The sequence below is a fragment of the Quercus suber genome, unplaced genomic scaffold, assembly GCF_002906115.3.
Source record: "Quercus suber isolate HL8 unplaced genomic scaffold, Cork oak 2.0 scaffold_29, whole genome shotgun sequence".
In the NCBI taxonomy this organism is placed as follows: domain Eukaryota; kingdom Viridiplantae; phylum Streptophyta; class Magnoliopsida; order Fagales; family Fagaceae; genus Quercus; species Quercus suber.
Window position 1 is genome coordinate 655557 of NW_027069494.1, and position 71782 is coordinate 727338.

At 34.5% G+C, this 71782-nt stretch overlaps 5 protein-coding genes across 9 annotated transcripts in view; 1 reads left to right on the top strand and 4 right to left on the bottom strand.

Annotated features, from left to right (window-relative positions):
- The window catches only part of LOC112008974 (uncharacterized), a 5351-nt gene extending 2496 nt beyond the window's left edge, over nt 1-2855 (bottom strand). Inside the window, exons 1-7 of one of the 2 annotated variants that reach the window (XM_065770270.1) lie at nt 2621-2855; nt 2268-2490; nt 2041-2169; nt 1272-1387; nt 865-946; nt 510-569; nt 322-429 (exon numbers count right to left, since the gene is read on the bottom strand). In XM_065770270.1, coding sequence (XP_065626342.1) covers nt 322-429; nt 510-569; nt 865-946; nt 1272-1387; nt 2041-2169; nt 2268-2339 — 567 coding nt within the window. In that variant the 5' untranslated portion in view covers nt 2340-2490; nt 2621-2855. The remainder of the gene's footprint in view (nt 1-321; nt 430-509; nt 570-864; nt 947-1271; nt 1388-2040; nt 2170-2267; nt 2491-2620) is intronic. The other variant, XM_024041334.2, reaches the window with a different exon arrangement.
- Nucleotides 2856-14169: 11314 nt separating this feature from the next.
- Nucleotides 14170-19871, top strand: LOC112008963 (probable ethanolamine kinase). Of its 2 annotated transcripts, none has more exons than XM_024041319.2 (11): nt 14170-14468; nt 14684-14775; nt 14922-15028; nt 15601-15706; nt 16731-16853; nt 17085-17176; nt 17890-17974; nt 18650-18755; nt 18851-18917; nt 19343-19438; nt 19531-19871. In XM_024041319.2, exons 1-11 carry the CDS (start codon nt 14329-14331, stop codon nt 19657-19659), a joined length of 1143 nt encoding a protein of 380 aa, XP_023897087.1. In that variant the 5' UTR covers nt 14170-14328; the 3' UTR covers nt 19660-19871. The 2 variants fall into 2 exon arrangements, with proteins under 2 accessions (XP_023897087.1, XP_023897088.1); XM_024041320.2 differs by having other exon boundaries at nt 14171-14468; nt 19346-19438.
- Nucleotides 19872-24645: 4774 nt separating this feature from the next.
- LOC112008977 (F-box/kelch-repeat protein At1g55270) lies at nt 24646-28498 on the bottom strand. Its single transcript, XM_024041337.2, has 2 exons — nt 27639-28498; nt 24646-26166 (listed from the first exon to the last, which is right to left on the bottom strand). The coding sequence occupies exons 1-2, from the start codon at nt 27663-27665 to the stop codon at nt 24907-24909; spliced, it is 1287 nt and encodes a 428-aa protein (XP_023897105.1). The 5' UTR covers nt 27666-28498; the 3' UTR covers nt 24646-24906.
- A 2320-nt stretch (nt 28499-30818) lies between these two features.
- On the bottom strand, nt 30819-36902 carry LOC112008975 (uncharacterized). 2 transcript variants are annotated; one of them, XM_065770271.1, is made up of 4 exons: nt 35904-36902; nt 34108-34272; nt 33962-34013; nt 30819-31106 (listed from the first exon to the last, which is right to left on the bottom strand). In XM_065770271.1, the coding sequence occupies exons 1-4, from the start codon at nt 36158-36160 to the stop codon at nt 31071-31073; spliced, it is 510 nt and encodes a 169-aa protein (XP_065626343.1). In that variant the 5' UTR covers nt 36161-36902; the 3' UTR covers nt 30819-31070. The 2 variants fall into 2 exon arrangements, with proteins under 2 accessions (XP_065626343.1, XP_023897103.1); XM_024041335.2 differs by lacking the exon at nt 30819-31106 and adding an exon at nt 33296-33873 and having other exon boundaries at nt 35904-36900.
- A 7658-nt stretch (nt 36903-44560) lies between these two features.
- LOC112019250 (mediator of RNA polymerase II transcription subunit 17) lies at nt 44561-53910 on the bottom strand. 2 transcript variants are annotated; one of them, XM_065770272.1, is made up of 8 exons: nt 53891-53910; nt 52595-52790; nt 50148-50261; nt 49851-49936; nt 46172-46544; nt 45608-46072; nt 45201-45521; nt 44561-45054 (listed from the first exon to the last, which is right to left on the bottom strand). In XM_065770272.1, exons 2-8 carry the CDS (start codon nt 52655-52657, stop codon nt 44728-44730), a joined length of 1749 nt encoding a protein of 582 aa, XP_065626344.1. In that variant the 5' UTR covers nt 52658-52790; nt 53891-53910; the 3' UTR covers nt 44561-44727. The 2 variants fall into 2 exon arrangements, with proteins under 2 accessions (XP_065626344.1, XP_023907546.2); XM_024051778.2 differs by lacking the exon at nt 53891-53910 and adding an exon at nt 53140-53438.
- Between the last annotated feature and the right edge of the window lie 17872 nt (nt 53911-71782).

The following is a 71782-nucleotide window of genomic DNA, read 5'->3' on the forward strand; positions in this document are numbered from 1 at the left end:
AAAGAAGAAGCAACAATCCATTCCAGCCTGAATGAAAGATCAGGTTTGTAGGAATTGATCATTATAACAGTTTTGACCAAGCAAATATGAAAGACTAATTTGTGAACCAATTTCTAGATTTGAATCTTATTCTAACTCTACATCTTGTAAATACAAGGACACTCTTTAGATAAAGAGCAGGTTGTCTTCTCTTTAACATTTCCACTACTTCCTTGCCTACCCTCATTAGATTTATAGTAAAATAGATAGTGTTCACCCACATAAATGTTATCCATGATGATTAACTGAAATTGATCAATCTATGAGATTGGCTTCCGTTACCTTCTCTGATGCCCTATGGAAACACCATAATGCTGAGGCAACGTCTTTCTTCACGCAGTCCCCAGTTAAATATACAGCACCAAGAAGGTAAAGAGCACCAGGATGCATCTATAACATAACAATGTCCATTAATGTTTTGAGACAATCCAAAAGATTCATTAAAATGCTTCTGCCTTCTGAAAACATACCTGGTCAACAGCCTTTTCCAAATAATAGAAAGCTTGTTGATCTGATTGGACATAATCATTCTATCCAAAAGACAAGCCAAAGAACATTACAAAGCAGTAATTAAAGCTTTTCAAAACTCAAGAAAACTCAAAGCCAATTGATAAGGTTGACTATGTCAGTTTTCTATAAAAGTTCAACAGGATCTAGCCCAAATAGCATCTCCTTTCCATGTAAGAATAAGGTGGAAAGTATGATCATGGATTTAAGACCTATTAAGCGTGTATGTGTGCGTGTAATTTAAACCAAAGAGAAAAAAAAAACCCATGACTTTGCTTAACATATAGTTTCTGCAGTGCAAAGTGCAGGCTGCCTAACCTCAACTCTCAGTCGACAGCCCAATTCATACTGTGCATCTGCATCACCCATATCTGCAGCTTCAACTAACAAAGCAGCCCCTCTATTATCATAAAAAGTAAGACAGAATCAATATTATGCACAGTAGGTTTAATTAAACAATCAATATCTTGTTGGTCTGCCCAAAAAAAATTCCAGTTTCTAAGCCCTTTAGTTTGAGGAGCTAACAACAGCCATGTAGTTCACTGAAATGAAACTAGCCCTTATCTAGGAAAACAACAAAGCATCATAATTTTTTTTTTTCATTTTATGATGAACTAGGCACCTTTGACGTGTTACTGCAATAATGATATTTTGAAATAACACCACCTCAGGGCATAACCATAAAAAAAAAAAATTCACTTAGAAAACGTTAACCGTTGACTTACACAGCTTTACATGCCCCTGGGACATGATATTTCAAATGCAATTTGGACAACCAAAATCTGGCATGGGTATTTGAGTTGTCGGTCTCTAGAGCCAACTCAAAGTTTTCCTTAGCTGCCTGATATTGGAATAGGGAAAAAAAAATTTTAAATAAGCACAGAATTGTCAGATAGAATTGAAATTACCCCTACAAATTAAAGTCAACAATTAAAAAAAGGTATACTGAAAATCAGAACTAAAGATGAAGGAAAAGGATAAACTGGCAATTCTGTATACCAATAAAAATAATAATAATAATACATAACTCAATCAACCAATATCAAAGCCAATAAGTTCATTAAGCAGCATATGGACTGAATTTAGAAGCCCTTACACATGTCAATGTTGCTTGGCTTTCAAAGAAATGAAGAATATTAAAACAACTTTGGCATGTTGCCAATGAAATCTATCATAATGGTAGCTCCTTTATAAGAATAAGGTGGAGGGCGAAGTTGTGGGTTCAAAATCCAAATTGTCATGGGCAACTTACCAACAAATAAATAAATTTGGGTGAGTCTAGTATTCTAATAACTCTCAATGCTAATTTATTTATTTTAATTTATTTGAACAATATCAAACATATTATCCTCTCCTTCCATTTTAGGTGACTACATTGCGCGTAGTTTATCAAATTATATTCCCAATTACCGAACATATATAGATAGGAAAGCAAAATAAACATATATCAACTAGTGTGTAGATGTTTGTAGATATAATTCATGAAATCATTACCCTAAGGAGAGGAATGAGACGGCGATCATTGAGCTCACAGTAATCGATGACTCTATCAACTTCCTTGAGAGCACTCCATCCTTTGGCTATGAACTCCATCGCCTTCTTGTTCCTACTGTGCAGCTCTCTCTGCATAGGAGAGGGAAAAGAAAAAAAAAATTAAGATTGACCAAACTGTAAACAGTATTTATGAATGAGGTGATATTGGGAAAGCTGGAATGATGTACCTGTTGATTGAATTGGATGAGGGAAAATGTGGCAAGCTTCAAAGTAGGCTTCGTGAAAAGCGGTCTCAGCATCTTTTCCTCTCTCTGTGTTTATTGTGTTGAACTTAGCAAAGAGGGCTTTGTCTATGGAAAAACAAGAAAAAAAAAAAAGACCAACTAGAACTAGAAGAGGCATTTTTGCAAACAGTTGGAGGGAACTACAACAGTGGCAGCATTTCCACAGCTACAGAAGTATTTTAAAGATTGTATTAAAGAGGTTACCAATAATGAACGTTATCGGTACAATTGATTAACCATCGCTAGAAAATAAAAGGTTTGAATTTAATAAAAAGATTAAAAAAAATTGAGAGTACCAAAATCCAAGGTTTCTTCAAAGCTTGGACCGCCTCTGAAGGTGTAACTGAGAGCAGAGCTTTATCTACTATACGGTGGTTCTTACCAACCTGAGTTATTGGTGGTTGTGTGGCTACCGGAGAGAGAGTAACCGGATGAAGATGAAGAAGAATAAGGAGCAATAGAATTAAAGGGTTGTAAAAAATTAAAAATTAAAATGTTAAACACCCCTAGACAAATTATAAGATTTACTCTGTTTTACAAGGGAGGTGGTCCATTATCCTACTAAAACATTGTTATTTATTTAAAATTATTAGTTAAAAAAAAATTTTAAACAAAAATTAATTATTGGTTCAGTAATTTTAAACAAGTGTAAGTTTATTAGTAGAATAGTAAACTACTAAGGTATTCTGTAATTTCTCCTGAGTCAATTTAGTTCCGAATAATAAGCTGACGTGGCCAATGGTTTGAATAAAATATTATTTTCCTGCCACGTCAACCTACCCTTGCACTGCCACGTCATATTACATTTTTAAAAAAAAATTCTTCGCCCATTTCAACGAGAAAAAAAATAAAACAAAAAAGTGGAAAAACAGTATCAGTACGTTTGGGCTGAGATTTATAAATACGATAGAGACTTGGGCTGAGATTTTTTTTTGCAAAATAGCATAAATAGCAGGTTTTATACAGACCACAGAGAAGCAGTCGAAAACAAAAACCAAAAAACAAATAAATAGCAACTTGAAACGATTGTTTTAGAGAATAGAGATTATACCAACAACCAAAAAAGGGCAGTACTTGAAACCAAAACCTATTTCATTTCAACCGAGAGAGAGTACATATTGGAACGGAACTGGAACACCACCATAAAGATGCCTGTTTGATTCAGTTTTTTATCTCAATTCTCATGATTCATTGCTCAAAAAAAGTGAGTTAAAGTCATGAAAACTAAAACAACTTTTAAGAGTTTTCAAATACTGAAAATTGGGTTATGGAATATGGATTATTGGTGATGGGTTATGAGTTACAAGTAACATGTTCAGACATTTTAACATCCCATTCCCCCACTTTTTTTGCTTTTGCTTTTTTTTTTTTTAAATGTAATGTGTCAATGATATGGCAGAAAAGTAATATTTTATTCTAGCAATTTGCCATATTAGCTTTATTCATCCAATACTTAACACCAAGAACTATAGTGACACAACACCGAAAGGTTAGGTTAGCTGGTTAGAGATCAAATCAACACAATTGAAAGGTTAGGGAACAAATTAACATAAGGTGTAAACTATAAAAGTTAGAGACCAAATATATAATTAGCCCTAAATATTATTTTAGAAACAATGTATTATTAATATGTTGTGCGCAGCATATGACAACATTTTCTTCATATATTTTCTCTGTAAGAAGTAAAGAGGACATTTTTCTTTACTTAACTAATGGTGACAGGTGAGATCAAGTTAGCTCAATTGGTAAAATCTATTGTCGCCAAATAAGATATTTTGGATTCGATCTCCACCTATACTAAAAATAATAAAAAATAAAAATAAATAAATAAAAACAACAACAACAACAACTGGTGTAGATGTCATTTTTCATCACTTCAATGATATTTTACCATTAAGCCTTCTCAAATTAGTATTCCAAATCTTGCTCTTTTTATCCATTATTTAGTCAATTGATTCTCCAAAACTCATAGTCATTGAAAATCCAATGTTTCTCTTGGTGAGGCTGCAAAGTGCGAAGCAACTTCCTAAAATGAGTTTGTTGTGTTGGAACTATCGAGGGCTTGAGAATGCTACACAACTAGTGCTCTTCTCTCTTTGTGGAAAGAAAAAGCTCCTAACATCTTGTTTTTTGTTGAAACAAAACTTTGTATGCATGAGATTCATAAAAGGTCGATATAAAATATAAATCTCTCTTATGCTTCTGTTTTGTGTTAATGTGGGATTGGGTGTTGAAATCTTCGAACCACGTTTCTCTCTAATGGGCATTTGGTTCATGTAGTCAATAGGCCATTAGGTGTTTAGTTTTCTTCTAACCAAGTTGAATGTAGCTGTATTCTTGGCTAAGCATCTTGTATTTCTGATACTTGTATTTGGTTGGAATAAGGACGACTTGCCTATTAATTTATGCACGCAGTACTTTCTGATGTATCTATGTAATTTTCTATTAATAACATACGTTTCTAATCTTTTATCTCTTTTATACATATATTTCTGTTGAACATGCACTATTTTATTATTTTTTCTCTAATGTCAGACATAGATTATTCCATTTATCTCATCATCCTGATGCACATTATTTTGTTTTAACATATCTTGAGATCCATACTATTATGATCTTTGATTAGTGTAAATTTATTAGAATCATCTATCTTGTGAATGGATGATGAAAGTTCAATATGGGTATGAAATACCCTTGAACGTTTAGACCCCAAATTACAAAAATACCAATTTAAGCTTTATATCAAATAATTAATGTGCGAAACATGATAATAAGCTTATAACAGAATTGATAGACAATCTAAGCTAAATATAAACACATCCACAGCAGTAAATATAAGGCAAAGATAAAGGGAAGAAAGATGCAAACACGCGGATAACACACGATGTGTTATCGAAGAGAAACCGAAGTCCTCAGCGTAAAACCTCTCCGCCGCCCTCCAAGCGGTGATAAAATCCACTAAAGAATATAGTTGGGATACATGAACAGCAAAAGACCCTCCAAGCCTAATCTACCCAGGTACCTAAGCCCTCCAAGCTTCTTGCTCCAACGAGGTTATGCTGAACCTATTTCTTCTTTAGCTTCCTAGATTCCACTACTTGACTATAGCATCAACCAATGTATATTGGTTCCTTCCAAACTGCTTCCCTTAGCACCAAATAAACCTTCTCACAGACGTGGGTATGGTGAGATAAGGATTTGGTAAAAGACCTCTCAAGGGTATGACAATGGAAAGGAAGAGAGTAGAGGAATTTGTAAAGTTTCTTAGATGAAGATTGGGGATGAGGCAATCTTGTTTTTCTCTAGGGTTTTCTCTCACAAAATTCTCTTTGAAAACTCTCTCAATTTAGTGGGTATAAGGGTCTATATATAGTGAGGTGAGATGAGAATACGAAGAGACAGATTTTTGCCAAACAGGGTAAATTGGCGGCTTGGTCTCTCGGCTTGTCCAAGTCGCGAAATCAAGTCGCGACGTAACGGTCTGGCCAGCCTGGGACTTTTGTCCTGTAGTGCGACAGCTGGCGCGACCCTTCAGCTTCCCTGCGTGCATCTCACGTGCCTGAAATTGGCAACTTACAGCTGCGAGCCACCTGCGAGTCCTAGCCGCGAAGCTCTGCTTCTTTGCACTTACTTAAGTTTTTCTTCACATCTTCTCACACACTACCCTTACAATAATCTCACCTAAATACAGGATTACTAAGTGCTTAAATTACAAGCAAATTGACATAGAATAAAGCCAACAAAATGGTTAATAAATTTCAACCTTACAGATGAACTAAATGATTCAATGCAAGTCGTAACCGCCGGTCATCAGTGACAGATAAAGTTATAAAAGATATTAAATGCAGAAAACAACTAAGGAATAACATCCGGATACCAACAAATGAATAGCAATTGACAAGTAATAAAGGACAACATTTATTACCAACTACTCCAAATCTCATAAATACTGATATTCATTCAGGCAATGAATACAAGGGCTATAAAACTCACACAATCATGAGAGATAAAGGTACACAATTTCATACTCACATCTTTTAGCCATTTTAGCTCTCTGATTTAAGCAAGTGAATCTTTTCACCTTGACCTAACCTAGTCATCGAAGGGCCTCTGGCCAACACCACAGCGGTGTTTTATCATTTCGTGGTCTTTTTTTGCAAATTGATCAGTGGAACAACTTGTCATCGGTCTTCTGCATGGAAAATTATTGAATATTCTAGGAGTACCATAAATGCATATTTTTCACTCTCACATGAATTGTAGGTCCTACCATAAATTTAATTTGTGGGACTTACAGTTATGTGAAATGGAAAAGTACACATTTAAGATATTCCGAAAGTACTTAATAATTACCCCATCTGCATAGACGAAAAGCACAACTAACGATTTTTTACATCATCAATCTTCACTTTATTGAAAAATAAACATTAAAATTCCTTTATTATTTGTAGGCGAAAAGCACATTTTAGTCCCTACATTTTTAAGCGATTTCTATTTTAGTCCCTAAATTTTATTTTTACCGCTTTTAGTCCCTATCCTGAAAAACGGTTTCTATTTTTGTCCCTACTGTTAGTGCCCTAACGGTAAAGTCCTAGGTGGCAGACGGAAACTGACGTGGCGCTAATGTAACAATTAAAATATTATTAAAAAATATTATTTGGCTTTTTTTTAATGCCACTTCAGCTAATTAATTTTTTATAAAAAAGCTATGTCAGCAAATTTAAACCAAAAAAGAAAATAAATTAAAAAACAAAACTTAAATTAAAAACACAAACCCAGATCTAACACAAACTCAGATCTAACACAATCCCAGAAATAAAATAAATTAAAAACAAACATTAAAACCTAAATAAAATATATAAAACCAAAATTTCCTTTGCTTATCTCTCTCTCCCTCTCGGGTCAAACTCACAGGTAGTGTGATCTATTTATCTTTCTTTGTCCATTACAATCTGCATCATCGGCGGCGGCTCTAGAAAAAATTGCAGGACAAAGGAAAGCTATGAAATATCTAAGAAAAAATTGCTACCACCGCATTGAATGATCTGTAACTAACTCTATGACCACATTAATAAGGAAATGATACCTGAACAGTAATTTTCAGCCTTACAGCTACTCCCAAAAATTTCAGGAAGGTGCTGATGGGATAATAATCAACACCAACAATCCAATCTACACGTAGAAGGTAGAGATAAAAGAAGGAAGGTAGTATAAAATGGAAAGAAGATCTTGAAGAAAAAGGATCAGAGAATTAAGAGAAAAACACACTATAGGAATAAGAACTGCACTTGTAAACAAATTCAAAAGAGATATATACAAGAACTGATCTCCTTGGATTATGCCGATGACGATTTTCTTTGAATTAAACTAGTTTATCTTTGCTTCCTTGTCATTTGGGCCAACTATAATTGTTGTCTGATTCATTAGAGCCTAGTTTTCTAATCCATTCTCTACAAATTCATTGTATTGAGCTCTTTGGGCCTAAATCCTTGAACCCTCTGGGCCTATGAACCAAATTCTATCCTTATAGAAATTAATACAAATTTTATTATAAAAAATTTAAGAATTGATGTGGTAAAAAATAAAAAATAAAAATCTTGGTATCACTTAAATAATATATATATATATATTAAATTAGTAAAGCTACGGACACAAACTATTTTACAATATTTTTATAAACTGCTGATGTGGCTTTAACATTTTCCAAATAGTTATTGTAAGTAAAAATATGATGTTAGTGATGAGCCTATATTAGAATTAGTAAGAATTTACCACATCAGCAATTTGTAAAAATGTTGTAAAATAGTTTTTATCCGTAGCATTACTCATATTAAATTATTTTTTGTGATTGATGATAGCTTAATTTATAAGATAAATATACTAAATTCTATAGTATTATTAAATTCAGTCTTCCTAAATTGTAACTTACATCTTACTGTAAAGAAATTTTCTATAAAAAAAATATCAGTAATTTACATATACTGTTGCACTCAAACGGTCAAACTGAATACAAAAACACAACTGGAAACAATTGAATACAAAAACACAACTTTGAAGTTTGAACTCAATGAAAGAATAGGATAACTTATCGTGGATGGCAGTCTTTTATGGTTTTTTCTTTTTTTTGGGGTGAATAGTCGTCTTGACTCTTGAGTCTTGTCCATTGGATCACGTTACAAAATTGGATCACGTTACAAAATTCGGCCAATCCAAATCTACACTTTTCAAACGAGGGCCAACCACAAGTTAGGGGTACGACTTAGCTTGCATACAAGGCCTCAGCATTTGACAAAGTCAAAAATCAGATGAACTCATCCAAGATGAGAATGCTACGTGTTAATGCTTTAATGGTAGGGCACCAAAGAAGAAGAAGAAAACGTTTCCTTGCGTGTTTATAATGTGTTCAACGAGAAGAAGATTCTCGTTGACAACGAGAATCTTCTTCTTTTTTCTTTTTTTTTTTTAATACAAAATTTCAAGAACTATTTAAAATTTAAAAAAAAAAAAAAAAAAAAAAAAACTTTTATGGGTTTTGTGGGTTAAGAACGGTCACTAGTACATAGAGGTTGAGATCCTATTTAACATTTTATTTAAAAAGAGTAAAGTTACATTGTTAGTCACATGTATGATCCAATTGGTTACATTGTCTCAATTTGATTCTTAATCTTTCAGTGTCGTGTCAATTTAGTCACTGTCGTTATATCTTAGATGAAAATTGATGACATGGCAAATAAAATAAATTTTATGTATATTGTCACATCAACAAAAGCTAATTTTTTATTTTGGCCGTCATCAATTTTTATCCAAAAAATAATGGTAAGGACTAAATTGACACGACACTGAAAGGATAGGGACCAAATCGAGACATTTGAAAGGTTAAGAACCAAATTGAAATATGATGTATAGGATAGGGACCAAATACATAGTTTACTCTTTTTTTTTTCTTTTTTTTTTTTTATGAACCATAAATTTGATTAAGAGAGAAAACAAATTACACAGGCAAACAAGCCTCACCCTGAATAACAGAAACAAAAGAAGAGGGGTTGTTACCAAAATCAAAAGAACCAAAAAAATTATAAGCTAAAGACCACTTTGCCAGAGAATGAGAAGCCATACTGCACAACTTGGGCACCCAACAAACAAAAACCTTAGGAGAAGATGTCAAGAGAACTCGAGAGTCAGCACAAATAAACTTGATTCTCCGAGAGGGAGAGGGGGATTCCAAATCAAAAAGAAGATTGGAACAAACTTGGGAGTCTGTAAGGTTACCATCAAAGACATATGTGAAACTAAAATCACCAATTAATCCATCTGTTAATTACCTGGCTAGCTAGTGTGCTAAATAAGATGAATTAAGTACAGTACAATAGTCAATAGTGTACCTTTTCTTTTTACTCAATTAGTTACATTGCTATTTGAACTAACACGCTCAGTGTTGGGAATTTTATGAATTTGGTTGTTTGTTTTTATTTAACAAAATTATTGAGAATTCTAATTCTGTAGAAAATGTCAATTATTGTGTACTGGCCCTTGTAAGGTGAAATTCAAATTTAAAATTTTGCCTTTTCTTAAAAAAAATAATAATAGATTATTGATTTTTAACTAAATTATATATTTATTAATATTTGTTGGGTTTTTTTTTTTTTTTTTTTTCATGGTCACTTGGCAAGTGCTGGAGGATTTTTTCAAAAAAAAAAAAAAGTGCTGAAGGATGGCCTCACCACCGCACTAGACTTGGATTTGTTTTTAGTGGTCAATCCCAAAATTCGACATCAACCTAAAGAAGACCAATAGCTATCGACACACTTCTAAGCGTTAAAATCTAAGAAAGACAATACAAATAAGGCGAAAAGCACATTTTAGTCCCTACATTTTTAGGCGATTTCTATTTTAGTCCCTAAATTTTATTTTTACCGCTTTTAGTCCCTATCCTGAAAAACGGTTTCTATTTTTGTCCCTACTGTTAGTGCCCTAACGGTAAAGTCCTAGGTGGCAGACGGAAACTGACGTGGCGCTAATGTAACAATTAAAATATTATTAAAAAATATTATTTGGCTTTTTTTTAATGCCACGTCAGCTAATTAATTTTTTATAAAAAGCCATGTCAGCAAATTTTAAAAAAAAAAATTAAATAAAAAACCTTAAATTTAATTTAATTAAAAATTTTAATTAAAAAAAATTTCTTAATGTTCTTAGTGTTCTTAGTTCTTCATTTTACAACTTATTCTTCAAATTCTTCTCAAATCAAATCCAGCATCCAAGAACTCATAACCATCACAAGATCACAAACCCAGCAGCCCAAGATCTCAAACCCAAATCACTAGGACATAAATGAAAACAAGAAAAAATAAATAAATTAAATGCTAACAGGAAGAATGAAGATACCAAGAACTCAAATCTCCAGCAAATCAAGAACTCAAACCCAGCAAATCAAGAACTCCAAATCAAACCCAGCAACCCAAGAACTCAAAACCAAATCTTTAGCAAATCAAAACCATAAACCCAATAACCAAACCAATCTCCAACAAACCCATAAACCTATAACCAAACCCAGATCCCAAAACCACCACCACCACCACCCGCTGATCAAACCCATTTCCCAAAACAGTAAACACCATGACTCCGACGAGAGAGAACGAATCAGAAATGGAAGAAGAATGAGGGATTTTTTGAGACCCAACAGTTCGGGGTAGCGGCGAAGAATGGGTTTGCGTTGGAGGAGCAGTAGCGGCGGAGGAGTTGGCCACGAAGGAGTCCACCGCCACCACCACCGACCAACAGATCCCAAAACCACCACCACCAACACCCCGCCGATCAAACCCGTTTCCCAAAATAGCAAACGCCATGACTCCAACGAGATAAAAAGAATCAGAAATGGAAGAAGAATGAGGGATTTTTTTAGACCCAACAGTTCGGGGTAGCGGCGGAGAATGGGTTTGAGTTAGAGGAGCAGTAGCGGCGCAGGAGTTAGCCGCGGAGGAGTCGTCGATGTCGGTGTCGATGCCGTCATGCCGCCGCCGATGATGCAGATTGTAATGGACAANGCTTCTAAGGTAATTAATTTTGAATGTTTGACAATGGATTTATTTGTTGTCCTAATAGTTTTTTTTTTTTTTTTTTTACACAATAAGCTTTCATTAAAAATAAAGTAATAATTATTATTATTTTTTAAATCATATCCTTTATGGTATTTTTTTTTTTTTAAATCTATATACTATGAAATTGTAATTGAAATTGTAGGGATGATAAGCCTAGTAGTATATATTGGGCTGGGGACCCGGTCTGAGGACGCCTAATACTTTGAGGATGGGTAAACTTTGTTATGGAGGTCCTCTCTCTCTCTCTCTCTCTCTCTCTCTCTCTCTCTCTCTCTCTCTCTCTCTCTCTCTCTCTCTCTCTCTCTCTCTCTCTCTCTCTCTCTCTCTCTCTCTCTCTCTCTCTCTCTCCATGGACTAGGTCCTCTACTTCTTCGTAGATTGTAGTTCAGTATGAGATCGATTTAGCCTAGCTTTTACGTACCAGCTTTTAGAAACCTCTCAAGAGTTTTTTAGGACAAACAGAAAAAAGGGCGAGCTTTCCAATCCTACTTTTTTTTTTTTTTTTTTTTATGTGCCCATGCCAATTGTATTAAAATCCAATAAATGAGAGACATGTGCGCAAAAATAACCATCCCCTACCACCCTTGATTAGGAGTGTTCACTAAACTACTCAAACCGCACGACCACATCCAAACCGACCAAAACCGCCTACAAAATAAAGTAACCGTACCGTACTGCAATTGGTTACTTTTTTTTGTTACACAAGTTATATATCTTTAAAAAAAAATTTAAAAAAAAACTTATTATCATATTGTCATGATTATTAATAGTAAATTATAAATTGACCATGACATTTTGAAAAATATATCATCTACAAATCGACCAAACCGCACATGTGATAACAAAATTGAGGTGCGGTGCTTAAAATGACTCAACCACACCGAATTGCACCATGAACACCCTTACCCTTAATAGTAGTGGTGAAATTCTAATATGATTATTTTACGTACATGCCTCTCAATTATTGGATTTTAATACGAGTGACATGATATTATTTAATTTTTCCTACTCTTGTGTCCTAGTAATTAATCCTAAACTCTTAACTAAATAGATAGTAATAAAGGTGAAGTTAAAAAAAAAAAAAGACATATACACTTTTTTTTTTCTTTTTTGAGAGAATGGTAAGTAAGCATATATTTTTTTTGAGAAGCAAGTAGTAAGCATATATTGTGGGGGGAAAAAGCCCAAAGCTACCTAACGGGCTTGGAACCGCCTGTTAAGGACTATTGCATTTCCGAGGATTAATAGGTAGTTGGGACGGTCCATCTAAAGCAGGAAGCCCAGAAGCAGAAGGGGAGTGTTGTCCGAAGAGGTCACCATTTGTCCGAGGATGTCTTTCTCCTCGGCTATGATGAGCCTTGATCAAACGAACGTGTGGAGGATCCGACTAATCTTCCCAACGGTCCCAACGGCCATGACAGATCCTGGGTGAATCCAGAAATGATCAGAACTAAAAAATATCTGAAGGAAAAGCTGGTACCACCGCATTTAATGCGCTGCAACAGCTTTTCTGGCCGCATTTATGTGGAGAAGACCCCTGAACAGTGTATGTGTGGAGGATCCGACTAATCTTCCCAACGGTCCCAACGGCCATGACAGATCCTGGGTGAATCCAGAAATGATCAGAACTAAAAAATATCTGAAGGAAAAGCTGGTACCACCGCATTTAATGCGCTGCAACAGCTTTTCTGGCCGCATTTATGTGGAGAAGACCCCTGAACAGTGTAACCTCAGCTACCGCCACTCACAAAGAACTAAAGTAGACACACGACGTGACATGCACTCGAGTGGATGCGTGGATGAAGAACAAGTGGACGATGGAGATGATAGGAAGAGATGCTATATAAAGAAGAAGGGTCTCTGATAATAAGGGATTGAAAAAAAGAGAGAGAAAGAGAGAGAAAAGCTTTACTGTAGTTCTGAATATTGTAATCATAGTTCATTCAATAAGACGCCTCTTCGGACATACATTCACAGAGTTATCTAAGCTTCAGTTCACGTTATCATCACCGCACGTAACCTAGCCAACTGTTCTATGCTTCATATCCAACCCAGCTCTTTCGATCCACTCTCTACAAATTCATTGTCCTGAGTTCGTTGGGCCTTTAACCCATATCCTTTGGGTTAGGGCTACAAAAACAGACCTTACATATATAATTATTCATAATCAAATAATGAAATAATATCATTATCATAAAAAAAAGCTTTAATTAAAAGTTCGTTTTTTGTCGGCCATGACTTTGATTTAGAGGTTCTTGTTTTTTATGAGGAATTTAGAGGATCTATCAATCTAGTAGTAGTCGACAACACACCTCCGTTTGATTTAGATTACCATATATGCACGTGTCGATATGATACATACAACGATAAAATTAGCTTCATATTCGTTTGGGAATAGATTATTCAGTAAAAATTAAAAATTTTTTGCTAAAAATCTTGCAGATATAACTAAAAAATAACTGAAATAGTGTAGTGAAATTCATGAATATTATAAAAAAATACAATAAAGCTCGTAAATAATGTAAGACTTGTAAATAATAGCAAAAATATTCTGAGGGAAAAAAAAAAAAAAAAAAAAGATATATTTTTTAAGACATGCTAAATGCACACGAAACGAAATCAAGAAAACGACAAGAGAGTTGAAACAGCGGGGGACATATTCGGCATTACGCAAATCCCTTATAATACGCACACGTTCTAACTTCTAACACGCACACGTTGTCCCTATATAATAATATAGATTATAGGTACTTCCCGATTCGCCCCCAAAAATCACCGCAGCATGATTTGAATTTTTCTAGTTTTAAGGCTTTTCGCACACAAGAGAGGGCATATTCGCAGAGTAGCAAATTGAAGAAAAAGCAATATATTTATATATAAACGAGAAGAGTCAGAAAGAGAGAAATATGGGAGCTGTGAAGATCTGGAACGCCATGGAAGTAGCAGAGGAAGCTCGAGAAAACCCGAACCTTAGCTCCGATATCCAGTCCTCTTCTCTCACCGTTGATCACTCTCTCTCTCTGCCTCAAATGAAACCTCGCATCATGTTCGTTACTCTTCTCTATCTCTCTCTCAAATGCATTTGAATTCCCGAGCTTAGTTTTGCCGTTTGGTAGCTGAGAAAGCGTGGGAAAATAAGTAAAAAAACGAGAGGAAATTTTAAAGGATTGGATGTTGTTTTGAGCTAATGCAACGAAGCTTAATTTATGATGTAGCATGAAATTGAAAGTATTTGATTTGAATTCGTTTCGGTTTTTGCAGAGAGTTGTGCAAGGATCTGTTCAAGAAATGGTCAGAATTGGACGATTCTCGCTTCTCCGTAGAGACTGTTTCTGGTGGAATCACAAATCTATGTGAGTATATTCCTTACTCGATTCTGATTACGCTATTAGCTCAAAATTGAAATTAGCAATATTTGTTGCTTTGTTACAGTATTGGCTTTTTTGAAATTTGAAGTATTGAAATTTCTAACTGGAAATCGGTCTTCAAATTCTTATAGTGCTGAAGGCTTCTGTTAAGGAAGAAAGTGGAAACGACGTGTCGGTGACAGTCAGATTATACGGGCCTAACACCGAGTATGTTATCAATCGCGAAAGGGAATTGCAGGTGATTCCCTAAGCTTCATGGACATTTTTGTGTAATTAGTCTAGAAAGACCATAATCACTCACTGTGTACTTAATTTGTTTTGTTAGAAATGATTCTCTATTGAATCAAATAAGTCGAAGATTGCGTGTTATGTTAAGCAATTTACTGAGTGTATGTATTGCTTTTGCTGATATTATAGCTTAATAACAAAGTCTGATGATGTGTGTGTGCACTGCTAGATCTCTATATTATTATTTGTTGTTGTGCTTTTAGGTTAGTCTGGTGCCTGGCATTATATAATTATCTGTTTTAGGCTTTGATGCAGAATTCTCATTAAGGTTTAATAAAACAAACTTAAGCGTAGTTGGCAAGTTGTTTTTTGGGAATTCGTTTACGAATAATTATGATATTCTTACTAAAGGAAACCAAAAATGGTAGGCCCATGAGAATAGTTTTTACTTTTGATGATTATACTGCATTACTAGAAGATGCTTCACACAGTATTTAAACTTAGTTTTCCTTTTCCTAAATAGTTGACGACTTTTTAGTTGCATGTTTCACTTTTTAATTACTCATCACTTACTGTGTTTAGGCCATCAAATACCTCTCGGCTGCAGGATTTGGTGCCAAGTTGCTTGGAGTTTTTGGAAATGGAATGGTGCAGTCTTTTATCAATGCGCGGACACTAGTTGAGTCAGGTAAACTTGGGAATGATATATGTCAGGGTAGGACTAATATGGATTTTAGTAAATTAATTGATGCATATATATATATATATATATTTATATTTATATTTTCCTATAAGTGACTCTCTGCTGAGTAATTTATTTATCTTTAGAGCACTATATATTTTGAGGGATAACTGCAAGAAGAGTGTACATTGTGGCCCTGTACTGAGTTCACTAAAAATCAGGCTCCAATTTCAGCATTAATTACAAGTAGCTAAGGGTTTTCCCCATGAACGAAAGACTTTTGAAGTGGCAATAATCCCAAAATTGAAATTATAATTTGTAGTCACTTTTAGAATTTCTTGTCATCCAATTCAAGGGCATTGATTAGAGAATGTGCAAGGAGGGCAGAGGCCATTTCGTAGTACCATTTAATCTGAAATCCAAGGTGACAAGTGTATATGTGCATCCCCCCATCCCCCATTCTTTCAGGACATGCATAAAAAATAAAAAATAAAAATTTCGTTGCCTTTTCTTGGTTAATTCCTTAAACCATATTGGAAATTAAATTACGTCATCATTTTTTCCCCCAATTTACTTCTTCATTTATTGACAAGCCTATGTTTTTAGCATCCCTCATCTGCCAAATAATTTTTCTTTAGGCATGGATTTCAATGGCAACCGAAGTAAAAATTTATAAAAGCTGAAGGCTGTTCTCAATTAAATAGTATTACTTATCTTTTTATATATATATATATATATATATATATTTTTTTTTCCTAATATGAAGATGAAGATGTCTTTTTTCCAAACTTTGTTTGGGTGGACTAATGCTTCGGGGGGGCATATCTTTTTCATCATTAGTTGATTTGCTTGATATATGTATTTTTTATTCTTCTTAGTTTGTTTTTGTACCTATGCTTTCCTTAGCACACATTGTGTGCACTCTGGCTTTTCTTGTACTAGTTTTTTTCGTTCAATAAAGTTTATATGTGTGTGTGTATATATATATATATATATATAACCTTTGTATTGACGTTATTTCCCTTGGCAGACATGAGAAAGCCAAAGCTAGCTGCTGAGATTGCCAAGCAACTACGCAAGTTTCATGAAGTGGAAATTCCAGGCTCTAAAGAACCTCAGCTGTGGAATGACATCTCCAAGTTCTTTGAAAAAGGTTCTTTTATCTCACCCTGATGGATTACTAGCCATGCTTAGTTGCTTACTTGTCAATCTATACCATTCTAAGCTAATTTACTTGAACCTGGCATTCAACGTCCACTGTTTGACCTTTTTTCCCTGATCCTTGCTCTATTTTTAATATACATACATTCCTACTGATGTGTGTGTGTTCTGTAGTTGCCATCCATCGCATGTTAATCTTTTGATATTTGAACTTTTGTTGCAGCATCCGTTCTTGAATTTGATGATAGTGAGAAGCAGAGGATGTTTAAGATGATTTCATTTAAGGAAATTCACGATGAAATTGTTGAGCTCAAGGTATTGCCTGCTTTCACAAATTTTTTTTGCATGTGATTGCTTTGTTAGATGTCTTATATCCTATTTTAAAGTAGTCAGTCTTCTGTAACTTCTTTTAACTAGGCATGAACCTTGTTGTTTCTTTATCTACCATACTTATCTGGCCTTGCTGATTCAAGAACAAGATATAACTTTTTAAGAAGTTTTACTTTGCTGCTTTGGTGATAAACAGGTGCAGGAACTAAGTCTAGAGACTGCACAGTTAAATACAGTATTTACATATTAACTTGCTGAAGAGACCTTGTTATTTTACATTGATATGGTAAATTTGAACTACCGATATCATATGACAAAAAATATTTCTCAAAAGCAGACACATAAATGGTCCTTTGCCATTTGTTAACCAATTAATCTGGGACCACTCCTTGAGTATTTTACTATTTTAGTAAAATCATATCCAGATGGGGGATATAATTTGAGAATGTGCTAGATGGGCATATCGGTATCCAGAAGAACAATTGTAGGATGCAGTATGTGCCCAGACTTGTAGTTATGTATAATGATCCCTTGGAAATTTCTTAGTTTTATTCTTTTTACCTTAATAGTTTTTGGTGGTATGGAATCTGACAAGATTTAAAAAAATTTGGCTAATGGTCATGGAAAAATGCTATTTAAGTTTATTAAGGTGAAAGGCTTATTCCTCTTTATGGATATGTTTTCTGATAATGAAACAGGAACTGACAGGCCTTCTTAATGCGCCAGTGGTATTTGCTCATAATGACTTGCTTTGTGGAAATCTAATGGTTAATGATGAAGAAGGTATTTATGACTTCTGTTGACTGCAGTTCTATTTCTGTTACTATGTTCTACGGCTGATTTGTTTATGTTACAATATGTATGTGCCAAATTTCATAATACACTTCAAATTCTCTCTCACTCACACATGCATGCTAACATGTGGAGACACCCTACTTTCACCTCCATCAATGTTGCAAATATTATAGACACATAGTGGTTTTTTTATCTCTTAATTTGATGGTAATCTAAATGGTGAGTACTGGAGTATGACATGTATGAAAGAGTAATGTTATTGAATTACTATCATTCAAGTAGCCTGGATTTGAAATAAGACTTTGCTTATGCCAATCATGTGGAGTTGTAGCCAATGGGGCTTTCTTTGTACCCTGATTAGATAGTGGGGTCAATTTGAATAGTTTTTATATGAAATGTCTATGGTCCGTCTGATGCATTGCTTAAATTCTTCAATTATCTATTGCCTTGGAGCTGTTTATTTGAGAATCTAGTATCTGCCATACCCTTGATTATGACTTATGGACTGCAAAACAGGAATCAAATTTGATGCTGGGGCTCAAAATGCTTTCCAATGTCTATAGAAGATAACAAAATACTTCTGGAATAATATGTGTCTTTAGTTAGCTGTTATTATTCTCAGTTTTATCGTTTAACCTTATTTTTTGTTTGGTGAATGTTCAGAGAAACTCTACGTAATTGATTTTGAGTACGGATCATACAACTATAGAGGCTTTGACATTGGAAATCACTTTAATGAATATGCAGGCTATGATTGTGACTACAGCTTGTACGTTTTTTATTTTTTGTTTGTTTCATTCTCATTTGTCATTGTGACTCAAACATGATACAATTCCTGAACTGTTCAATGTAATTTTAATGCAGATACCCTAGTAAGGATGAACAATACCATTTCTTCAGGCATTATTTACAACTTGACAATCCACTGGAGGTATGTCAGCATTGTGTTCCATTTGCACCTTAAAATTTAAGTATGCAGTCTTTTATTTATTTATTTATTTCTTTGATGTTTATAGAATGGTTTATGAATTTAATATAGTCCTATATGAGTCACAATTAATAAGCTTAGGATATTAAAAATTGGAGTTATGAAGGCTGTTGGTTTTAGCCCATAATCATCACAGCCATGTAAACACTTTTTGCACTTTTTATTTAATCTGATTATATTAAAAATTACAATTAAAATCATCTGCATGTACTAATATCTATCCAGGTGTTATCCATGACATTCACAATGGCAGCCATTGGAATAAATTTTTGATAATGGGCTCCTTGCATTCATGATTTCATTTAAAAGTTATAATACTAAGCTTTTTCTTTTTTCTTTTTGTTCTTTAACAATTATAATTTTATTAGCAGGTACCTGACAAAGATCTCGAAGCTCTCTATGTGGAGTCAAATACATATATGTTAGCTTCACACTTATATTGGGCTTTGTGGGGAATAATTCAGGTATCTCTATTCCTACTTTGCTATTTTGCTATATTCATCCCTATTCCTTATAACATCCATGACTTACTATATTTATGTTTTTTTGTTTATAGGCAAAAATGTCTCCAATTGATTTCGATTATCTTGGTTATTTCTTCTTGCGCTATAATGAATACAAAAGGCAGAAAGAAAGGAGTTTCTTGCTAGCACGATCATACCTTTCAGGATCTGGGACTAGGTAGATATTGTTATTTTATGTTGTATTTTATGAGATTGTAATACCGAGATTTAGGAAGTTGCTTCCTTGATTCGTCTAGTTAGATATTCTTGTAAGATAGGAATTGAAAGCAAATTTGAATTGCAGTTTAGAGCTATCCTTTCCGTTGTAATTCTGAAAATTTTCATATTTGATTAATTTACTATTTTTATTCCTTTATAAAATCCTTGTTCAACATTTTGCCTCCTCCTATGCTTGTCCTTATCTACCAATGGTCAATCCTTGTACTAATTTTTACACTTATCATTGATTATTAATTTCCTCCAATATCTTAATAATGTTAGTTCATTTTTTATCGTCAAATAAGAGATTTAGGATTCATTACCCACTAATCTCAAAAACCAATCGATATCTTAGTTTGATAATAAAGAACAATCGTCATGGAGCACACACTATTAAAAAAGTGTTTTATTTGGAAGACTAAATAATTGAAAAACAATAAGATGGTGCATTGATTTGATCATACTATATGTATTTTTTAAATTTGAAAATTGCATGATATAGTGATAGTTCTATTTTAAGCCTACTTAAGAATGCATATATCATTTTGATAAAAAAAAAAAAAATGCAAATATCATAATTAATTTCATTTTTATTTTTTGCTCCTTTGTGTATTGTGTCTTACTTTGATTTGTCAACTTTGTTGGTATGTCATTTATGACAAGATAGAATATAATTTTTCATCGTAATCAATAATTTGTACAATGCAGAAAAAACAGGCAAATAATAACTTGTACAATGCACAAAAGTGATATAAATGACATATCATTTTGATAATAATAAAAAAAGAAAGCAAATATCATAATTAATTTCATTTTTAATTTTTGCTCCTATGTGTATTGTGTCTTGCTTTGATTTGTCAACTTTGTTGGTATGTCATTAATGACAAGATAGAATATAATTTTTCATACTAATCAATAACTTGTGCAATGCAAAAAAAAAAAAAGTTCAAAAATGACATATAGAATGAAAAATGATGTAAACACAAAATCATTTGCAAATAATAGTGTTAACATCTACGAAATTTTTCACTTAATTTGCTCTTCTTATTCTTCAAATTTTCCGTGTTCTTTCAATATTCTTCATATTCGAATGCTTTTGTGTAGATTTTGTCAAAGTTTTAGAGGCTTGAATTCGTTGAGTTTCGATGATTTGAGGCTTTTTGAAGTTTTTGGAGCTTTTTAAAAATTGATTCCAATAGAATTTCAAGGCTTGAAAGAATGATTTGAATAAATTATCTTCAAATGTTCTTCAAATATTCTTGAGGTAGAATTTCTTTAGATATAAAATGCTTCAAAATTTGTCACGAATGAGCCAATTGGTGTTTGATAGTTGAATAAGATATTTGGGATTCAATTCTCGCTTATATCAAAAACCGATTGGTGTCTTAGCTTGACGATAAAGAACTATCATTAGGAGAATACGCCATAGGTTGAAACTCTCTAAAAATAAAAAAATGAAGCAAACTATTTTCTTTCTCCAAAAAAAAAAAAAAAAATGTTTTGGGGGTCTTTGAATAATAAATTGGATTTTACATTTTGAAATTTGAATTTTACTCCTTAGTGTTACATATAATTTGGATTGTTAGTCCCTCCGTTAGTTTTTTTTTTTTGGTTGACGTGGCTATTAAGTGCTACATCAAATGCGACGTGTGTTTCATTGGTCCAATAACAAAATGTGATTTTTATTATTTCATATAAATTAAATATATTTTAAAAAAATGAAAAATAAAATTAAATGCTTTAAAATTTTAGACTAAAATGCAAATTACATCTTTTAAGTTTGATTAAAATTCATTTCAGTCCTCTAACTTTATTTTCATTCAATTGAGTTATTTAAATTTCAAATTTATTCAACTTAAATATTTCATCTAATTTCATTTAAAAAATTGCCATTAAGTATGCATTTAACTAATGAAAATAGTTGAAAAAGGATTTTTGAGAAAAATTTCTCTCATAAAAAACTTCTAAAATATTTTTATTAATTTTATAGATATTTTTTCATGTGAGATTTTTCTTTTACAAAATTCATAACACATTTCTTCTTTTTTTACTCTCAACTAGCTTGTAACTCCATGCATATACATTGATATACTTAAAAGATACACATTAAGGTGCATAGTATAATAATCTTACATATATAATTTAAATATTATTGATAGTTATTCTTATTATTTTTTTAACTCTTTAAAAAGTCTTGTAAAAATATTATTAGGCAGAAAATATAAATTGTCTATTTTTTAAATATTTTTATGTTCATTAATTCTAGACTTTTTGGTTTTTGTATACAATAATTCACTTGAATGGATATTTATGATATGGTCTCATATTTGATTTTAAAATTAAGAAATAAAACTCTCTATAAAAATAAATAATTTAGGACACATAGAGCAAAATTGGACTTCAATTATAGAATCTAATTGGATTTTCTTTAAACTTTACCTATTAATATATATATATATATATATAATTTTTGTGCCAAATGAATTGTTTTTAGTTAGATATATAGCGTTAGATATATGATTATGTTTTTATGATTTATTTATATTGGACTCATTGTTTTCTACTCTAAATACTCATTTGGCACAAAAATTTTTTAAAAAAAATTCGATTAGAGGGAACATGTGTCATAAAATTAAATTCTAATTAAAATTTAATTTTTACATTAAACTAACTAACTTGGTTCAAAAATTTAAAATTTTGATTAAATAGAACAAGTGGCGCAAAATTAAACTCTAATTGGATTTTAATTTAAAATCTAATTGAATTTTCTCTTAACTTTACTTATATATATATATATATATAGATGACTTATAAACTTAAATTGTTTTTAGTTCTACTCAAAAAAAAATCATAAATATAAAATCATTCAAAAATTATGTTTTTTATATTTTACTTATATTGACTCCTCATTTTTTACATTAAATTAACTCATTTGATACAAAAATTAAAAAACTTAGATTAGATAGGACATATGTCGCAAAATTAAACTCTAATTTAAACCCAATTTTTACATTGAATTAACACACTTCACACAAAAATTTTAAAATTTATATTAAATGAGACATGTGGTGCAAAATTAGACTCTAATTGAATTCCAATTTGAAATCTAATTATATTTTCTCTCAACTTTACTTATTATTATATACTTTGTATACATAAATATACAGATTTGTCTCCTCTCTCCTCTCGCTCTCACTTTCCGTTGCCTTCTCTCCCTTTTTTTGACACTGTCCAAAATTGGCTAGAAACCAAAGGGATTTAGTGTTGGGATTAATGTGCAAAATCAAAGTGGGTTTTTCTTTTCAATTTGGATAGCCTTGATCTAGGTTTTTCTTTCCAATATGGGTCTTTTCGATCTAGGTTTTTCTTTTTGTTCTGGGCGCTACCAAGATTGAAGATCGGTTTGGGTGCTTAGGGGTCTGTTTGGTAAAAGTGTTTGAGTATTGTTGTTCAAAATGATATAAAAACTGTGATTTAAAAAGTATTATGAAAACACATATTTAAAATACTCATAAGGCAAAAAAAATTTGTTTAGTACTATATTTCTGATAACTCTTTTTTAAAGTGAAAAAACATATACTGGGTTTGATTTGCTGACCTTTCATGGTTCGGTTTGGGTTTGAAGGTTTTATTTGGTCTTGGTTTTTGTAGTGTTTATGCAAGACAATGTAAAAGGATAGATAGAAAACATTGGTGATCTGCTTCTGAGAATTCAGAATTCCTCACAGAAACTACCTAAGAATAAGCATTTAAAAGAATGAAACTTTAACTTTTTTAACTAAGAATGAAAATATATTATTCTTGTGCAAGAAAAGGTAAACCGTAAAAGGATAATTCAAAACTAAACTTAAATTCTTTAATCTACCCATGATAATTAGTCCTTAGTAGAAAGAGCATACTTATTCAATTGCAAAGCCAGGACGAGAGATCACATGCATCCTCTCTGCAATAAGATAGTCTTAGATTCAGGCAATCATCTATGTCCTAGGACTTCTATTGAATGATCACATTTGTTTTCTTTATTTTTAATAACTTTGGTTTCAAAACAGTAATCTGATAGCACGTATCAAGAAAGTTATGCAATGTTGTTTCTCAAAACAAAAACAAAAAAGTTATGATATATCCTAATACTACATTGAAGTGAGGATAAATAAGATATGGATACAGACTAATTTCAACAAGTAGAAATGTTTTAAATGTTGCTAAATTGTCTCTGATCGGATACTCAAAAGCCAATAAGAAAAAAATTGAATATGATATTCAGTACTATTGACTAAATTAATTATCTGCATGAATCCGAAGAATTAAAGAATAATTTTCTACAAAATCTAGCTCAAAATGTGCATGGAGATTTTCTTTATTCAAATTCTATTTCTTATGCTTCTCAGGTTAGGATTCTTGATAGTTTAGGTACTTCTGATTAAACTACGGAACTAATGAGTGGGGTAAGCCAGACATTTGACTCTACAGAACAATCTGCAGAAATCATATTGCTTTGGAGTTTGGAGTACAGCATTTGGTAGTCAAGATTACAGTACATATTTGTTTTTAAGCCTAAGTAACTGGAATGGTTAACAGGACATGGTAAATGTTAGGAAATATGGTATATTTGAATAAGTAGGGTTGGCCAAGCCGAGTATGAGCCCTGTTCAACTTGATTAATTGCTGAGTTTCGCACATGTAAATCATTACCCGTTCAAGCTTCTGCTGGCCACATGGCTAGCACATAGTAACTTTAGCTATCAATTTGGAAGAAATGCAGACAGGATGATGGGGCTATTTGCTACTTTTCCATCGTTTTAAGTACAAAATTGGCTATAATTTTAGCCTAAAGATGTTAGTGCAACTAGATAAACGTTCAAAGGCTGTCAATGCAGTTTACCCCTTAAAAAACTAGATCTATAACAATAGCAAGAAACATACCTAGTTAGTCAGAAATGGGTCTTCACTTTTCAACATCTAAACAACTGTGTATTATATTATATATATATTGTAATACTAAAAAGTCTAGCAAAACAAACATCCTCATCCATCTAGAGCCCCTCATGGTAAACATGATTTCTACTTTCAATATGAACCTACAACAACAGATCTATGTGCATCAACAACAACGAATTAGGCAAGGTTTTAGCTTTCTGTGCACGTTATAGCCCATAAAATACATAGAGACATCAAAAAGTTCAGAGCACCTGTGGTTCTGATATACAGCCCTAAGCTTGAAGAACCTGGCAGTGAACAATGTGACTTTTCAGGCGGTTCCTGCCCGCAAGGCTGGACAAGAGATTTGTGACCATAGTTTTGAACTGTCCTTTCCCTGCTATAGTTTCCCATAAATGTTCAGCTGTCGGCCCCCCTGCATCTTCTGATTTTGAAACATCAACCAGAGAAATGCTCATATTATTTCTTATGATACACAATTTTCCATTAAGAGGAAGAAGAGCAGCTGCCTCCAATGCCCTAGAATTCCCCAAATGCATTTTACTGTCAATATGCTTGCTCCAGGAATCAGTTTCTTCATCATAGACCCTAAGTTTGCAGCCATCCTTACAGTCCAAAGCATAAAGGTGCCCGTTAAGGGAAGTACTTGGGTTCCTCCAGCCTGTAACCATTCCATCATAAACAGGGTCCCAGCTGTCAGTTTCTGGTTTGTATACCTCACTTAGAACCTGTCTATGAGAACCAAGCCCCTTCAAAAACCACTTGCCCTCATAGACAACCCCAATAAATGGCAACATTGCAGTGCTCATATCTGCAATAAAGGACCACCGATTCTTGTTAGGGTCATAGACTTCAGCTGATCTCAAGGACCGGTGCATACCCTCATTCTCTCCACCTGCTACATACAAGCAATTGTTTATGACACATGAGCCAAAGAAATGTCGACGACGAAGCATATCCGGGGCACGGTGCCATTTATTTGTCCTGGCACTATAAAAAATAACTCGTCTCATTGATCCCTTTAGTGGGTCTTTGCCACCAAACAAATAGAGGTGACAGCCACTTAGAACAGCACAACCAAACCCAAGGGCTTCAGAATATTCCTTAGGCACAGGAGGGAGGGGCTGCCAAAGCTGGTATATAGGATCAAAGGCATGCCATGATATTTTCCTATCTCGGTCTCTCTTAATGACATATATCCATTCTTCTGCAATTCCAAGGCTCTTGCGGAGTGAGTAAAAGAAGTTTCCTGCCAAAAGACGATACCATCTTTTGCAGACCAGCCTGAGTTTGCGATGTTCAACCCTTGGGACCCGTATTAGGCAGGCAATAGCAAGATCATCAGGGAGTCCTGGAAGCAGAGGGGATTGGTTTCGGCTCCTGTCACCGCGTGATGGCTTGCTCCTCGTTGGATGAATGGATGGTTTAATGTCAGGCTGAAGACAGAGCTTTGACCCTGGAACATATTTTTTTGCTCCTGCAACAGTTTTGAGGCCCGCGTCTACTCTACATAGACATGCTGTTGTATCAACCTGCAAAGTACATGCATAAATAATTAACATTCTCGCTAGCTGCTTTGTCTGAACAATGATGGGAAACTGGAAACTCGACATGATATTTTACCATTTTCCCTTAACTAAACATAAGCTTGATGCATCATTATGTCACTTAGTCTTCTGATAAAGAACAAGATGATCAACTGATGTCAGCAAGCTCCTAATATTCTAGTTTGAGTACAAAAGATTTAGAATAACTTATTTTGCTTAACATTGCTAAATTTGAAAGTTTCAGTTCCTATTAATATTTTTATTTTTGTATAGAAATGTTTAATGGAAGCACGTTTCTTTGTTTTTTCCTTTTTGGGAAAGATAAATAAATTTTATACAGAGATCAAACTATATGTTACTTTTGCATTTAGTTTAATATGATTAATGAGATAAAACAGCACTTAAAAGACATCTGAAACTTATTGGATAAGTCATAAGGATTTTTTTTTTTTAATAATTAAAAAAAAAGGAGGTTATGGGATGAGGCTTGTAACTGGGCAGAGATTGTCGAGAATATCATGCCAACTTAAGAACTTCAAGCCTCAAAATTAGAGGACTAAATTAGTAAATACCTTATCTGCTGAAGTAGAAGTTGTTCATGAGAGAAAACTGAAATAATAAATAGGCTTTGAATTTGCCAATGATGTCGATGCATTTCACTGTTCCTACCTCTACCATCCTCACCTTTAGTTCCATAAATGGAGCGAAAGGACAAAATGGATTGTGTATTTTACTTTTTTTCTTGAGTTTTCAACTTCAAGAGTCAAGACATGTCTGCCAATTTAAAGAATTCAAGACAAGAAAGCATTGTTTACTTTTTATGCCCAGGCATAGCCATGAGGAGGATAATGACTGATGATGGGGTAGTAAGGGCTCTCAGGTTGCATTTAGAATCAACCAATTATACCATTTATATATTAATTTCTTTTCCAAAGAACCCACTTTTGTTTGTGTGACATCACAAGCATTCCCCAATATCATTAGCTTCACGCTAAATAAATAATAATAATAATAATCCATTCCCTACCAGGTATACAACATTATTTCCCACATTAAGAAGTGCAGCTAGGATATCCCATCTCTATCCAACTCCGGGGAAAAAAAAGAATAAAGGAGTTCGTGATTATTGTACAAGAAGTAACTTCATTAAGAGAAAGTGCATTCTCCAATTACTGAAAAGCATTTAAAGCTAAAAGTAGTCCCATATGAGATTCTTTAAGCAGCTCAGCAACCAACTCATAATTGAAGAACAAAATTCAACAGGAACATCAAGCAACACCATCTTACACACAAACATGATAACATTACAGGTTCAAAGAGTAAAAACTATACAAAGGATAGTCAAACTTAGCATTAGATTCCATCACAAAACAAAACCAAAACAAAAGAAGAAGAATATGAAATTCGATGCAAAATAGAGCAGTAAAAGTTAGAAGTGAGGTAGATAAACAATTTACCAAAGGAGGTTGAATCATTCTGTCCATTTTTCCTCTTTGAAGGACTTGCCAACACCAGATTTATCAGAACCCCACCTCCAAAATCAAATACCTATCTCTCAATCATCATAAACTTAAGACACAGACGTAACAAATGCATAACTCAACACAAAACCCAACTATCACTGTCACTTTCAGGGCCAAACTCCAGACTCTGCCTTCAAGACATGAACATAAAATCCACTCTTTGATTATCCAGTAAAGTTAACCTCTGAATCCTCCAAAAACCACCTCCAGAATCAAACGCAAAGCTCAATAGAATTCGCAGACAGCTCAAAACCAAACCAAAGGAGAGAATCAGAAGCTGAACGCATTGAAGAAGCAAACCCCATAAACCAAAGTCAACCGAAGTTGACCAACAAAACACACAAACTCAACATCATTACCACATTATCCCCAAAACCCATGTCCAAAAATCAGAAAAGCATGTGCCAAAGCCTCGGGAAGTCAGCTCCCATAGCCTTCAGACAGAGAATATAAAACCCCAAGATCTTATCTTTTCACAGAGAAAAGAAAAGAAAAAAAAAGAAAAAAAGAAAAAACCCAAATGCGAGACAGTAGGAAAATGGGGGCAAAGAGAGAGAGCACTGAAAGATGGATAGAGACCCCTCTCACCATTAAATCTTCAGTGGAGTTTTGGGCCCATCACTTCAACGGCACAACCTACCAAGCACAAGAGTGTGTTCAAGAAGAGAGAGAGTGAGAAAAGCAAACCTAAACCATTAAACGAAGAGAGGAAAGAGAGTGCTTTTTTATTTTATTTTTTGAAAGATGACATTTTGGTGGTTGTTTTGTTTTTCTGGAGAAAACATAAACAAGCATATAAAAAAAAAAAAATCACAACTTAGAGATTGGAATATAGCTGTTGTTTCTTTCATTTATTGAGGACTTTTTAAACAGGGTCAGACTCAAAACAAAACTCTAAAAAATGGAGAGTGAGACTTTTTCTTTTTCTTTCGTAATAACATGTAAAAAGTACCATGTACAAAAGATTTAAATAAAGAAAATAAAATAATGATGGGCCCCACATCTCCACAGCTCTACCAAATACTCTTATTAATTGTAAAAGACTTTTTTATAGTACGTGTCTTATAACTTCCCACTCCGCAAAGGATATATATATATATATATATTTTTTTTTTTTGGGTTAAAAGGAAATAGCATTAACAACTATCAAGCCTCTTTGGCTAAAGTAGTGGCTGAAAGCTTACAATAATACAGTCTAGAAGCATCAGAGTTAACAAAAGGAGAAATTTCAACAGAGGGGTAAACAGCAAAAACAACAAAATCTTCAATAAGAGAGCATGGGTGGTGAGATAAAAACTAAATGTGATTATATTATAATTATGTATTCTATATTGCTTTATATTATTTTTGGAAAAAATTATGATAAGGCGGCATCTCATCAAATTGAGGCATGAGGAATTTAATAATTTTTTTGACATATAATAATCATATTATTCATAGGCTCAAATCATTCAACAGTAGCTCATAAAAAAATAAAAATAAAAATCATTCAACAATCTATAAAGTATGAGAGTAAACCTTTTTTGAACCCAAAAAAGAAAACCTTTATTCTCTAATAAAAATTAAGTACTGAATTTGTAATTTTCACTTGGCATATTGAATAGTCTTTTTATTTTTTTTTGAGAAACGGCATATTGAATAGTCAAATTGCAACAAAACTTCATCATTTTACATAAACGGTTGTAGCTCAAATAACTTTAAAAAAAAAAAAAAAAAAAAAAAAAAAAAACCTTTAACAAGGCACTGTCTATATTGTATTCTTCCATTTTGAAGAGGGGTATGGAAATTGATCGAACATTATATGTGGAATGTGTATGATTAAATTGTAGTTTTGTAGATTTTTTGGTTAACTCAAGTATCAAAGCTAAAAAAATCATGCCCCCAAGGTCAAATAAATTGACTGTTATTAGGATAGATTTATTTGCTTGACTGAATCATGGGTCATGTTTTGACTGCAGTTTAGAGGCTTCTAATTAATGCACTGATGAAATCTGTTTCTTCCCCACATCTTTATATATGAAACTATGAATAATTGCAAATTGATGTTAATTGAATAGGACTTATAAGCTACAAAAAAAAAATCTTTTAATGATGTCGTGCATATGGGAATGGCATTATAAATGCCACACCTAACTTTAATTTAATTATCACGAATACAAATCACCCTCTCAATCAAGAAAATTTGGAAATTCTATCTCTTTGTTGTGAGAGAATATATTTGGGTTAATGAGGCATTTGCCCTCAAGTTTAACTTTTGTGGTTAGGAAAAATTAGGTTTGAAAATTGGGTATTTTTAGTGCTCCAATTGACCTCTTCAAGAGAGGGAAGATTTTTCAGAATGTCTAGAATATGCTAATCTTCTAGTAGCATTTCAAATAAAGTCCACTGTGTTTGCCAAGTCCTCCATAGTTTCTTCTTGCTAGTTTTATTGTCAGTTTTTTTCTTAAGGGGTGGCATGTGTGAAATTCAACATATTCAGAAAAACACACTGGACTTTTCTTTGGGGCATGTGTGAAATTCTTGTTCAGAAAAACAAAATGGACTTTTTTAACCAGAAGAAAAAAAGGGAAAAAACAAAACAAAGAAAAGAAAAAGAATACGTTTTTTTTTTTCCCCCAAGAGGTGGGCTTTCTCTTTTTACTTCTACGAATCCCATCTCTTGTGTAAAGATTTTCCACTCCAAAAGTCATCCCAACTGGGCAAGTCCTAAGTAACTATCTGTCTAAACTCTTTTGTCTGCTTATTATGATATAAATCTGTAGGGATCAAGACATTTTCTTTTCTTTGTTAATTCCAATTCTGAACAATAATTCGAAAAAACCAATCAGAACAATATCAGATGATTTAATTGAAATGGACCCACTAACGGTTCTTTAATAAGTTTTATTCCACAAATTACAAAAGTCTTAGGCAGATTGGCCAGTAGATTAATATTATGTTAATATAAACCAATCTGAGCGGCACTTCCTCATTATCCTATTTAAGGAGGAAAACTTTGTGAGTACTTTTATAATTGGTGTCTACCTGAACTACTTGACCACCTGCTTTGCATGGCGTTATCATAATACACACTTAAAAATAATCCCCAATGATGCAAAAGAAGAGAGCAGAAAATTATTAGTGAGCAATGACCAAAGCTTTCCATGTGTTGAACTGAATGAAGAAAAATGAGAGCCTGTTTTGTGGTCAAGACACATTTGAATTGATTGATGTATCATGTATGGCAATCCTAACTAAATTTTGTCGATTACAGCTTAACTTTATTCACTACTTTAGGAACTTAAGAATACTAGCTTACGTAAGGCTCATGTGTGAATATGAATATACTTTAAAATGCTGCCTAAATTCAATGTCATCCTTTTCTCCCTAAAAGTCATCAATCTTTTGCTTCCATTCAATCCTCTGTATATTGGACAAACAAGAGGTTTGAGATAAACAAGTTGGTTCAAATTTGAAGCTCAATTAGTCATAATCAATTAATGCTCCATCCCAAATCAAATCAAAAAATAAAAAATAAAAAAAATAATGCTCCATCCTAGTACATGAATTGAGCATTAGTATTAGTGGTACTAAAAGGCTAAATTGCTATTTTTAACACCATAAACTACAAAATTGGGGTTGCATTGGTGGAGCCAACACAATAATTTTTGTTATTGAGCTATAGTGCTCAGCTATCTTTGCCGGTGTATTGTAGCTCAAATATTAAAAAAAAAAATTATTATGTTTACACTGTAGGTCGGATTATTTATTGTGTTCACACTGTGAATATATTATTTTATTGTTTTGTTTATACTATTTTATTATCTTGAAAGCTAAAATAAAACAACTTTTTTTTTTTTTGAGAATGGCTAAAAAAAAAACTACTGATGTTAGGTATTTTGTAAAATGATGTGGTAAAATAGATAAAATAACTTTTTATAGTGTAAAATTGCTAAATTTTTGGTATCACCAATACGGATACGGATGCTCTAATATCTTCTTTTTTTCGGCGCCTCAATATCTTGAACAGTCTTTTGCTATCGCACATCAGAAATTCAGTGTGTGTTGCAATAATTTCATGCAAACTTACAAATTATTCTGAGCACTAAGACTAAAATGATTAGGCTACTTTTTCTTTTTTGAGGGGGGTGGTATGTTGAAAGATGTCATTCCCAACTTAGGGGACAAGGCATGGTTGAGGATTAAGAAAGTCGTTGCAGTGGGGTTCACATTAAACTTTGTCATGCACATACTTATATTGGTAAACCCACATAAACAAAGAAAAGTGGTGGATATAAATCAAGGATTAGCCAACCTTACCTTAGTGGGAATTTTCTCCATCTTCTCCTTGAAAAGAATAGGAGCCCAATTAAAGTTAGCAGTAATTACTAATTTTCAATGTTCTAGCCAAAAAAAAAAAAAAAAAAAGGGACCAAAGCGTGTTGAAGGCATTAAGAATCATAGAAACCTGGTGGAAGCCATATTAACGGTCAATTACTTAATACTCAGTTAAAAACTCCAAAAACTGTCATATCAATCTATTCAAAGTCAAATAAGCATTAAGCAACATGACAATCATCTCTTTAGTCTTGAGAGCATCAACGAATTTGCAAAGGATTGGTACTGTCCTTGATGTGAGGGATTTGAACCCCAATATTTCTCTATGGAAAAATCAGATAATGCTATTTAAGTACAAAACTAACAGGAATAGAAGAAGTCTTGATCGAAGATTATGGTCGTGTAGTGCAAATTCAAATTCCAATCTTCCATGCAATGATCCTTTTATTGCTGATCTCAGCATACTCCCAACAACTCCAATTTTAGATTTCTTTGCTTTAGCGTCTTTTGAATCATTATTTAGACTCTACAAGTGGTTTTAAAGGATTATAGAAAACGAAAGAGTCATCATTTAGACCCTACAAGTGATTTTTAGGGATGATAGAAAACGAAAGAAAGAAAATGTGGAAAAAAATAACAATTTTCATTCTCTCTTTTTTATTATTCTGATATTTTCTATTATCTCACTTTTTTTTTTTTTTGGTTATTCCAATTATCTCGACCAGTATTTTTTTTCTGCCCAAAGAACAGGGGGGCTTGGAAGAAATTTGAGAATGATGTTAACAAAGAGGAGATATTCATTGCTGATTTTTGTAAGATGTCATATTCTTAATTAATGATCTGCTATCAGTCTATGCCACAGGAACACAACGTCCAAAGCCACAAGTCAAAGTCTGCTAATAAAGTCGCTGAAAGGTGTGTTTGCGTGTATATTCATTCTGCATGTTCATACAGACACGTAAAAGAAAATTCACAATTGCTTGCTATGTGAAAATGGGGTAAGGAAAAGCAAAGTACGTTTTGAGTTGGGTTGAAAATTTCTCATCTTAAGAAGTTGGAGGAGTAAGTTGAAAAGATATCCCAATTCTGACCCAAACCGAATTCATGCACCTACTACCTAAAAAAGAAACAAGATAAAAAGGACCACTGATTCATTAGTAAGCATTTGGGCTCTGTTTCTTCAATTTTCAATCGAGTTAGCTTTTAAAATCTCAATATTCAACCTATTTAGGCAAATGGTTCAACAAAAAATGACACCACCTTGAGACTAGAGGGACCCCAGTAAGTCAACAACTTATTAACAATGAAAACTCGATTTTATAACTAAAATGAAATCACAGCCTCCTATTCCAAAGATGAGTTCTGAACAAACTCAAAGCATCAGAGAACAAAGATGCAAATCGATACCAAAAAATTGATCTGAAAGAACTGAAGAAGACTAGGTGATGGGTATCGACTCAGCAGAAAACTAATTTCATTTCAATGAGACCTTTAGCTCTGGGTGTATAAGAAAAGTTGATGAGGTTGAACCATCATCATGTATCAATCATCAGGGTCCGGTTGACATGTAAAATAAAAGCCGACTGATTAAAAAACAACCAGCTTAATCATCGGTAGCACCAATATGGCCAACAAGGCCTGGAATGCTTCACATAATGGAGGACAAAATTTCAATCTCTAATCCCTGCTACCAATTACCCGTGTTTGAGTTAGCAACTCTTCGCCTATGTCAGTATTCTTTATCGCATGCATCCCAAGAGGCTTAATCTATACGGAACATATCGTATTGTGGCTTGAATGTCCCAATCAAAATTTGGGGGAATATTACCATGCCGGCCATAAACAGTGTGAACTGCAGCAATGAAGAATAATTAGACAGTGACCACCAATGTAAAATATTGCATAAAAAGGCATGCACAACCAAAAGCATGGTCATATACCAGAAGAGGAAGGCTCAGGAAACTCCATATTGGCCACAAAGCAAAACACAACCTGCAATAGAAAAACTCAGCAAAACAGGAGTATTTTGAAGCACATAAGTTAACCAGATAAGTTTAAAAAAATTAAGCACAATGGTTCCTCTTACAAGCAAAAGGAGACGAGTCCAAGAAGGGTAACGAATGGCAAAACAGATATACTTGTCAGTTCCCATTTTTCATCAAACCTCCTGACACTCCAAATTGACATACTTGAATAAACGAAGATGAGAACATTCAAACCGACACCCAACATCCCAAGGTATAAAGGTGTTCTGCAAGAGAAATAAAGTACATATAAGATCACAGGCAACAGAAGCCAAACCATGCTCATTAATAAATACTACTATCTCAGCAATGGCCTTACAGCCTAGTGGTGCTTCAACCCATTATAGAAGGCTACTTATGCAGCCACGGGTTATTCAATAATTTGTCCAAAACAAAATTTTTGACAATTGTTACAAGTGGGGGAGGTGGATTTGAACCTTGATTCTCCTTATAAAGGAGACCAAGCAATGCAACTGAGCTACAAAGCTCTTGGCCATACAAACTCAATCCAATAAAGATGTATAGAATGTATGAGCTCTCATCCGTTTGGACGTGAGATCTAAGCCTCATGAGCCCACCATTTATTCTGAAAAGCAAATATTAATTGCAAAATCATTCAAATTATTAAGGGAGAGAGATGCTAGTATGAACATAATTTGGGAAACAGAGCCATTAAAAAAACTTAAAATATACAATATAAAAATTGCATGGACGTAATGATTTTGAAACAGTCCCTTAATAGTATCCTTGTACTGTACAATTTACAAACTTAATTGACAAGTCAGAATCCAGGCCTTGAGGGCTGCTATGAGCCATAAAGTTCCTCATTTTTTAAACTTTACAGTGTAGGCCTCAAATATCCCAGAGATAGTCATTGGTTTTAAACAAGCCTCTAGGCGTAATCCTAACATATCAATTGACTAATCATCATAACAAATTCAACTTCAAGACAACTAGAACTCATGCAATTGTATGCGAATTTTTACCTAAAATTGGGCCTTAAGTAAGCTTCCCATAATCAAAACTTCACCGTAGATAAAGTTAACAATAACCCGATTATTGGAAGCACCTGTCCAGAGCTACATGCCATAGTTATAATGATAACACGATTGTGCAAAGACTAAATTACCAGAGCCAATCAAGTCTATTATAAGTAAAACAGTACTTGTATTCTAATATTTTCATACCCTAACACTATCAACTACTAATATTTTATATAGCAAATACTTCTGATATAAAATAGACTTCAAAATCCAAATAGAGCCACAGTATTGCATATACAGTTTAGATTAAACTTAAATAAACCAATAATGATATAAAAGAGGCTCCCATAGATACACACAGTCTACTCCAACCCTGCCCCAAACAACAAATCTACAGGGCATTCAATAACCAAATAGAAACTAAAAAACTGAATCTGAGTTTCCAGCCAGTTATACAACTTCTTAATTGGATGCACACATATTAATTCAGCCTTGTTGCCTTGGCCTAAGAATTGGTCAATTGGGAATTAAATGAATCTCGAAGCTAGGCATACACCCAAACTTGACAGGCATACTCTCATCCACATTTCATTTCATAGTGACTAATAAAATCTAAATATCTTTTTTCAAGTGTTTACCATGCCATTCCATATTTTACACCATTTCAATTGCAATTCATTATATTTCCAAAACATTTTGAAACTAATTGAATGACACATTGTACGATCCAAATGCAAAAGTTCAATAAGATTTAACAAAACAGCCAGATGATACCCAGTCTCTCAAGCAACAAAAAAAATGAAAAACTAAACAACCAAACCATTAATGTGGATTCAAACTAAAAATAATAATAAGATTCAGGCAAAAACGATTACCTTCTGATTCGGTCATCATGCAACAATAGACATATCAAATTGGAGCGCCGATCACCATAGTATATAATAAAGACTGCTGAAGCAAGCCAAAGGAAATTCTCCAAAACCTCAATCCATGTCCGGTTTCTTGGAACTGAAGGTGATGTAGGACGTGTCCTCGAGCATGCATCATCCTCAAGGTCATCACCACTCGAGGCATACCCCTGGCTGTGCCTCTGCCTCATATATCCACCCCCAGTTGGGGTCCCGCCCGACATAGTGACACAAACTAACGCCAACTAGACAAAACAGCATGCAACACAAGAATCTTCCCCCAGAATCAACAAAACCTCTCCTATCTCCAAACTCACAGATGAATTCAATTCCTCAGGAATCTAGTACTAGACAACCAAAAGCAACAACCTCTCCATAGAATCAACAAAACCTCTCCGGTTCCAAAACCCACTTATGAAATCCAATTTCAAAAATCCAGCATATATATGTTCACTACTTCACTACTCTTAATAACTCCAATGAATATCGGATTTCAAAATCTACTATAATATCTAAGAACTGAATGCATATAAACCACAAAAAATTGCAACAAACTACAAGTCTCTAATAACAAATTCCCAAACACCACATCAAATCAAAACCCCACAAACTTATCAATTTAAAAAACCACAATGGAATTTAAAAAAAAAAACAACTCCCAGTCTCCAAAACCCCAATCCAAAATCCAATTTTTCTCAAAACCCTTATCAAGAATATATTCAATACAGAGAATCAAAGACCCAGAACAAGAATTTGAAAACAAAAGAGACAAACCCGTTATAGAGAGTCCCACGTACTCTACCAAAGTAGATGAATGCTTCTGATGCTTCAAACCCACATTCTAAATGGATAAGATATCAGAGTCTCTTCGATTCCCACAAAGCAAATCCTTCGGTTTCTCCAAATTCCCAGTGATCAATGCTAAGAAAGTAGGAGTGGTAATAAGAAGAAACCAAACCAAATATATTTTTATAAAATAATAATAATAATAATAATAAGTGTAATTAAATGAAAGCTATGAAGGGTAATCTGGTAAATTAATGATGAGAAAGAAAGAGTGCGTTTGTATTTGTCTGATCTGTCACTATGTGACGGAATGTTCGGCTTATAATTAAAAAGTTTGTTTTTTTTTTTTTTTGATAAGAAGTTGGGAGTATGTGTGTGTGCAAGTGCAACTGATGATTCGTTTCTTGTAAGGAATGTGTGAGATTTCGAATCTTCTATTTAATATTTATTTTTAACATTTTTATTTTTAGTTTTTAGAGAATTTCAATCAATTTTGATGATAACTTTTTATCGTCAAATTAAGACATTAATTAATTTTTAGTGTAAGTTAGAATTGAAACTTTACTATTACAATTTTGTTTTTGTTTTTTAAACTTTTTTGTCCTTTTTTTTCTTTTTGGTGATAATTAGCTTTAGATATTTGTTTGCTTGGTGGTGGCGGCTAAAACCAAAATAGTCTACTATAAGAACGTGTCAAAAATGTGATATTTAAAATGAATTGTGTTTTTTATTAGCCCCCAAATTTGATTTTTCTTTTCTAACTTTTTCTAAAAACAAAGAAAAAAAATGTGATAATTGATGGCTCATGTCACGCAACTTTGCCTGGCGTTTGAACTTTAAAATGGTTTTTGGTTCATTATTTGTCATTAGAATTTTAGACCTTTTTGCTAAGTTTTCAAGGCAACTATCTGATGTTGTGCTTTTATAGCTTATTTTTTATGAGCAAGCAGGGCATTTGGTGGGAATTGAGGAGTGCTTGCTCACCTCTCTCGATTACTTCCAGCTCAAGCTGCCTTAAAAGAGGGAATGTTTCCTTTAAAACAGTTAGATTATTGAGTTGGATAAGGAGTTTTTTGGCTAAATATTGCTAATTTTGAAACATATTTGCGTTATAGGTACTGTTACAAGTTATTTGGAGATTTGAGGAGAGAGATTGAATTTCGGCAATAGTGTTGCCGAAATTCCAAGAAAAGTAGGAGAGAGAATGAGGGAAAAGGTGGAGAGAGAAAAATTGTGAATTACGGCAACACTGTTGCCGAAATTCAATCTCTCTCCTCAAATCCCCAAATAACTTGTAACAGTACCTATAACGCAAATATTTTTCAGAATTAGCAATATTTAGCCAAAAGACTCTTGGATAAGTTCTATCCTATCCAAAATAATATTATTGATTGGCGTTGACATGATTGAAACCCTTTATTAAGATAGCTATTATATAGCTAAATCATGCTTAGATATGGATTAGCAAATTTTATTATAGAGCTTATTTATTTTACTTACCTTAACATATCACTTAATTTTATTATAGAGCTTATTTGTTGTGTTTTTTTTTATAAATAAAATAAAATAATAAAAATAAATTCATCTAAACACAGTTTAAGATGTCAAAGTTGTTTGACAAGGTAGAAATGTGGAGGTTAACATTTAACAAGTCCATAATACATTTTATAAGTTTTGATATGTAGTACATTTGGAAACTGCTTATTTAGCTGAAACTGAAAACTTTTTGCTAAAAGTACTATAGATAAAACTAAAAGGTAGCTAAAATAGTATAATGAAACCCATAAATAGTACTAAAAAATGCAATGAGACACATGAATAGTAGCATAAATAAGCTAAGTGTGCGTTTGGCATTGATTACTTTTGCCAGCTTATTTTACTATTCAGCTTATTTTTGCTACTATTTATGGGTCTCACTGTACTTTTTGGTACTATTTATGGGTTCTACACTATTTCAATTAACTTTTACTTTTATCTATAGTACTTTTAGCAAAAAAATTTTAATTTCAACTAGATAAACTATTCTCAAACAATCTCTAAATTGTAAAAAAAGTAGGTTTTTTAAGCCAATGTCAAACGCAACTGTAATATCCAAATGCCTTGTAACTCAAATGGCACTTCTTGGTATTTATAACAGAGACGTCTAAATTGAAATCCCCTCCCATGTTATATTGATGATATAGTATTTGCTTGGTATCCTGTAGTTTTTTGATAGCCTTATCTGTTAAATATAAGACAAAATAATTAGTATTTATTTATTTTTTTGTAGCTATATGTTAAATGTAAGACAAAAATTTAAAAGTTTGTTTGTATTTTTTTTTATTAAAAAAAAAACTAGTATTGTTAATTTTTAGACCAAAAAAAAAACAAAAAAACAAAAATCTTTTTACCAAATCGGACATATAATAATGCTTTTTTTTTTTTGGAAGAGACATATAATAATGCTTTAAAATGCAATTACAGTCTAGAAGAGAAGTAAAATATATATAAAAAAATTATTTAAAAAAGGGTCAGGTGGTAATTAAAGATTGTCTTTAAAATATTTGGTGCAAACAAAGATGATTAGGTGGGGGAAAAAAAAAAGATGGGCCGTACCCAAATTATGGGAACTACAAATAAAATAAAAGGAACCATGAAGATACTTGAGGGATTCAACGACAAAAGCCGGGTGAGGACCGTGAGGTATCCCCCCCTTCGCGGGGCAAGCAATCATGCGATTCATGCCCACCATGACATTACTTCTAAGCAATCTTGCTTTCCACTTTTGCACCCATTAATTAAGGTTTTACAAATCAGATTACCTCAATTTGTCTATAAATACTAACATTTGAAAATAATTAATTGATATTTAATTAGCGTCTCGACTGCGCTAAAAATCTAATTAAGCACGTCTTACACGATTATGTTCCTCTCTTGAGTTGTCTTCTATAGTAAGTTTCCTCATCTTGAAGTCATTTTCATTTCCCACGTATTTAGCTTTCCATTGGCCTTTGTAATTGGTTTGAATTGAAATGAAAGTGACCTGACCTGATATTTTTCCAAGAATGAAGTTTCTTTGTTAAGCTTCTTTCTGGCAAGTTTTGTTGTAAGCAATTGTTCCAGAAATATCACATCAATCTCTACTGTCAGCGGCATTCATTTCTTGTGTTTACACTGACCTTTTCCAGATTATGAATGATTTGTAAACTAAGAAAAATTCTAAAATCACAATTATCCGATATGGCTGATTATGATTGATGGAAAAATGATGATGAATTCACGTGAAAGTAATAAACAACTAAATAGTTAAATATAGTCTACCACGTAAGATAGTTGTGAAAATGAATGTAGAATTGGTTGTGGTCCTAAAGGTACTTAATACTCATAGACTATCGAATACAAGACTTCTGAATTGATAAGAGATTTCAAATCTGAAATTAAACTAAAAATTAATAATAGGCGTAAATGCACTTTTAGTCCATACGTTTTGACGTTTTTCCTATTTTAGTCCTTATATTTTATTTTTTCCACTTTTAGTCCCTAAACCAATTAACGCGTTCCATTTTAGTCCTTTCCGTCAGTCAACCAACGGAAAATGCTGATGTGGTAGTCAGAATAATTAAAATATTATAAAAAATGCCACATCACCCTGACACATCAGCATATAAATTTCAAAAATTAATTTATTAATTTTAACAAAATTAAAAAACATAAAAACAAAATTTAAAACATAAAAATAAGTTTGAAAATCAAACCAAGAACACAAAGAACACAAAATACAAACCCAGAACCAAACACAAACTCAAATTTAAAAACACAAAAAACACAACTAAAAAAAAAAAAAAAGAATTCAAAATCCCAAAATGGCAGAACACAGGAGCACTGACCCAAAAAATTCATACATTCTCAAACCTGCCTCTCTCTCTCTCTCTCTCTCTCTCAAACCCAGCTCAAACACAAACCCAGAACCAACCCTTCCAAAACATTCTCAAACCTTCCTTTCTCTCTCTCTCTTCCAAAACTTTCACAAATATCTTTCAAACTCCATGGCTGGCCTCCTTCACTTATCACCGCCGCCACCACCACAATCGATGGTGGTTTTTTCTTTTCTTTCTCTAACCGATCCTCTTTAATGCTTGGCTTGTCTGAATCCGGAACCATCGACGACGAAAAAGAAGATGAATAACAAGCCCCTGTAATCCGGATTTGAATTTTTTTTTTTTTTTTCTGGTTTCATTTTCTGGGTTTGGGTATTTGATTTTCGGGTTTGATTTTTTGGGTTTGATTTTTTCGGTAAGCAGATCTGGGTTTGATTTTTTCGGTATTTGTTCTGGGTTTGATTTTTTCGGTAAGCAGATTTGGGTTTGATTTTTTCGGTATTTGTTCTGGGTTTGATTTTCGGGTTTGATTCTCTAGATTTGGGTATTTGTTTTGGCCATCACTCCTCTCGATCTCGTCAAGTGCCATATGCAGGTCCGATTCTTCTAGATCCCTCGCTTTCTTTCGTTTTCAGCTTCCGTGTCAAAGCTTTTCTCCATGGGTCTTCGGCCATGGATCGGCCATGAGAGGAGAGAGAGCTCGGGTATGAGCCATGAGAGAAAAGAAAGTTTGAGATGGAAGAGAGAGTTTGAGATGAGACAGTAGTGTGTGGCTGTGTATTTTGAGTTTGAGATGAGAGAATAGAATTTGAGTTTGAGATGAAAATGTGTGGCCGGTTTGAGTTTGATGTGCTCAAGTTTGGATCTTGTTTTTGTGTTCTTTGTGTTATTCTTGTTTTTAATTCTGGGTTGCGGGGCTGAGTTCTTGGGTTTAATTTGATTCAACGGGTTTAATTTTGAATTTGTGTTCTTGGTTTGATTTTCTGATGTATTTTTATGTTTTAAATTTTGTTTTTATGTTTTTTAATTTTGTTAAAATTAATAAATTAATTTTTGAAATTTATATGCTGATGTGTCAGGGTGATGTGGCATTTTTTATAATATTTTAATTCTTCCGGCTGCCACCTCAGCATTTTCCGTCGGTTGACTGACGGAAAAGATTAAAATGGAACGCGTTAATTGGTTTAGGGATTAAAAGTGGAAAAAATAAAATGTAGGGACTAAAATGAAAAAACGTCAAAACGTAAGGACTAAAAGTGCATTTACGCCTTAATAATAATAAAGCTGAAATTACATTACATGCAACAACTGGTGCCTAAAGAAGCCACTAGGAGGAGGAGCTTCTCCAATTTTTGAATGTCAAGAAAAAGATGTGGAAGGTCATAGGCTACCACCTCCACAGCACAAGCTCACCAAATCCATCAGTGTTGAGTACAACACATATAGGGACAAATGGCCTAAAAACTTCTTATATTCTGATGCACCATCAGAAATATCTATATGAAGTTCTCTCTCCTCATTGAAACTATCATCCATAACCAACCACCAGGAAATGTCTCATCTATGATAAGAGCCATGGTGAGGGAAACAAACCACTGATCTTGGGCATGGCAAAGAGCCTCCGGGGGGCTAAGGATTAAGCTGATTATATCGGAGTGGGAATTCATAGGAGTTTGGTCTGACCTGTATCCCCAACAAGAGGCAAACCAAATAGCTCTGGCAGCAGGGCAGTTGAAGAATAGATGGCAAGCAGACTCAGGATCTTGAGAGCAAAGAACGCACCGTGGGTTCACCACCTCCATCCTAAGTAGCAGGTTGTCCTTGGTAGGGAGGGAGTTAGTACCAACTCTCCATAATAGCATCTTAATCCTCTCGGGAGCTTTGAGTTTCCAGAGTAAGCTCCAATTTATACTAGTAGCAGGGAGAGGGGAATTATGGGATGCTATCTCTTTATAGGCTGCTTTGACCGAGAAGCAGCCCTTAGAGTCAGGACTCCACACCAATCTATCAGGTCTCGGGTTAATGGGGATGGGGATGGAAAGTATCGCTTGAGCATCTGCTTGGGTGAAAAGGTCCCGGATGAGAGGCGCTTTCCAACAATGGAGTTCGAGATCGATGAGATTGGACACTTTTAATGGCGGTGGGGCTGGAGAGGTTGTCCTAGGGGATGGAATGAATCCTTGAATCCCCGGGACCCAAGGGTCGAGCCAAACTTCTATTGATCTGCCATCCCCTATTAGGTAGCAAGCTCCTTTGGAGATGATATCCTTGGACTTCTCAATCGCTTTCCAGATAGGTGATGTAGAAATGTGGAGGTTAACATTTAACAAGTCCATAATACATTTTATAAGTTTTGATATGTAGAGTCCATTTGGAAGCAGCTTATTTAGCTGAAACTGAAAACTTTTTGTTGAAAATACTGTAAATAAAACTAAAAGGTAGCTGAAATAGTATAGTGAGACCTATGAATAGTACCAAAAAAATGCAATAGGACACATTAATAGTAGCACAAATAAGCTAAGTGTGCGTTTGGCATTGATTATTTTGGTCAGCTTATTTTACTATTCAGCTTATTTTTGCTACTATTCATGGGTCTCACTGTACTTTTTGGTACTATTTATGGGTCCTACTATACTATTTCAATTTTCAATTAACTTTTACCTTTATCTATAGTACTTTTAGTAAAAAAATTTCAATTTCAACTAGATAAGCTGTTCTCAAACAGTCTCTAAATAATAAAAGAAGCTGGCATTTTAAGCCAATGTCAAACACAATTGTAATATCCAAATACCTTGTAGCTTAAATGACATTTCTTGGTATTTACAATAGAGACGTCTAAATTCAAATCCCCTCCCATGTTATAAGTTATATTGATAATATAGTATTTGCTTGGTATCCTGTAGTTTTTGGATAGCTTATCTATTAAATATAAGACGAAATATATAATATATATATTTTTTGTAGATTTACGTTAAATGTGAGACAAAAATTTAAAAGTTAGTTTTTTATATTAAAAAAAAAAAAACACTAGTATTGTTAAGTTTTAGACCCAAAAAAAAAAAAAATCTTATTACCAAATCGGACATATAATAATGCTTTACAATGCAATTACAGTCTAGAAGAGAAGTAAAATATATTTAGAAAAATTATTTAAAAAAGGGTCAGGTTGTCTTTAAAATATTTGGTGCCAACAAAGATGATTAGGTGGGGAAAAAAAAAAAGATGGGCCGCACCCAAATTATGGGAACTACAAATAAAATAAAAGGAACCATGAAGATACATAGGCTTGACGGATTCAACGACAAAAACCAGGCCAGGACCATGGGGTATCCCCCCCTTCGCGGGGCAAGCAATCATGCCCACCATGACATTGCTTCCAAAATGTTATTGATTATTGCTTTCCACTTTTGCACCCATTAATTAAGGTTTTACAAATCAGATTACCTCAATTTGTCTAAATACTAACATTTGAAAATAATTAATTGATATTTAATTAGCATCTGGACTGCGCTAAACAACTAATTAAGCACGTCTTACACGATTATGTTCATCTCTTGAGTTGTCATCTATAGTAAGTTTCCTCATCGTGAAGTCATTTTCGTTTCCCACGTATTTAGCTTTCCATTGGCCTTCGTAATTGATTTCAATTGAAATGAAAGTGACCTGACCTGATATTTTTCCATGAATGAAGTTTCTTTGTTAAGCTTCTTTCTGGCAAGTTTTGTTGTAAGCAATTGTTCCAGAAATATCAGATCAATCTCTATTGTCAGTGACATTCATTTCTTGCGTTTACACTGTCCTTTTCCAGATTATGAATGATTTGTAAACTAAGAAAAACTCTAAAATCACAATTATCCAATATGACTGATTATGATGAATCTATGTAAAAGTAATAAATAGCCAAACATAGTCTACCATATAAGATAGTTGTGGAAATGAATGTAGAATTGGTTGTGGTCCTAAAAGTACTCAATACTCATAGACTATCAAATACGAAGACTTCTGAATTGATAGAGATTTCAAATCTGAAATTAAACAAAAATTTAACAGTAATAAAGCTGAAATTACATTACATGCAACAACTGGCGCCTAAAGAAGCCACTAGGAGCTTCTCCAGTTTTTGAATGTCAAGAAAACGATGTGGAAGGTCATAGGCTACCACCTCCACAGCACAAGCTCACCAAATCCATCAGTGTTGAGTACAACACATCTAGGGACAAATGGCCTAAAAACTTCTTATATTCTGATGCACCATCAGAAATATCTATATGAAGTTCTCTCTCCTCATTGAAACTATCATCCATAACCAACCACCAGGAAATGCATCCTCGAGTATCTTCTGGGTCCACGTGTGCCACCAGGCTCAGTGTTTCGCCCTGCTCCAGCTCAAAGGATAAGCATAAAAAATCTCGATTCACCTTTATTCCAACCAAAAGAGCTTCCTCATGAAGCCAACCAATAATCTGGCTTGCAACCTGTTCCAAAAATTCACTATTATTCCAAGTACACAAGAGAAGTGCATGGTCACTATATGTCTATATTTACATACAATACACTTGCATGCATTTGCTCCTACGCTAGATTCATACATGTATGCACCAGCTCTAATACAAAAATCTACCTGTTGCAGAATTATCACAGAAAGATCTGCCAAATCACAATTATATCTGTTCATAGAGGAAATTTCTTCTGAATTCCCTTTGAACAGGCCAACAACATTAGGAGCACCTTCCCCTTCCACATTGATGCAATCATCATTTACCACCACCTTAGTCTGGAACTGACACTTGATAACATTCTTCACACGATGGTTGTTTGATGTATGGGCTAGGCAGCCTGCACGAAGAATGGACTGAGGAACCTTCATAAACAGTGTCCATGAAGATGTCCGAGAATGCCAGGTTGGATGAGAAATCAACTGGAGATATGGGACCCTGCAAACCTACAGATATCAAGTAAAATTCACTGAGACTCTATTAAGGGAAAAGATAGCGTTTAATTCATGTCAAAGAAGAAATAGGTCTATACCACATTATCCAGCTCCATTAGAACTTTGTTTGAAAAGATTCTATGAGACAGTGACATACAGAAATGAACCAACAGACCACAACCATCCTTTGCCCCTTGACCAGATATTCTATTACCAGCGTAAATGGGTCTATCCTTTGCTCTTAGGAAAACGTGTTCATGGAAAATCTGTTGCAGGTATATCTCATAGCTAACACGATTGGGAAGCCCCCACTTTTGCTTAGGGGTATCCTGTTCTTCCTCTGGTAACATCACTCCATCCAATGTATCCAAAGGTAAAATTGCATTATCTAAATTTTGGGTGCCTGAACTTTCAACTGTTTGATCTCCTTGACTAGATGGAGTAATAGATATGAATACAGAGGTTCCTTGACCTATGCTCATCTGTAAATAATTTTCTTGAATGCCAGTCACATTGACTCCTAAAGATGGGTTAAATGCTTCACGACTCACCAAATCAAACACCTGGACAAGATGAACCAGGCATAAATAAAAGTACCAAAAAAAGGTTACAATGAAATGTAAAGTTAAAGATCGACGAGAAAACAGAAAAAGAAATAAGACCTGCTCGTCAAAGATTGCCTGATGAACTTCACGAAGGAGTGAATGTGTTTCTTTAACACACTCATCATCACTTACAGATTCTTTCTCACTTTCCCTTGTGGAACTGGTTTTCATTTTAAAAGGTTCCCTCAGAGAATCATCCGTATGCGGACCAGAAAAACCAAATTGAAGAGAGCGGTATGAATTGGGAGGTAAATTTATTGAAAGCATGCCTGCCGAGTCATGGTCAACATGAACAGTAGATAGAGATGATGGACGGAATACAGCTGCTGGATCATACAATGAATTGTCAAACAGATCAATTGTGAAGCCTTCACTACCAGGAGCTGAAGCAGCCCCACGCTGCCGTTTAACTTTCCAGTTTTGCTGCAATCTATCCGCTTGTCAGGAAATGACATAGAGATCATCTTTAAATATAGTGTCTTCTTGTGACACTGTATTTTATAGTAATAATTTATACTGAAATATACATGTCTGTGTTTGGATTGGCTTCTGATTTTGATTTGCTAAAGATGAGTAGAAGTACAATTGTACCTAAAAAAGTGAGGATTTAAAAAACTGTATGTAAGCAACTAAGCTAAATAGAATGCTAAACCAAATGCACACTTAAATTCCTAACTTTGGCCCAAGTTAAATTTTTGTTTGTCAAACTTAAAAAGTTGAAAATTTGTTCCTTGAAATATGTTAATATATAAAAGGTATCAAGTTTTTCTTTCCGCCTATTTTGTTAAATTTATTCCAGGCTATTTCAGCTTTTTAACATGCCACGTATGCAATCTTTTGAATGGCAGATGAACAGAATGATGAAATTGGTACCTTCTAAATTTTTTAGGGACTAAAATGCAACTTCTTAAATTTTAAAGAAAGAGATGGGGTCTCAAAGCTTTGAGACTTGATATATATATATATATGAAAAATAGTTATTACTCCTGTAATGTACAACGAGTGTTTTCGACTTTCCCGCAGTGTGATTTTAAAGTAATGTAGTGTAATCATTTATATATAATATAAAAGTGAAACGTTTGACTTTTTGTTGACCACTCCTTATTATGTCATGTGGCTATATAAATTTGTATCACGTTTACATTTAAAAACACGGAAATTGGTTTGGGTATTTTGGTAGGATTGTTTTTAATTTAGGTTTGGGGTAAGATTATGGTTTTTATTAAGGCATTTGAGTTAGAATTGGTTTTGTTTAGCATATTTGTTGCTGTTGAAAGTCACAGATCTGAGACCATAAAGCGGATATAGAGTAAAATCTGAACCTCCGCCCATCATCAGACTACCGGAATCATTACTGGTAGAGTTCTGATTATATTCCTATTTAAATGCAATATCCTACGTCTAGCCAAATACAATAATCCACATTTCTATCTGCCACCATCCATACACCAATCTTCCTCTCCAACTTTATCCTCTCTGACCCTCTTAAGAAATTTGAAATAAACACTATCCGAATATCACTAGATGCATTCAATCATAACAAGCCCTTTGAAGACATGCAATGAGTCAATATTGTTTCATTAAGGTATTTCAGAATTTGATTTTTGTTTCAATTTATTCCATTGTTACTTTTAAAACCTATTTCAACGCATGTAAAGAATTAAACTTTAATTTGCACTCCATATACTTCCAACACACTACTCCTACAGGAAATGATGTAACCCAAACCCAACATGATTTAAATCGCATCGGGATTGAAAGCTTGAACAACCAAGGTCAGATTGAATGCAAACACTGGCAGTGCCTCATGATTGGGAGCAACACCGGAAATGTTTTTGGTATTTAACTATCTTCTCCTTTCCAATTTGGCCAGCCTGGGTTTATACATTTTTTGTTTTGATAAATTGTTGTCAAGCTTTATTGCAAATTTGAGAAATTTTTTGAAAAAAAACTCATAAATGCTAGATGTGAATAAAGGTCCCGAGTTCTCCTGTTTATAATTTCCGCTGCTTCATCCTCTGTTCTTCTTCTTCTTCATTTTTCTCCTCCAACCCAACCCAGGCTTAGATAACTTTACTAAAAGCAAAAATAGTTTCACTTTTCATAGACGCAGACCATCTGCTTGATATATAAAGCTTCCAAAGTATTTTCACAACCAACCAAAATTAATAGCAAAACAAGGAAGCTGGCTTTTAAAAAAAATAAATAAATAAATAGGAAATAATCTCGATGATATGATGTAGAGCATTAGATTAATTACATTTTGGTATTGATCAATTTTAAACTCATCCATGTATTTATATCTTACATATATAAAAAATTGAATACTAATTTTAAAGTTTGGGTACTATGCAAATTTGCATAAGCATGTGCCAAAAAAAGTTCATGGTGTTCTTCACGTCTCTATTAAGGTAAGTTTATCATTTTATCATTAAAAAATAACAAAAGAAGTCAGGACACAAATTTTCTGTTTCTTTATGTGTTTAGTATAATATGGGTGATTGAAATGTAATGTAGCAATTAAGTACCTGGAAAATAAAAGGTGACATTTTTTTCATCCGGACCTAAAAGGAATGGGTTTCCTAACATATCTATTATATGGGATGTAGCATTTTGGAGTACATGGAAAAAAATAACGGTGTCATTTTACAATTTCCTTTACCATGTACTGATGTTACAATTTCCTTTACTAAATGAATTGATTTAACTTCTTCTAAAAAAATTCAGGTCCATCCTATATTATACCCAAACAACGGCAATTCATTATTCTCACAAGTCCCAACCAGGCGAAGCATAAGCTTCAAATGCTCTAACTTTTGCTAATTTTCTGTTGTGTGAAGCTATTGAAGCTACGTGTTTGAGACTTCTCAATTTATGCAACAAGGTTAATATTTTATATTAATAGCTATTTGTTAATAGGTGTTTGACAACTTTAGAATATGAATAGTTTTAGGTTAAATAGGTAAGACAACTTTAATTTTGTTAATTTTTGCTTTCTAAATTACTATTAGTGATTTATCATGTTAAATTGGTAGTTTATTTGTATATTAATCAGCTACAATGATGTAATGTTATTCTTTTTTTTCTTTTCTTTTCTTTTTTCCCTAATTTGTGAAGTTCAATTCAAATAATTTCGAATTAATCCTCGGAAATTAAATTCAATACAAAAACACGCAAAAGCTAATACAAGAAAAATCTAAGGGTTGCCAATGCCCCTCATACAGTTGAAAAAGTCCCTCATTTCTCCATACAAGCCAATGCCAGAGGGCTCCATTGCCCCTTCAATGCAGCAATGCTCCTAAGGTTTACCTCAAAAGGACCTCTAAGATAGTTAGGCCATTTTTATTACTTAACCATGTGTAAATGGACCGATTTCACTACCAGGGTATTTTTTCAATGTGAAGGAGTTGCTTCATTTTGCAAAAGCAATAATAGTTAATGACGTGTGTATGTTAGGGACTCTATAAGGCTAAGGGGAACTTAAAGAGACTTTTGGCCTCATGTAATATACTTATATTGTGAGCTTCAGTTGCTACAAGTAGCATTCACTAATATTCGTCTTTTAATTTAAATGGTATCTTGCATAATTGCTTAGCATATTACTTTAAAATAAAGATCATATTCAATAGAAAAGATAAAAATAACACAAGCATTCATTAGATTTCATTTTTAGTAAATTTCTGGGGCATTGCTCGAGTTAGCGACTAATTTAATAAAGTAACTGAGACAGACTCACCTGATTAAAGCACCATAAAATCTTGCTTCCCTAGCAACCTGCTGTTCCAAAGCTTTGGCAGATTGCTTAAAATATTTACCAAGATGCTACATCAGAAACAAAGAATAAATAAGAAAGAGATTTTCAACAATTATCTGAAACAATATCAAGATGAAAAGGCAGTTTATCAATTCATTTCTTTGTAGAACACTGTTACCATATCCTACATATGTAACTTTGCCTCTAATTACATTAGAACATTTAACATGAATTGGAAGGACAGGAAGTGCAATATTAGTATAGCAGGAGAGAGAATACCCTGAAGCATTGTAGCTTGGTTGCTGCAGACACTGAAAGGTCAGACAGTACTTCATTTGGCAATGGCTTTGGCCTAGTCATTCCAGCCACTGTTACTGCATCATTAGCTTCAACCTATACACGTTAATGTAAAGACAAATTATATACAGAAAACAAGTCCTCATTCATCTTTCATGACTAGTAAAAAATTATTTCTTTTCCATGGATTCCTTCCTTGGCTAAGATTCTCACAATTGATAACCTTCACTGCCGGAAGGTCTGTGTGGTCAAGTCGTGTTACATGTGCAAAAAGTCTCAGGAGACTGTTGATCATCTGTTCTTCCATGGTATGTATGTTAGTGAGCTATGATTACAGGTCTTCTGTTTATTCAGGGTGCACTGGGTTATGCCTTCGAGTATCATTGAAAAATTGGCAAGTTGGAAAGGGAGTTTTGTTTAACAGGGTATTGGCGGATTTTATTAAAAAATAACCAAATCCCTCAAACAATATTATTAGTTAGGAAAGGTTTGAAACATATTTGGTTTATAACAATTCAAGTTTGAGACACTCGATTTCGCTCTGCAAAAATGCACTTGGAAATCGAGTGTCTTACACTCGATTTCAAACTCGAGTTTAAGACACTCGATTTCCAAGTGCATTTTCGCGAGGCGAAATCGAGTGTCTCACACTCGAATTGTTATAAACCAAATATGTTTTAAACATTTCCTAACTAATGATATTGTTTAGGTTTTATAGTTATATTCTAAAAAAATCCCGGGTATTGGCACTGTTAGTGTGCAGTTCCTCTGTGTCTAATGTAGACAGTCCTGAGGGAACAGAATCATTGAGCATTTAAGGGTTCAGAGGCTTTCTATGGAGCTGAAACCAGTTTTTCTGCATGTTTCTTAAGTGTGCAGTTCCTCCTTCTTTGCTTACTTTCATTGATGGTTGTTTTTCTTGAATTTTTGTTCTCTAAGTACATTTCTTGTATACTAGGGTTTTTTTTTTTATATGAAATATTTATCATTTTTTTCCCACAATACTCATGTGTCTATTACATCAAGCAAACTCCAAACCAAAATCAAGCACTTGACTAAAAATTTATCTTAAGGGTTCACTTTATGGCATTGATGGGTAAAGTCTAAATCCCTAACCCTCTATTTACTTGCAAGGCAATGGATGGCAAAAATAAACAGCAGTATCAACTTTTAAAATTTCTCTTTCCCGGCAAGTAAATAGAGGGTTAGGGTGTGATTCCATCATGTCTTACATGAATTATTTGGATAGAGCGCAATAATTGCATGTTTGAAGGGACAAAAGCCTCGCTCTCGGATATGAAGTTGTTCTTTTTTTTGGACTCTGTATGACTGGATGGAAATCTTAATTTTTCTTTCTTTCTATGATATGCTAGAGTTTCTGGATTTATGTACTTTCATTTGATTTCTAACAGCCCCAAACACTGACTGTGTATTGTGGTTGTGCAACCGATCTAGTAGAGACGGCTCTTGATGTCATTAGGAGCCAGCTTGACATGAATCACAAGCCTCATAATAGGGTCTTCCTCCCTTCTGCCTTCTTTAATTGAACAAAATGTTAACAAATGGCAGGGATCAATGACAAATTTTTGCCATTAAGTCTACTATTCATCTAGAACAAGTGTCTATACTTTGGGGTATATCATGCAAATTGTTATTTATAGAACCTAAATGTTGAATGGGTATTTAATCTTCTTCGCAACAGCTGATTTCACTAACTGTATGACGTACAACGGTAGTCCACCTGTAACACCTTGTTTGTTGTAGACTTCAGAGATGGTAAAGGACGCATTTATCAGCTAGAAAGGTAAATCGAGTGAAGATCTTGTGGGTTGCTACTGGTTTTGAGGTCATTAATGAACTGAGCCGGGTTATCAGTTCTCGCTCCACCTTTTTGGCTTTTAACCAGCTGCTTTTCTTTATCAACACTACTGAGTATCCACTGTTTTCTTTGTTTTAGATGGTGGACTTGCAAGCCATTGATCCTTGGCTGTGGCTTTCTCATGCTAAGGGTTGTTTATTTTGATGGGTTGCAGATGGAAAGTTTCTTTGTTCTCTCATTCATTCAACTATTAAAAGTCTACTTATATATCAATCAAGGTTGAGTGCCGAGGTAAGCAATCGCTGTAATTTAAATTTGCAACACCCCTAAAATTGGCATTCATTAACTACTCACCCTTATCATGGTTACTACACAAGATTAACATGCTGATCACATCAATGTTCCAACTTTCATTCACACTATTTGCAACAGAAAAAAGAACTAGTTTTTCCTTATCGTTGGCAGTCAAAAACGTCAAAGCTCTTAATTCAGTCCTAAAATTCATTCTTCAACTAACATCAATAGAGACCTAACAGTTATCTCTAAAGTCCACAATGCAGTACACAAACCACATTAGATTGTAAATGTAATATATACGAGAGTGACTCACAGTGTTGATGAGATCTATAATGATAGAGAGCTCCTGATGAGCCAACTGCAGGTTCTCCACCATGCCCTGCCATTGCCACGGCTTTGAGCTCTCCTTTGAGCTCTTCTTCTGCTTCTTGTTATCATCTTTCTCTATCGCCCAAGCAAAGTCAACTCGCCGAATCAGCGAAAGCCTCCTCTCATCATAACCTACATCTCTACATAACAGAGAGGGGAAAAAAAAAAAAAAACACTAAGCTTTCTATTTGGTAGCTGAGAAAACCGATGCAAACAGTTAAGAATTTGATATTCGTTAATTTTATATTACTTGACCACTCGATTGTGTTCGTTAGGGTTAATTTTAGAACCTAAAATCACTGAATAAACAGATAAGCACAATTACAATTACATGAATTATAATATTCGCTTAATCTTTGTGTTTGGGAGCCGAGAAAGCTGGGGAAAAGGGATTGAGAAATTGAAAAATTGAAATCTTAAGATGAAATAGTTAGGTTTAAAGTTGTTATGCTACATTTTCTTGAAAGGAGGGGAGAGGAAGAAGCTTACGGAGGGAAATGTTCGAGGCCGTTTTCCTCAATGGCGTCCAAGCGCTTGACGGGAAGCCTGTCCAGAGAAACTTCTAGTTTCCCGTCCATTTTCTCTTCCAAATTTTAGAGAGAAACCTAGAGTTGGGACTTGGGAGCGGGGCTTTACTCTTCACTCTCCCACGAACACAGAACCTAATCTGAGAATCTAACAACCCAGTGGAGGGTGACGTCGATGCAAGATGGATTGTGCAATAGTGCAAGATAGAGATGGTGATGAGAGAGGGGGAGAAGGTGTCGACAGTGTCTCGGGAAGAAAGTGTAAATTGCTTTACAAACTTTTGCCTTCCCTTGCCTTTTTTTTTTTTTTTGACAGAAAACATTTTATTTGAAACCCTCCCGTTTTCTCATTTTTTATTTCGATGAATGACACGTGCCAAAGAAGTAATCTAACGATTGGAAAAACGTCAACACAATATCTCTCTATTTTTCTAATCTTTCCCTCGCCTCTCCTCTTCTCTCTGCAAAATGGAAGCTTTATTCAACACAGGATTCCAAAGGAAATCGAATCCAGTACCTCTCTTCTCTAGATCTTTACCCAGAAAGACAAGATTTAAAAAGAAGAAAAAGAAAAACTGCAGCGAAAATCATTGTTAATATAACAATATAAAAATACGAAGACAATACCATTATCAATTTATTTGAACCATATAGACATAATATAGATCACAAAAGAGGGAATATTACTACATAGCAGAAGCACTATGCCCAACCTTCAACGGCAAACAGTCCCAATTAGGATTTTGACGCCTCTTATCACCAACTGCAGACTCATCCACACCGACGAGCCATAGTTTGATTTGCTTTGAAATCTGGTTTTGAATCATAGCTTGCAGTGTGGGTTGCGTTTACAGTTGCCCAGTGACGGCGGTAATGTTGTAGAGAAGAGGACAGCCAAAGGATGAAATTAAGATGAGAAAAATTGAGAAATTGAGTTGGCGTTTTTCTAATTCTTGAGTTGGTTTTTTTCTTTCTTTAATTCTTATCTTTCTGGTTAAAAGATCTATAGAAGAGAGGTGCTGGATCTGATTTGTTGGATTTGATTTCCTTTGGAATCTTGTGTTGAATAAGGATTCCATTGATGGGTCTCATGCTCAGGTGATGGCGGTAATTTGCAGAGAGAAGAGAAGAGGTGAGGGAAAGAAGATTAGAAAAATAGAGAGATATTGTGTTGGCATTTTTCCAATCGTTAGATTACTTCTTTGCCACGTGTCATTCATCAAAATAAAAAAGGGAGAAAACGGGAGGGTTTCAAACGGGAGGGGAGCCGACCCCAATTATTTTACCTCTAAACAAACACATTGTAAAAACTTCAAAACAAACTTAATTTATGATATTAATTTTTTTTTAAAAAGTGACATTTTTTAATAATAAATTTTAATCAACTTGTATCAATAAAATTTACATACAATTTTTATTAAGATAAAATACTGTCAATATCTCTGAGTTTGGGTTGGGGCTAATATTAGCCAGATCCAATATTATTTATTTATTTTTTTTCATACAGGATCTAAGATATTTCAAAAGTGACCAACTCGGGTTGCATTTGGCATTGGTTGAAAAAAAATAGTTTATTTTTTTATTTAATTTATTTTTGCTATTATTCAGCTTATTTTTGTTACTATTCATAGTTCTTGTGAGGTTAGGATTTGTGACCCAAGCCCAAAATAATAAATTTGTAGAGCGTGGATGATAGAGCTAGGTTGATTATGAAATTAACAACGGTTGATTACAACCTTCAAGTTAAACCAGCATAAAGATATACATAAAGACGAAATGAATTGAAGTTCGAAGAAGTTTATGATAAATTGAATAGTGATTACAGTTCTTAGAGTTACAGTAAAACATTTCTTTCTCCTCTATCGTCCTTTTTTCCCTTCCTTCTTCCCCCTATTTATCAGGAGCCCTTCTTCTTTATATAGCATCTTTCCCCATCATTCTTATTGTCCACTTGTTCTTCATCTGTGTACCTACTTGAGTATATGTCACGTCATATATCTTCTTTAGCTCTTTGTGAGTGGCGGTCGCTGAGGTTACACTATTCAGGGGTCTTCTCCACATAAATGCAGCCAGAAAAGTTGCTGCAGTGTGTTTAATACGGTGGAAGCAGCTTTTCCTTTAGATATTTTTTTCGTTCTTATCGTCTCCAAACATACCCAGAGTTTATCTTTATCATTGGGGTTGGTAGGAAGATCATTCGGACCTTCCACACGTTTGATTGATCAAGACTATTCGTATCCGAGGAGTAAGACCTCTTTGGACCAATGGTGGCCTCTTCGGATTGTACTCCTCCTTCGTTTTCAGGTATCTTTCTTCTAGATGGACTCCATCTCAACCGGTTCCTTCTCTTCGGACATACAGTAATCTTTAAATAGGGCCCTAGGTCCATTACGTAAGGTTGGACTTTTCCCCCCACAGTTCTCATTGCACTTTTTAGTACTATTCATAGGACCCACTCTATTATTTTAATTAACTTTTAGTTTTATTTACAGTATTTTCAGCAAAAAGTTTTTAATTTCAGCTAAATAAATTATTCCTAAACGGACTCTTGGTCCCTAAACCATTACTTATTTTTCTACTTTGCCACAGTAATTAGGAACCAAATTGGTTAATTTTGAGATATCTTAAACCTGACTAACGTAAAACCAAACATAAGGGATTGATTGTGTTTTACCCTTTTTTTATTATGGAATAGTCTATTTTATATCCATTAATAGCTTACAAAATATAATTTGATGTCTTATAAAATCATTTACAAAACTCAATATCAAACCTATATAAATATATCTTTATGTATGTGTGTGTGTGTATATACACTTAAATTAAGTTTATATTTATGAATTTTTTCATGAACATATTATTATGTTTGAGTTTAATTTGTTTAATAGTTGAATCTAAACATAAGCTTGAGCTTGGTTTATATGCCAAATAAACAAACATAATAAACATATCTTATGCGAGTCTGATTGAGCGGTCTTCAACCCTAAGTGTGGGTTTGGAAAGTTGTGTATAAACCAAATAAATAAATAAGCAACGTTTATTTGGTTGAATTTATTTTTATTATATATATATGAATTTATTTTTAGGACATATGAATTTATTTTTATGATAGATGAAACTGAGAGAAATTTAAATTAGAGTTCCAATTTTGCGTCATATGTCATAAATTATTTATTCTTAAAGAGTTTTATTTCTTAATTTTAGAATCAAATGTGAGATCACATTATAAATATTCACCTAAGTGAGTTATCAAATACAAAAACCAAAGAGTCTAGAATAAATGAATCGTAAAAAAAAAAAAAAAATGCTTCACAATAATTTTAAAAAAAAAATAACATGGAAAATTTACATTTTATACCTAATTATGTTAACAAATGGCAGGAATCAATGACAAATTGTTGCCGCTAAGTCTACTGTTCATCTAGAACAAGTGTCTATACTTTGGGGTATATCATGCAAATTGTTATTTATAGAACCTAAATGTTGAATGGGTATTTAATCTTCCTCGCAACAGCTGATTTATGATTGATATACTGCATGTTGCCATGTCCACCTGTAACACATTGTTTGTTATAGACTTCAGAGATGGTAAAGGACGCAATTGTCAGCTAGGAAGGTAAACTGAGTGAAGATCTTGTGGGTTGCTACTAGTTTTGAGGTCATTAATGAACTGAGCCGAGTTATCAGTTCTCGCTTCACCTTTTTGGCTTTTAACCAACTGCTTTTTTTTATCTACACTACTGAGTATCCACTGTTTTATTTTGTTTTAGATGGTGGACTTGCAACCCATTGATCCTTGGTTGTGGCTTTCTCATGATAAGGGTTGTTTATTCTGATGGGTTGCAGATGGAAAGTTTCTTTGTTCTTTCATTCATTCAACTATTAAAAGTCTTCTTATATATCAATCAAGGTTGAGTGCCGAGGTAAGCAATCGCTGTAATTTAAATTTGCAACACCCTCAAAATTGGCATTCAAAAACAAAATACTGTGAACATAATCATTACTACTCACCCCTATCATGGTTACTACACAAGATTAGAATGCTGTTCACATCAATGTTCCAACTTTCATTCACACTATTTGCATCGGAAAAAGGACTTGTTTTTCCATATCATTGGCAGTCAGAAACGTCAAAGCTCTTAATTCAGCCCTAAAATTCATTCTTCAACTAACTTCAATAGAAACCTAACAGTTATTTTTAAAATCTGCAATGCAATACACAAACCACATTAGATTGTAAATGTAATATATACGAGTGACTCACAGTGTTGATGAGATCTATAATGATTGAGATCTCCTGATGAGCCAACTGCAGGTTCTCCACCATGCCCTGCCATTGCCACGGCTTTGAACTTTCCTTTGAGCTCTTCTTCTGCTTCTTGTTATCATCTTTCTCTATCACCCAAGCAAAGTCAACTCGCCGAATCAGCGAAAGCCTCTTCTCATCATAACCTACATCTCTACATAACAGAGAGGGGGGAAAAAAAACACTCAGCTTTCCGTTTGGTAGCTGAGAAAACTAATGCAAACAGTTAAGAATTTGATATTCGTTAATTTTATATTACTTGACTACTCGATTGTGTTCGTTAGGGTTAATTTTAGAACATAAAATCACCGAGTAAACGATAAGCACAATTACAATTACATGAATTATAATATTCGCTTAATCCTTGTGTTTGGGAGCTGAGAAAGCTCGGGAAAAGGGATTGAGAAATTGAAAATTTGAAATCTTAAGATGAAATAGATAGGTTTAAAGTTGTTATGCTACATTTTCTCGAAAGGCAAACAGAGTTTCAGGAGGGGAGAGGAAGAAGCTTACGGAGGGAAATGTTCGAGGCCATTTTCTTCAATGGCGTCCAAGCGCTTGACGGGAAGCCTCTCCAGAGAAACTTCTAGTTTCCCCTCCATTTTCTCTTCCAAATTTTCTGGGAAAATTTTAGAGAGAAACCTAGAGGGCTGGAGGTGAGCACCGAGTTGGGACTTGGGAGCGGGGCTTTACTCTTCACACTTCCACGAACACAGAACTAATTTGAAAATCTAACAACCCAGTGGAGGGTGTCGTCAATGCGAGATGGGTTGTGCAAGGAAGAGACAGAGATGAGAGAGGGGAGAAAGTGTCGAGATTGTCTCGGGAAGAAAGTAAATTCTCTGTTTGGCAAAACTATTTTTGCCAATTTATTTTGTTATTCAGCTTATTTTTGTTATTATTTATTAGTCTTTCTGTACTTTTTTATATTGTTTATGAGCTACACTACACTAATAAGTTAACTTTTACCTTTATCTGCCTTACTTTCAGCAAAAAAATTTTAATTTCAACTAATAAGCTATTTTTTTTTTTTTAGAAAGTTTCAACCTATGGCGTCCACTCGTGATGATAACTCTTTATCATTAGACCAAGACACCAATCAGTTTTTAGTGTAGGCGATGATTGAACCCCAGATCTCTTATACAACCATTAGAGACTTTACCAATTAAGCTAACTGGAACCCATACTAATAAGCTGTTTCTAAACAGACATTTAGTCCCTAAACCATTACTTATTTTTCTGCTTTGTCACAGTAATTAGGAACTAAATTAGTTAATTTTGAGGTGTCTTAAACCTAAACCTGACTAACATAAAGCCAAACCTAAGGGATTGATTGTGCTTTACCCTTTTTATTATGGAATAGTCTATTTTATATCCATTAATAGCTTACAAAATATACTTTGATGTCTTATAAAATAATTTACAAAACTCAATATCAAACCTATATAAATATATCTTTATGTATGTGTGTGTATATATACTTAAATTAAGTTTATATTTATGAATTTTTTCATGAACATATTATTATGTTTGAGTTTAATTTGTTTAATAGTTGAATCTAAACATGAGCTTGAGCTTGGTTTATATGCTAAATAAACAATCGTCATAAACATATCTTATGTGAGCCTGATTGAGAGGTCTACAACCCTAAGTGTGGGTTTGAAAAGTTGTGTATAAACCAAATAAATAAATAAGCAATGTTTATTTGGTTGAATTTATTTTTATTAACTTAATTTTACTAATGGAGAAGGGATGTTAATTCATTTTATCAGGTTGTGTTTGTGTTGTGTCAAGATAAAGGGTATTTGATTACATAAATTGATATGAACACAATCCATTTAGTAATCATGTTAAAACCATTCAACCCTAACACAAATTATAGTAAAAAGAGTTGGCTTGGGGAAAGGAAATTAAAAGGCTATTTAAGGTAACTATCTTTGCAGCCCTCAACTATTTGTTAAGCGAGTTAACGTAACNGGTTAAGGACTTTAGAGTTTCAATAAAGAATTTCTTAAAATAACCATTACAATACTTTTTAATTACTCAATTCTATATTCAAAATTCAAATTTATGATAGATAATAATGTCATTTATTTGTATTTTTTAAATTTGTATAAGCAGATTGTATTGACATGAATAATAAGCCAAATAAATTTTCAGGTTGATTTTGGATTAATATGTCAACACAAAATTGACCAATTTATTAATTGCGACAAAGTGGATTGACTTGTTTAGACACTAACCCACAAAAAATCATATCTTATTCATGGGTCATGTCAAACATTGCCACCCTTGATGAACATAAAACTCATCTAAAGATTCAAAACGAACTAAAAGTAAGTTCATCCAAACAAAGTTAATTTGTCTCAGTGTCCACGCCAATAACAATGATCAACACAGGTAAGCATCTAAGAAAAATGTTTTATTCAACTTATTTTTTTATGGGGAAATTATACTAATCCACCTTGAACCATAAAAGGAATTTGCAACGTATTACCTAAACTTCAAAATTTTGTAATTAACACCTAATTTGATATGAATTTGTATTGTTGATCTCAGCCTCTAAATCAGTATCAAAATGTTTATAAAAAATTAGAATCAAAATTAATAATGGTTTAGCGGACAACTATCTAGCTTAAATTATGAGAGAATTTGTAATATGCATCATAAACTATGCAAATATTTGCGTTGAACACCACTAATTTGGACTATATTTGTTTGTTCCAATAAAAAACCTTGTGTGAAGATAGTTTTCTAGTGTTTAGTAGCATAAGAAAAAAAGAGTCAAAAGAAAATTAACTTTGGTCAATAGAAAAAGTAAGGCTTATTTGTTAGAGATTACTTTCCACTAATTTTTTTTTTTTGAAAACAACCCTATCAATCTATCTCATAGTAAACTAAATAAGGAAAGTTAGAAGATTTTTTCCACCTCATTTAAGGTTGCTATTAGACATAGAAAAATGAGATATATTTATAAAACTATTTTTTGAAAATGACTCATTTTTTTTAAAAACATTTACGGCAAAACAAGAAGACAGTTTTTGGAATTAGGAAGCTGATTGCAAATATTTGAAGTTTGAGGTCCATAGTACAAAAGTCAAAATTACAAATATGAAATACCTTATATAGTTTAGCAGGAAAAATGGGCTTTTGCCCTTATTTTTTAAAATATCTAGCACTATGTCCCTTTTTGAAACTATTTAGCAGAATGCTCTTATTTTTGAAACTCAATTTTAACAAAATCAAGTTTTGTATAAAACCCAATATCCTCAAAATTAAATTATATGTATATTTTTAAGTGAAACTCGACATTGCTAAAGTCGAGTTTCACTTAAATTTTCAAAAAAATTCAGTGAAAAAATATGCAAAGAGTTTAACATTGCTAATGTCGAGTTTTAAAACAGAAACATTATATGATATTTTAAAAAATAAGGGAAAAAACCCATTTTCCCCTAGTTTTTCTGGATAGCTGCAATTAACCTTATTTTTATTTGTTGGGTTCTTCTTTTCTGGCGATGAAGCTAGTTAGACAATGAAAGCCCAGTTTAGAAAATTGGGTTGTGTGGAATAGTGTAAGACGAGAGACCAAGATCTGGGCTCTGCATGGGCTTTGCTTATATTCGGCCCAACCTGAATAAGTCCTTGGCAAAATGCAAATGAGCATTCTCAATATTTCTTCATCGGATGGCTATGAAGTTTGACCTTTGAACTGCAAATCCTGGATACTGTACTCTTCCCATTACACGTCTCCTATGCTGTTTCCTTGAACCTTCATCACCCTATGGCTGAATCTGAACGCTACTTTCACTTTCATAAAATGTAGTTGTAGTTTACACATTCTCAATCAGTTATCATTTTTATGTGATGTCTCTTAGCTAGCAAATAGGAATTCTAATTGGCTTGGAATACCAAGCTGGACTGAGTCAGTTGCTGTATTAATATCCATAATCTCTGAATGGCATGATGGAACATTAATTTTGAATGGAGTTGACAAGATATGAATTTTCTTAAGCCTTCTTACCAGGTTTGATCATGATGATTTTCTAAAACAGAAACATTATATTAGATATTCTAAAAAATAAGGGCGAAAGCCCATTTTCCCATAGTTTAGCTGGATAGTTGCAATTAACCTTATTTTTATTTGTTGGGTTCTTCTTTTCTGGCGATGAAGCTAATTAGACAATGAAAGCCCAGTTTAGAAAATTGGGCTGTGTAGAATAGTGTAATACGAGAGACCAAGATCTGGGCTCTGCATGGGCTTTGCTTATATTCTGCCCAACCTGAATAAGCCCTTGGCAAAATGCAAATGAGCATTCTCAATATTTCTTTATCGGATGGCTATGAAGTTTGACCTTTGAACTGCAAATCCTGGATACTGTACTCTTCCCATTACACGTCTCCTATGTTGTTTCCTTGAACCTTCATCACCCTATGGCTGTAGCAGAACGCTACTTTCACTTTCATAAAATGTAGTTGTGGCTTACACATTCTCAATCAGTTATCATTTTTATGTGATGTCTCTTAGCTAGCAAATAGGAATTTTAATTGGCTTGGAATATCAAGCTGGACTGAGTCAGTTGCTATATTAATATCCATAATCTCTGAGTGGCATGATGGAACATTAATTTTGAATGGAGTTGACTAGATATGAATTTTCTTAAGCCTTCTTACCAGGTTTGATCATGATGTTTTTCAGTCTTTGCATGTTTTTTCTGTTTACAATTTTTCCTTTGTCAGGATCATCATCTAATGATCAATCCTTCGTCTGCATAAGGAGAGCAAACAATGTCACTAAACTACAAGGCTTGTGACAATTCAGTTACTTTTTATTAATTTATTGATTTTTTAGGGATGAAGTAATCAAGTTTAGACAAAATTGTTCTATTAAATCTTGAAGTTCATATGGGTTTTGTGGTAAGTTCTCCAAGTTAGGCCATCAATAAATATTTTTATTGGTTGATGTGTAACACTAAACAGATATTGGGGTTTGACTCTTGAGGAATAAGTTTGTATAAAAATACCTATTTTAACGTACAATAAATTATTTTAATTATTTACTTTGATACACCATTTTACAACTCACACTACATTCTATTTCTTATTTTTCACATCACAATTCACAATTCACAACTAACACTATTAATTAATTTATTTATTTCACTCTCTCTTGTCTCTCTTCCTTTCCGACTGAAACTCTATCTCTCTCTATCTCTTGTGGTGTTACAAATTTTCTTACAATATTTTTTTAAAAAAAGTGTGAATGTAGTGAATATTTATTAATAAGGAAAAAAAATGATTTAAATGGTGAGCTCATATGAAAATTAATAAAAATTTACCACTTTTTGTAAAAATATTATGGCTATGGAATTACTCTAATATATGTGCGTGGAGGTAACTATACATCATTATTTGAACAATTACAAGTTGATGAAGCAATATATTCCCTAGAATGTAACGACTGTTGCTTTGGTGACCATAACTTTTAGCTAAAAAAAGTGTATGTAGATAAGGGCCACAAGGAATGCGTGGACAGCTTTTTTTTTTTTTTTTTTTTTTTTTTTTTTTGGGTGGAAAGCGGGGAGTTTTATTTATATAATACTGAGTTCATACAATACCAACAGCTGTGTCTGGGGCACATAGCCTAATGTCTCCCAGACCAGTCAGGTCTTAACATATGGTACATCGACAAAAGTGGGACATTCACTATACACATCCATCAAAGTCCGTTAGCATGTCCCCCGCTTTGCCAAAGCATCAGCACTTCCATTTGCCTCACGGTACACGTGATGCACGTGTACCTCCCAATCCTACTCCAAGAGGTTCCTACAATCACAAATCAAAGGCATCATATTAGTAGGATATTTCATATTGTTATTTGTTAGCCAGCTGAGAACCACCTTTGAGTCTAGCTCAAGTTGAAGGAACTTCGAGCCCATATTCCATGCCATCGCCAGTCCCTGTCTGACTGCGGCCAATTCTGCCATATTATTTGTAGCAAGTCCCACATGAAGTGAGAACCCTAAGATCCACCGACCCTAGTGGTCTCGCAGCACCCCCGCGTCCAGCTGGTCCAGGATTACCTAGGCACTACCATCAGTGTTTAAGTTTAAGATAGGGGTAGGGGGGCGCTTGCCATCGAACAAGCTGAGGACCAAGTCAGGGGGTCATTCGGTAGGACCCGCGAGGAAATGAAATTCTATTGCCGCTTGTACCGAGGAGTAGATAAGGTGATGTTGGGTGCGGATTGGTTCTGGAATATTCGTTCATTGCGTGCTATCCAAAGCTTCCAACAAGTGAAATGGAAATAGACTTGCCATGGGGGAGGTAGGGCAAAGTGGTCCTATCCAACGTAGCATTATGTCGAAGCCAGTCTTGTAACGGCAGTCAAAAGAAGGATAGGGGTGGGATTCCCAGTTATTGTACCAGACCTCTTTCGCCCAAGGGCAGTCACGAAGAATGTGAATAGTCATTTCTGGGGACTGGCATCGAGGGCAAAGAGTATCCACATACGGGCGTCCAAATGATAGGAATGTTTTGGTGGGAAGTCAGTTACGCATAGCCTTCCAGAGGAAGAGTTGGATTTTTTTGGGGCAAGGAGTAGCCCAAATCCAGTTCCACAAGGCTTTGTTTCAAGGGACCTACTGTTGGTGGAATAAGAATTTAGACGCTAACTAGATGGAACACATACCCTTATTGTGGGGCCAAAGCAAGGTGTCAGTAAGTTTAATGCAAGCATGCCTGCATTAAAGTTTAACTAATAGAATACAAACCTCCGTATAAAATGAAAAATAATTAGGCATATGATACGTATTATATCCCTGATTACTTTTCATTTTAAATTTTATTTATTTTATAAAGAAAGTATTAAAAAAGATATAATAAATTGTAATTGATAGAGTATAAAATTGAACACATAAAATGAGACATACTTTTACCATTTTCAAGGTTAGACAATACTAGTAGATATTAGAGACTTTTAATATTTTAATTAGAACCTTTATTTCTAAGATAATCAATTAAAATTCTGAAAATTCTCAATTATCTAATAGAATTAAACAATACCCTATCCATGTGCACCCTTGTCCTAAACCTAAACTAATGAGATTACGAGACATAATCAATCATAATTAATCTTTTAGAAAATCAATCGCATAGAATTAATTAATTAATCATAATCATATGTGTTCTGCCTTAATCGCAAGAATGTGTACTAAAGCCTTATCTCTCTCTCTCTCTCTCTCTCTCTCTCTCTCTCTCTGTGTCTGTGTGTGTGTGTGTGTGTGTGTGTGTGTGTGTGTGTGTGTGCGCGCGCGTGCAGACGTGCTTGCACACACACACACACACACTTGGTCAAGTTACATGTGTCATAACTTTTATTGATATTACATTACTCAATAATATTCAATTATTTCCTATCTCTAGTAGAAAACTATTTCATGTGTGAAAAGTTTTTTTTTTTTTGAAATTTTAATTATATACAAAATGTGAGTTTACGTATTAAATAGTGAAGGTCAACGAATTGAAATGAAATTTAGTACGCATGCGTGTGGTGAAATATAGAGAACATGTGAACAGCAATGAGAATTTCAAAATATTAACTTAAAAAAAAATTATTAAGTTGTAGAACTTTTTTTTTTTCTTGTTAAGTAAAAAGGAATATTAAACTACTGAAAATTTTAATTTATAGACACAAAAAATTTCACACACGATTGATATGGTAAATTATTAATAATTAGGAAAAAATGATGTAAATAGTGAGTCTAAATAAAAATAAGCAAAAACTTGTTAATTTAATTACCGTAACAAATATTATGAAATTTTTTATGTACTATACTAATATATTATATTCTCGTATATGACATGATACATTTGAAAATTCTTACTTCGTTTCTACAAAAACAATGACACATCCTAGCTACAACCATTTTTTTCACAAGAGGCAACTAGACGGGGGAAAGTTCAGCATCAGTTTTCCCCATAAGCAATTATCAACAAAATAAAAGGAAAACGGAAAACAAAAATAAGAGTTGTTATTATTATTTTGAAATAAAATTTTATTTGTATTATTGTGTGTATATATGTATATATCTTTTATTTTTATTGTTATCATATTGGTAGAGTTTAAAATTCAGTTTATCTTCTTTTATTACGTAAAGTTTTCTAAAGTTTCATTATTTTAGTAAGTTTCAGGTAGATTATATTAGAATCTAATATAATAAAAAAAAAAGTTATTATTGTCTTGACCTAATCCTGCCTACATAAAAAAAAAAAACAAAATTCATTAATATCTTACCTTAATAATAAAGAAAAAAATACCACAAAACAGATATTATGGACTTCAAATAATTATATTTGTAAGTAAAAAAAGTTTTATTATTTTAGATATAGTTTATTCCTTGCTTCCTTACAAAAACAATAAAATGGATCCAATAATAAATAAATAAACTTAAAAAAAAATTATTCATAAAATTAAAACTATACGAAACCAAAACTGGATAACTATTAAATTCAATTTTAAATTATTTATGTGCACCAAAAGAAAAATTCAGCTAATTTATTTTTTTTCAAAGGTCTGACTATTTTTTTTCCCTAACAATAGGTTTTCCTTTCTTAATTAGGAATCATTCCTCAAAAAGAAAAAAAAAAGAAAAAAAAAAGGAAAAAAATGAAGATAAAAAAGAAAAAGAAAACTAATGAAATCCATGGGGTAATCCATTTGCTGGGATGAAGCATCAATACATTAATGGTGCATTGTTTGGAATCCTATTATCACTTAAAAAATTGGAAAATAAAGTAGAATATAATGAAAAGCTAATTATCCATGCACAATTGGACCTTTAAACAAGGACCATGCTAGGCTATAAGATGTTTACCTCAAGTACAGCAGACACTGAAGAACTGAAGGCTCAATTGGCTCAGCAATGTGTCTAGAAGCATAACAAGTCCAATTTCAATACATTAATGGTGCATTGTTTGGAATCCTATTATCACTTAAAAAATTGGAAAATAAAGTAGAATATAATGAAAAGCTAATTATCCATGCACAATTGGACCTTTAAACAAGGACCATGCTAGGCTATAAGATGTTTACCTCAAGTACAGCAGACACTGAAGAACTGAAGGCTCAATTGGCTCAGCAATGTGTCTAGAAGCATAACAAGTCCAATGGGGCTTAGTTAAAAGACGCTTAGAATGAATGTCTATGATTCTGACTTGTGCAAATAATTTGTTCTCTATAATTCTTGTTTTTTTCCTTTTTGAGAAGCCACCCCAGAATGAGGGGGGAAATATATTAACTTATTAAGGAAGCTTAGAAAGGTACACAGATACAATATCATCCAAATCAGAAAATGTGAAAACTTACACGCTGATCTTGCTAACCTATGAGCTACACTATTTCCTTGCCTGCGAGTATGACAAAAAGAAAGGTTCTGGAAAACAGAGGAGAGAAGCTTGATGTCCCTAATGATGTGGCCGAAGCTTGAGGAGTCAAAACCACCACCGGATAGGGCTCTAATGATCGTGTCCGAGTCTCCCTCAAGGATCACCTGACTTAGGCACAGCTCTCGTGCAAAACCAATGGCACTGCGCACCGCCAACACTTCCACTATCTCTACAGAAGTAGGCAGTGGAATACATTGTGTAAAGGCAGCCATAACAAGACCTTCATCGTTTTGAATAATACAGCCCAGACTAGCAAGCTTCTCCTTTTGAAAAATGGCACCATCGAAATTGACTTTCACCCAATCCTTAGGGGGAGGAAGCCACCTAGCCGGGACTGCAACTTTTGCTCCTGGGCAGGGAAATGCCGCAGCATTTTGAAACTCCCACAGGCTTTCAGAGGCCATGGAATTAATCAATTGCAGCTGTATCACCTTCTTGCCAAGCCGGAGCTAGTTTCTACGAGACCAAAGCAGAGACCCGGTCATTGCGAACAGGTCCAGGAGGCCGTTGTGGTCCTGACAAAGCTTGATAACATCAAGGAATGAGTTACATCTAACCGTGAGCTTACGCAGCCACTCAAATTTGCACTTCCAAACAAGGGCCACAACTCGGCAAGTCCAAAGAGCATGAAAAGAGGACTCACTTTCTAACTTGCAATCAGGACAGAGATCATTGCTCAGTACCTTCCGCTTTAGCAAATTCATTTTTGAAGGAAGAGAATCAGTTCCGGCCCTCCACATAAAAGTTTTAACCCTGTTGGGAACTTTTAAACCCCAAATACCTTTCCAAAGCCTTTTTGTTGGTGCGAGGTCCGACACTGAAGGAGAGTCTTTTGAATCATCCTCCGAGAGGAGTCTATAGCCAGAACGAACTGAATAGGAGCCGTCAGCATTATGGGGCCAGAAAATCTTATCTTCACAGTCATTAAGGCTGACCGGGATCGCTTTGATCAAAGAAGATTCATGAGGCAGGAAGATGCTGTCGATAGCATCAGTGACCCAGCCATGATGGTCCCTGTCTATTAGAACCGAGACCAAAGCATCGTTTCCAAGGAAGTCCCTAGGAGACACCACCTGTTTGTTATAGGGGTCCGGAAGCCAACTATCGTGGTAAATCCGGATCAAAGAGCCATTACCCACCCGCCATTGCATGCCTTTTTTAATCACATCTCTGCCTTTTAGAATGCTCTTCCAAGCGAACGAACCATTTTCTTCTTTAGCCTCAAGAATGGAGCCCTTTGGGAAAAATTTTGCTTTAAAGAATCTATGGAAAAGGGAGGTTTTGTTATCCAGCAGCCGCCAAACCTATTTTGCTAACATGGCGACATTAAAGTTTTGGAGGTCTTTAAAACCCATGCCTCCCAAGCTTTTTGGCTGACATAGAGAGCTCCATTTGGCCCAGTGAATTTTCCTTTGATTGCCCCTTTGACCCCACTAGAATTTCCTGATCGAAGCCTCAATACCATTGCAAAGGGAGATCGGGAGTTTGAAACAACCCATCGCAAAGGTAGGGATAGCCTGGATCACAGCTTTAAGAAGCACTTCCCGCCTCGCTTGGGAAAGAAGCTGCTTCTTCCGCCCTTGAAGCTTAGCCATCACCCTCTCTATAATGTATAGAAGGCTAGCTTTCTTTTTCCTGCCTACTAGCGATGGAAGTCCAAGGTACTTTTCATATTGTTTGATCTCTTGCACCCCAAGAGCAACCTTAATCTGGTCCAAGATAGCAGCCGGGGTGGATTTACTAAAGAATAAGCCCGTCTTGTTTTTGTTTAGTTTCTGCCCCGAGGCCTTCTCATAACAATCCAGTAGGGATTGAATTTTCTTGCAATCATCGAGGGAGGCTCTACAAAACACCACACTATCGTCCGCAAAGAAAAGATGAGTCAGTCTGGGGCCTTTTTGCATATAGAAACACCCCAGATCTGCCTTGCAGCCACTGCCTGATGAAGGAGGCTATGAAGGCCCTCAGTGCAGAGAATGAAGAGGTAGGGTGAAAGTGGGTCACCCTGTCTCAAACCCCTCGATGGGTGGATCACCTCCGACACTTCACCATTAATGAGGATGGAATAACTGGTAGTTGAGATGCATTCCATAATCAAATCAATCCACTTCTTAGCAAAACCCATTCTCTTCATAATACTTTCAAGATACCTCCACTCAACCCGGTCATAAGTCTTACTCATGTCCAACTTCAGAGCCATGAAGCCTGTTTGACCACTATGATGGTGTTTCATGTAGTGGAGAGTTTCGAAGGCCATGAGGATATTGTCAGTGATGACCCTACAAGCTTGGAAGGCGCTCTGATTCTCGGATACCACAGCAGGCAAAAGAACTTTAAGTTTATTTGCTAAGACCTTCGAAACAATCTTATACACGACGTTACAGAGACTGATCGGTCTAAAATCTGTGATACATTCTGGGGATTTAACTTTTGGGATCATAGTGATGTTAGTACAATTAATTATTTTGGGAATTTTGCATTTATTCAAGCAATCCAACACAGCAGAGCAAATATCCTCATTAATCAAAGACCAGAAAGAATGATAAAATAGGGGCGGCATACCGTCGGGGCCGGGTGCAGAGTTTGGCTTCATTTGCTTGATGGCTTCTTCTACTTTTTCTTTGAGGAACGGCCTGAGTAGTTATGCATTCATCTCCTCTGTGACAGTTGGCTTGACAGCCTCCAAAATATCAGAGAACTCTGATGGCTGGGATGATGTGAACAGGGATCGATAGTAGTCACAAGCAATTTTCCTTATATGGTGATCCTCAGTACACCAGGAGTTCGAAGAGTTCCTAAGACCCATAATTCTGTTTCGGCGGAATCTGTGGGAGGCTTTACTGTGAAAATAACTTGTGTTGTGATCACCACATTGAAGGAAGAAGGCCCTAGACCTTTGCTGCCACATTTGGCTCTCTCTATCGAGAAGCTCGTTGATTTCAGTTTTTAAGCCTTTAACTACCTCAAAATCTAGAAGCCCGTTGGTAGCCCTTATTTCGGCTAGAGAGAGCTTTTTTCCTAAGGTTTCCAATTGCTTTTTGACATTACCAAACAACTGCCTACTCCACACCAGTAAACTATCCCCACAGGCTTTAATCTTTCTAGCCGTAAGTACCATTGAGGCATTAGGAGAGGGAGAGCCCCAAACCTTATTTTCAGTAGCACTGCAACCTGCGTCGCGAAGCCACATCTGCTCAAACTTAAAGGGACGGTTTGGGTAGGGTGTAATCCCATCAGGTTTAATAACTATAGCTCTATGATCAGAGGAATGGGTAAGGATGTGTTGTACCTTAGTGCTCGGGTTGAGCGCAAACCACCTATTATCCGCCACAGCTCTGTCAAGCCTTTCAAGGACTAACCCAGCAGCCCGTTTACCTCTCCAGGTGAACTTATCCCCGACAAAGCCAAGGTCCATGAGCCTGCATTTGTCGAGAGTATCCTGGAAGTCCCTCATCACACATTCTTTCCTTGGACCCAAACCAAGCTTTTCGTGGGACCACAAAATTTCATTAAAGTCCCCGGCGCACAGCCAAGGGAGGGAGAATTGCCGATGAAGATCCTGGAGAAGAGACCACGATTCATGCTTCTTGGAGGGTCGGCATGACCATAAATGCCGGTGAATCTCCACTGAGCATCCGAGACATCACCAATGATGGCGTCGATGTGATTAGGAGAGGATGAAACCACTTTGATCTTAACCGAATTCTTCCACAAAAGGACTAAACAGCCTGTTTTACCAGCGCTGGGTCCAACCCAGCAATGATCAAACCTTAACTCGCCACACAATTGCTTCAGCCTAGCTTTTCCTGCCCAAGTTTCGGTCAAAAAGAGGGCAGAGAGGGTCTTGTGCTCGAGTCACAACCTCGAGCTCTCGGATTGTACGGAGGTTCCTAAGCCCCCGCACGTTCCAGCAGAGCCAACTCATCTCTCTTGGCGGGGCTGACAAATAGCCTCTGCCGTTGGTGGGCAATTCTCATCACATACAACGCCTCCCTGTGCTCTGCGTTTAGGAGGTTTTGGGGGGTCCAGCTTGTTTGGAGGACAACGCTTACCTAAGTTTACTTCAAAATTCTGAATTTCCTTGAGGTGGGTCGGCCTTTGGATGTGTAGCCATTTCCCTTCCGATTGGGCTGTGATTTGCACAGGATCGTGATCCATCTTGGCTAGACCGCATTGTGGAGTGGGCTCAAGGTTTTGCAGAGTCGAATTTTTAAAGTTTGGGCCTAAATGTGGGCCTTCAGTAGCTGGGGTGGCCTTCGCAGAAACCGGTCTAAGATTCTCAATACTGCCTTGCGAATCTGTCACCCCGTTAAAGCAGTTGATCTCATTGTCTAGATTTTGAATTAGTTGTTCAAAGTCATCATTCAGCGCGATTTGTGTGAGGGGAACAGCCTTGTTTCCCTCAATTATACTTTGGGTAGAGTGTCCTCCCACACATACGGCATTGGCTCCTTGGTTGTCAGAGGTCACATCAGTCACTTTTGAGGGAGTATGGTTCGTGATCAACTGCTGTTCTCTTTCGTCATGCTGATGTTCACTTGGTGGCCGAATTGGTGAGTTGGAGGAGGTGTGGGAGGAGCTACCAGACTTTTTCTTAGCAAAGAAGCCCGGGACAGAGATGACTTTCTTCCTTGTTGCTGAGAACGGAGGAGCTCTGAGCCAAGCCCCGAACTGTTGGTTCATTGTACTAAGATTGCCTTCGCTTTCGATCCATGTCTCACAGTCCTTATCATTGTGCGTTAGGCAACCGCACCAATAACAGAGATTGGGAAGGCGTTTGTATTTAAAGGAGACCCAGTGATCTTTCCCATCCTCCAGCGTAATAAGCCTTCCTTTGCACAGAGGGTGCGAGATA

Coding starts and splice junctions, on each gene's coding strand:
- LOC112008975 (XM_024041335.2), bottom strand. CDS start 36,160: ATGTCGGGCGGGACCCCAACTGGGGGTGGATATATGAGGCAGAGGCAC. Junction 34,273..35,903: donor CATGATGACCGAATCAGAAG/GTAATCGTTTTT, acceptor TTTCTCTTGCAG/AACACCTTTATACCTTGGGA. Junction 34,014..34,107: donor GGACTCGTCTCCTTTTGCTT/GTAAGAGGAACC, acceptor TTTCTATTGCAG/GTTGTGTTTTGCTTTGTGGC.
- LOC112008963 (XM_024041319.2), top strand. CDS start 14,329: ATGGGAGCTGTGAAGATCTGGAACGCCATGGAAGTAGCAGAGGAAGCT. Junction 17,177..17,889: donor ATGAAATTGTTGAGCTCAAG/GTATTGCCTGCT, acceptor ATAATGAAACAG/GAACTGACAGGCCTTCTTAA. Junction 19,439..19,530: donor CTTTGTGGGGAATAATTCAG/GTATCTCTATTC, acceptor TTTTGTTTATAG/GCAAAAATGTCTCCAATTGA.
- LOC112019250 (XM_024051778.2), bottom strand. CDS start 53,228: ATGGACGGGAAACTAGAAGTTTCTCTGGACAGGCTTCCCGTCAAGCGC. Junction 45,522..45,607: donor TAATGGAGCTGGATAATGTG/GTATAGACCTAT, acceptor TGATATCTGTAG/GTTTGCAGGGTCCCATATCT. Junction 45,055..45,200: donor CTGTGATAATTCTGCAACAG/GTAGATTTTTGT, acceptor TTTTTGGAACAG/GTTGCAAGCCAGATTATTGG.
- LOC112008977 (XM_024041337.2), bottom strand. CDS start 27,665: ATGGACAGAATGATTCAACCTCCTTTG. Junction 26,167..27,638: donor GAATGATTCAACCTCCTTTG/GTAAATTGTTTA, acceptor TGTACTTTGCAG/GTTGATACAACAGCATGTCT.